This window comes from Melopsittacus undulatus, chromosome 5, assembly GCF_012275295.1.
Source record: "Melopsittacus undulatus isolate bMelUnd1 chromosome 5, bMelUnd1.mat.Z, whole genome shotgun sequence".
Taxonomy (NCBI): Eukaryota; Metazoa; Chordata; class Aves; order Psittaciformes; family Psittaculidae; genus Melopsittacus; species Melopsittacus undulatus.
The window spans coordinates 52,167,343-52,225,700 of NC_047531.1; the positions used below are offsets into that span (position 1 = coordinate 52,167,343).

The window sequence follows — 58,358 nt, forward strand, 5'->3', positions numbered from 1 at the left end:
CTTTGGTCAGGACATCCAGAAATAAATAAGGGTATAGCAGTGAGACCACCCAAAAGAAGACCCTGGTGTGACTGCTGACCGGGCAGTCCGGCAGGCTGGGACAATCCACCACTTCTGACAATCCTGGACAATCTGCCAGGCCAGCAGCTCCATGTGTGTGGTCTCAGGACGGGTATTTGGTACTCCACGACTGAGCTCGCCAAAGGCAGGCCCATCAAGTCTTGCAGAACAGTTCTGAATTAGTCCAAACCTGGAGGATGTAACAAACAAGTCTCCCAGGGTCGTGATTAGTGTTCCAGCTGTCCGCTCCATAGAGCGGTCCTTCTGGACGTGAGCAGAAGTCACTCGGCCAGCACTCGCAGGCGCCACTCGTGCAGGAGCAATTTCATCTCCCTCACTATTAATGGTGAAATGAACAGGATTGTTGAACTCGTCTGTGAAAAGAAGTATATCCAGGACAATTAGCACAGAGCAGCCATAGCTGCAGCCATCCTGCCCTCCAATGTGCATTCCTGGCCTCCTCAGAAAGACACAGGCTAAGAGAAGCTATGACAAACTGGCCCACTGGATGGGAGGACTGAGTTTGCAGGAAAGCTCATTTGATTTCAGCTGTCATGATCTTCTTTTCATAAAGATGAGCTCTTCGCTGCCTCAGTGGTCTTCCTCCTGGCCACCTCTGCTGGTTACCGAAGTAACCTTTACCCTTGTCAGCACAAATGCAAGAATTCCTGGCACTTCCAGCAGGGAAGAACGGGTGAATTGTAGAGCATTCACCACTGTGGCAATGCTGTGGAGATCAGGGCCTGAAGGGTCTTCTCCCCCAGTGGCATACCAGGGCAAGGCATTTTCATTTCTGTTTTAGGATCCTCATCATTCCTTCCACTAATCTTCCAAGGCTAACAAGCACCTCAACTTCAGCTCTCTGGAAAAACTAGGAACTACATATAAGGGAGATGAAGGAGGCAAGTCCTTCGTTGGAAGGCAGTCAGGTTGTGTGAGCTTTAGGAAATTCATACAGGTATTCTTAGGCAAGTATTTTTGTGTCTCTGCCATAACCTCAATTCCTGTTGGGCAACATGAACCCAGTTGATTTAGACACCCTGAGGCAAAGGCACACCACAGACCACTTTGAGAATGGCATCAGTTTGCAAGTGCTGCAGAAACAGACTGCTAAAGTCACGATTTTCAGGTTCTCACACAAACTTTCTGTTGCAAATTGAACTTCAACAAAGAATGTTAAAAAAGGTGATCTCTTACCATTAGAATAAAGAAATAGAAAACCCACATCCATCTCAGGTTCTCCTGGATCAAAGACACCAGGTACTACATGGAAAAAGGAAAAAAGAATTATTCAAACTGGGAAGGATGACTTTCAGGCATTGCTCTTTCATTATCTAGAATCTGTGGGCTGTTAACACTCCACACAGAGCTGATCACAAAACCTTCCGGCTGATCTTTTCCTGTCGGAAGAGATGACTCAGGACAGCAGCCCTTCTTGTACAAAACCCACAATCTCAGCAAAGCAGGGATACCATCCCGAAGCTATACAGTAACTCATAGCAGCATAAAGACAGAACTGAACTACAGTTTCAAAGGGTGACAAATTGACTCCGCTGAATACCAGGTTTTTGCACAGAACACTGGGACATAAGTGGATGTAAGTACTCTCAGAACTAAAAGCTCTAGAATGGCTTATAAATTACACAGGACATATTTTCAAGTGCTGTGCAACCACTGCCTAGTTAACCCTTCATCGTAAGGAAGACACTTGAGACTACAGTCTGTTCTGAACTTCATTCTACTTCAATAGGACTACACAGGCTACAAAAGAAAATGTATTCCCTATTCGCGGATTTATATTCAGATGCTGTACAAGGGCCTCCCTTCTTCACTACTGGGTGTATTAGCACAAAACAGGATCTGAATTTCTAACATGTTCACTGTGGATTTGCTGTTATTCACACACCCCCAGAACGACTTCATGGTTGTCTCTGGTGAAATAAATGCAATGCTAGAATGGGAGGAAGGTGGAATTTTTCAGAACTAAAGACCCAATTTTTATGATGACGTGAGTTTGAATGGTATGTGTGGGGGAAGACAGAAACACTGCAGACAATGCAAGAAGAACACTGAGGGTAACAGTGCACTTTAAGATGTCCACAAAGCACTGTAATTTTCCACATTTAATGGAGCTCAGCATCTTTCCTATGAAATAAGACTGAATGATTGTATTTACCAGGCAATCAGTGGCACCTATAAACCCAAATCCCTTTCCAGAAAAGAAACTCTTATGCCTCGCCTGCATCCTTGGTATTTTACCAGCACTAGAGGATGCCTGGAACAGAACTGGCTCCTATCTTTCTACTAAATCCTCCCCTCCCCAAAGCACCACTGTGCTCTTCCACATAGTTAACACTTGTATTTGAGAAGAAGGAATATCCCCAGTGGGCACACTGTCAGCTTTCTTTTCTGCAACAGTCTAGTCTTCAGACCTCTGGCAGCATACTGTAAGGACTATCGAAGCAAGTGGTGCTGGATTTACAAGGTGTAAAAGACATCCATAGATAAAAAAAGGGCACCACAAATAAGAGCAGATTTTAAATTCTGTCATAAACACTGTAACATTCATAATAGGTATTCTCATTTTACTTGGTTATACAGGTAAACTTTTCTATAAGCAAAGGTTTTGCTGTTTCCTTTGACCAAAAAAATCACAGAACCACAGAAAGGTTTGGGTTGGAAAGGACCTTAAGATCATGTAATTCCAAACCCTCCTGCCATGGGCAGGGACACCTCACACTAGGCCATGACATCCAAGGCTTTGTCTAACCTGGCCTATTTGTTTGAAAATCCCAAACAAATTCCAAAATATTTTACTGCCACTCTTTGTGAAGCTGGCCTGTACTTGCTTTTTGGAGTTCAGGGTATGCAATTCTCTAAAATTCATTTGAATTACGAAAGTGCCATAACATTAGCACTACAAATACTTAGTTCTCAACTAAAAGTGGTTTTCATGGAAGCTTGAAACAGGCATGGTCCCCTGGTTGTTTCTTAAATAATTCTGTTTTTTTAAACCAATCCTGTCTTTCTCTTTTCTCCATGCTAACATCTCTAACTACAACAGAGTCTTTGCCTCCTTTCCCAGACTCTATTGTCCTTTGGTAGCCTCACCTGGCCCACCGCAGCACCAATACTGCCTGTTCCATCCACAATTCCCGTGACTGTTGCCAGAGCCTCGCTGCTGCCTTTCACCAGATCCTGGCGCCCCAGGTCAGCAGAAATTGCAGAACTGATCATGTTGGAAGGGCCTCCGATGAAAAATCCTGAAAGTGCCAAGAAAAGAGCCTTGCTACAAAACACGTGTGCGGATAAAGTCTCAACAGAACATCTTCAAAGCACAAATTTCCTGCCATCCAAAGCTCAGGAAAAGGATTAAGCCTAGGGACAGCAATTTCAGACTAACTGTAGGTAGACGTGAACCCTCACAGCTGCAGCATGGGGTCAGGGAACACGTTGTGGACCTGGAGTACACACATAGAGGTTGCCAACAAGCACATTTTCATCCAACAGCAGAACCAAGGTTATTAGCTGTGGCACACTCTGCAAGAAGCCAGGACACACCAAAGCGCATACAGGAAGCTATTTTTGAACAGCATGCATATACAAAACTTCCACATGAAGCAAATTTAGACACGTTTCTGCTCTGGAGTAGTATACCCTCATGCTACAGCCTCAGTTGCCAGGGGTTCATGGAGGAGATGGAAGGCCAAAAAAACCCCACAACTGGACAGAGTTCTGAAGTTGGAGTGTTTGAAAAGAAAGGCTCTATTCATGCAGGCTAATCTTGATTCCATAACACAGCACAGTAGGTCTGGTAGCACACAAAGCTTGTGACCCCTCACAGTACACAGGGCATTTGGGGTTCTGACACACACCCTCAAATTTGAGCTGCAGCTCAGGCCTTTGCCATACATCCACTTCCTCAGATACCATTCAGATTACTCTAGGTATTTTGGCATAAATACATTTCCAGCATACTGGGCCAAGGCATATCCCCTCCATTCCAAGCCATTATTCTATAGTCTACGTTCCATATCTCTCTAAGGCAGTTTTCCTACAGCTGTATTTCAAAAGTGACAGAAACTGGGTTCCAGATTTTACTCTTTCTGCAAAACCAGCAGAAATGGCAGCACACACAAGTGCATTAACACAACCTGAGACTGGTGTTACTGATTTTTCTGCAATGTATACGTATGTCTACTAGCAGTAAATGTAACAGTGGTGTTTGATAAGTTACCTGTAATTGCCATGATCACAGCATTGATAGGTTTGCTGTTTGGAGAACCTTCAAGAGAAAGACCAGATGAGTGTAAATAAAAGAAATGAACTTGAGAAAGTCACTTATCTGGGATCAGAAAGAAGCATACAAACATCCAGTTTGAACTGTCCAGTTAGCTACACAGCGACAATGACCTGTATTTGATTAGAGACTTCTACAGAGATTAGTCTTATTGCAAAGGCATTTAGAGACTAAAGATCCAGGAGTTACCCGACAGCACTTCACAGTAAAAAGTCACCTTTGCCATTAAAATTTTCTGAAACCCAATTTGCCTGGCTCTGAGTTCCAGCCTGTATTATGCCTTGTCCAGTGACACAGGGCTTACATTTCACTCTCCTTGAAAGTCCACTGCTTCCAATAAGCTTTTGAAAGTAATGAGTTAGCACAAGAGCCTATGAAACTCCACCAAAATCAGTCCTTGCTGTTTAATGATTGACCTGACTTTGAGACCACCTGAGTAAGCCTATGAAAGTCACACTTTAATTTCATGTCCAGCTCTGGCAGTGATTTCTGTCCACAGATTTCAGAATGCTCTATAAAAGCCTGTCTATATCACCACCTCATTTTGGAGGAAGACACAGAAAAGTGAAATGATATCCCAGTGAGTTAAAGCACTCCAGTACCACAGAACATCATGTCTGAAGACAAAACTGTTACCCTTAGAAGATCATCATAGATGTTTCATAAAAATGAGATCTGCCTGTCTCCTCCTTCTTAGCTTTCCTTCCAATAACCAATCACCAAAAACTGTATCTATTATAAAAAAGGCAGAAACTTCAGTTTCACCACTTACAGAAGTGTAACTGATTAAGAGCTTTTGCCTCTGTGTATATACCCTCCAGCACATATCTGTCCCCAGATTCTCTTTCCTCTTACAACAAAGATGCGCCTGGGATTTCCTGCTCTGCCAGGTGTGGTGTTGATACAATGACAACATCAAAAATCTCACTGACACTGGAGAAAGTACTGGAGCTCACCACTAAAGGAAAGTCCAACCACTCATCAACCACTAATCCTTTTTGTCTGGACATAAACTTTCTGTGCAATACCACACTTCAGGAAAAAAGGACCAAAAAGCACCATCCTGATCTAGAAGCAGTTTCAAGGCCAGAAAACAATGAGAACAGGCTCTGTTCTGGTTTCCTCTAAGACGTACCAAAGAAACCTCCTTTCACTACACAATAAAAGCATACTCACGGCTGTAACCAAAAAGAGAGCCAACAGCAAAGAGCAGGCTAATTGCTAGCACTGGGGCTCTCTTCTGCAGCACATCAGAAATCAAGCCCTGGATAGTCCCACCTGCAAAAAAAAGAAACTATTGTCAGGCTCAGGATGCTGACACCTTGAACAGAACTCTTTTGGTGAATGCAGTGACCTCCTGCCTTCTCATCAATACACATTCTCTCTAAAATCCTAAAAACTAAGTCTCCTGCCCTTACTGCCCCACACAAACACAACAGTAAACTTATGTGGCACAGGCAGAGCAGAGAAAACTACTCATACTGCTTTCCCAGGAATTTATTACTTCTTTTTTCTGGCATACAACTAGCCAGTGTTCCAATTTTCCTTCCCCTATAGGACCATCACAGCTCTAGGATCACCACAACTCTGGATGTAAGCAAGTTTAACATTGTGGCTGGTTTCTTTACAGAAAGAGCAGGAAAAGGCAACTCTTTTTCACAGGGAAAGCTTTAGCACACAGATCTCTCATTCCCTGCTGTCTCATCTACTTAGGGTAGGTTCAACTAATTGCAACAAATGCCAGTAGGAGATTAAAATCACCTTATATATCACTGATACCTCTGTAGGAACTGCTTTGCTGGTAAAAACTAGGAACGTTGAAAAAGCCTAACATCCACGGAGGCAAAACATCCACAGAGGCAAAAAACCTGACCCTGAACATACCAAAACAAGCATATCTATTCTAGGAAAGTTAACTGGACAAGGTAATAAAGCATGAAACTGAGCACAGGAGAGTAGAAGTCTAAACATATACAATATGCTCTTTATTCTGGTGGAACAGGGTCAGATCTTGCAGCCAGCAGGAACAAGTGCAATTACATTTTATTTCTGAACACAACACAGTTGTGCTGGCTTTGCCAAGATCTGTGTTGAGTTGCTTCTTAAAAACACAGGACAGAAGGGACAATACAGAACCCAGTTAATTCCAGATCTGAACTCTCCCCTAAGGGTACTTGTCAGAAACTAGCAAGAAGTAGGGATACCATTTTGTACATGGCACTTTTCACGAGGTCCTAGTGACCAAAGAAAAATGCCTGCTGGGGTAGTGTCCAAGAATATCACGGTGCCCTTTAAATGACACATAAACTCTTTAGGGGGCTCATGCACTCTGTTTTATCGGGGGAAAAAAGGGCAGGGGAGGAAACCCAAACAAAACAGCCGAGCAGCCACATACATAACTAGAGTTCATATATTCAGTAAAGAGATAGATCCCACCAAACATGACCCTGCTCTGAACTGCATGCGATGTCTATCACTTTTCAAATACTAGCAACTGCAGGAAAATGCCATTCACTTGCTCACTCACCTATGATTCCTCCCACATCATACCAGATTGAGAGCTGGTCAGCTTCTGCTTCTTTCCATCCAAAATTGTTGCTGAGGTAGAAGGGCAGCCAGAAGAAGAACGAGTAATTCACCAGTTTCAAGCAAGCATAAGCCAAAGAGTACTGGAACAAAGAGAGGGCCAGCAAGCAGTTAGCATTTGGGAAATACAAAAAGCATTTCTGTTTCCTCCCATAAAGCTCAGTATCCAGCTAAAGCTTTTAGGGAAAGTGCTTTTGTATTTCCCCTAAGAAGGCAGCATTATGGAAGCTTACTGCTGAACATCAAAGGGAACCCAGGAATACATATAAAAGAAGGCTATTTTCTTTTCACTGAATGCAAAGGGTTAAAATACCTTCACTGTAATCTTGAGAGGAAGTGGCTTCAAGAAATGAAGGAAATTTAATTCACCTTCTGAAGAGAAGGAAGCCAACCATGTGACATGAAATAAGCTTCAGATTTAGTTGTCTGTGCATCATGCTGAGAAAAGTTATGTGAAGTAGTTCCTCCATGCTATCTTTTGCTGCTCAGAAGGCTCATCTGTGCACAGCACCAGAAGAGAAGGCTTCGTTCATAATCCCCAGGCAGGTATTTCAGGACACAAGATGAAAGGTTTGGCCAAATCTAAGCACATGCTTCCAAACCCAACAGCTGAGACAACCTCCTGTGTTTGGCAGCTGGGCTCAAGTTGTCCTTAGCTAGCAGGAGATCTCCTTCTCTAGAGCTTTCATGTGCATGGCAAAGATTTGTTCTGTGGGATTGCCAGCCCAGCATGCAGAGGGAGGAGGAACACTGTTTCAGTGAGGCCTCCTGATAAACACAGACTTGGCAATTCAAGGAACCCATACTTAAAGAGGAAAACAAGAATAAGGGCAGGAAACCCAACCTGTTAAAATCACAGCTTTTGGGGCTGTATGAAAATATGTACATATACACTTTAAATGTCAAAAAGCAGAGCTTTTTTATATATTCAACTGCTCAAAATCACACCTTCTGAACTCACATTATTTTAATAAATAAACCCTTTTTAGCTTATTAATGCTTTTTCACTCTGGCAGGACACAAACTAATCTCCACCATACATGTGAAAAGTGCACTGTACGAGGCAGCATTTATTACAACATGCTTAGAAACTGTCTACCAGATTGTCAGAGCAACTAAACATTTAATTTCTAGAGGCACAAGGGGCAGCTGTCTGTACTAAAACTCCCCCAGCACATCACTCAGCAGGAGAGAGGAACTACATTAAAAATATGTCAAATAAAGTCTTTGCAGAATCTTGACAAGATTTTGGAAGTGCTCTTGGTATTTGGTCTCTCACTGATCTGACAGTGTCCTGGCTTGGCGGAGCACTGGTCTGCCATCAGACAGTACTCACAAACTCAGAGGTGTTCACATTGCTGGGTTAATGCACAGAACATGGCCTCAAAATCCCAAGTATAGAAACGGCAACACCAGTCGAACCCCCTATGTTCTGGTCAACAAAAGAAAGGCACCAGCAGCCGAGGCAGCCCCCACCACCAAGAAATTTTGTCTAAAGGTTCTTTCTACCTCAGCCCATTTTTAGCACCACCAAAACCAAACTATAGTTTGTACAGCATTTAGCTGTATTAGGAAAAGAGCTCAAGATGGGTATGCTTTCTTTTGCCACCTCTCAGCCAAGGTCTTAACAGCAAAACTGTGGTAGTCCAGCACTCTAAACACTGACAATTCACCCATCCCTTCTAGATGTTGTGTTGCCTTAATCACAACCCCCAAATGCGTTGCTCATTAAGGGTATCTGACAACACTCTCCATTCACTAGCTCTGCTTTGTGATCAAGACAGTTCACACCATACCACCGAGCCAGCCACCCTGCCCCTTTTCTTGTACTGGTTCAGGGGCACACAGCCCACTGACATACAAAGTTAACATTGTTAATTTTTCAGCTGAACTAAATCCATGAATTGGGCAATATTGCTGACGCAGAAGTACAAGCTCTCCACAAGACAGAATGAGGATATGTGGAAACTGCATCACTAGGCTTTATTCCCAGTTACTTATTAAAAAAAAAAACCCAAATGCCTACTTTGCCACATGTTACATCATCCTGATTGAGGCTTTTCAGGCCAGCTTGCTGCTTTAGGACCAACAACAAAAAAACCCCCAACATCAGTGCCACAGAGTTCTGTGTGATGCTCAGCTAGTAGTGAGACTCCCATGCCCCAGGGCAGCATAGCTACCTTACCAACAGAGCATCCTACATTCACCTTTGCTCATGGCCTCCCTTCTAAATTCAGCAGCAAAAAGGGAAGGATCTCTGCCTCCCGTTGCTGACTCATTACATGCACTAAATGAAGCAGGGGTCTGACAGTAAGAGCAACATGCAACTACATACCCCAACAGTATTATAATTCATGTGCGCAAGAGTAACAATTCCAACTCGAGATTTTAACAGCATAAGAAGTCAGGTATCAACAACTGCAACACATGGTCAACATACTAACAATAATGTCAACAAATGCTGACAACACAAAAAGTCAGATCTCACTCAAGAATCTCTGTCCTCACCAGTACTACACCCGGAAGGCAGCAAGCCTGGAAAAAGCCAATGGCCTTTGGCTGGTTGTCAGTGTCAGTTGCTTGAATAGAGTAATTCCGGTCATCGTCATCAGCATCATCATTGCTCATTAAAGGTCTGTTGGCATCTTCCTCCACACTGTCATCTTCGTCTGCTCCAAGCTCAGGGAGGCCTAAGTTTTACAAGGGATATGCAACAGGAAAAACAAACCACAGCCTGTTCACCTTCTCCCCGCTCTAAAGCTATACTCGCTTCTTTTAAGCAAATCTCCCTTCTAGCAATTCCCTTGCTCTCCCATACCTCCATCCTCCTTTGGGCTTAGAAACTCTTCTAGATGGTGTTCTGCAGTGTCGCCAGTTTCTACCCTTTGTCTTCTAGTGCTCTTGAAAGTATTCTGTCTGATCCTGGCGTCGGTTTTGTCTGTTCTGAGTGTCTGGCCATTAGTTGGAAGACAACAAATTAGTGCATTTCCCCCCTTATTTAGTGGTTGGGATCCTGGGGCCTGGCTCTTGGGTACCACTTCCCTTGAGCATAGAGGCTGAGTGTGCCAGCAGCTACTCAGACAGCTGCTGCCTGTTATCACCTCCGCTGAACGGAAGTACTAGAACTGCACTGTGCTGTCTGGGCTGCTGAGCACTCTTACGAGCACTCTTTATGGTAGCTTTAGAGCTACCAACTTTATAGCTCTTGCAGGCACCTGGGAAACCTCCTCCACGGCCCTGTCAAAGCCCAAAAGTTCTTTTGTTTTCCTGTTAACGCTTTAGTTTGCCTACAATCTTCTAAGAGAAGGTCCGTATCCAATCTCAGAGCTACTTAACTGGCTGTGGGAGACCTACAGACCAAAGGTACTTTCCCTTCTCACTGCACAGTTAAGGCGTGCTATAGTTTTCTCCTGCAACAGCCAGCTATCAGCTTGCCTGCTATTCCTTTAAAAAATACTGGTTTTCCAGGTGAAGAAAACCTGATAATTAGGCACATCCTAACGGGTATGTTAGAGCCAGGCTGTTTTATTTTGCTCTTTAAAATATGCAGACCCTATACACATGATGCACAGTGGCATTTAGTGTGATCTTGGTGAGTAAAGCATTTGCTCCATTAAATACACTAAACAGCAACACCATTTTATAAGAGCCCTGAGGATAAGTGCTGTCAGAACAAGCAATAATTTAGTACTCCTAAAGGTTAGACCAGATGATCCTTGAGGACCCTTCCAACCTGGCATCCTAGAATTCTGTGATTCCAGTACTACATGGAAAGCTGCAGATCTGCTTTCCATGAAGAGACTGTAATGCTACAGCTCTCTTTTACTTACCCACTTCCTTTGGTGATGTCAGCAGCCCAAAGAACACAATGACTCCTCCAGCAAACTGTACTGAGGCTGTCACCAAGAAAGCATACTGAAGATAAATAAAGAAAAGAGCATTTTTTAAAAACACTTTCAGTCACAAAGGCTTCAGATATTATGAGGGTTTCTTTACAGTCCAACCTTGTCAGAGAGTAAATGCAGCTACAACAACCCAGACTACATCCACAAAACTTGGAAATAAGTGGTCTCTGCATCTCCTAGAACAGACTTGGTTCTATCTAGGCTGAAAGATCACATTAAAACAGTTGGTTTAGTGTACTGAAGTGACAGTAGTGAGGAAGGAGCTCACCCAAAAAACCAGCACATTGGAAAGGACTGCTCAAAGAAGGGTCAAACACCATATTCAGACTAGGGAGCTTACAGCTTTGCTCAAGAAGGTTTTGAAATCCTCCAAAGACAGATCCTCCAGGCTCTGGCCCCCACCCCTTGTTCCTGTGTTGAATTAACTTCACAGCAAAATAGTTTTCCAAACATCCAGTCGGAACCATTCCTGCTTCACTTTATAACAACTGCTTTTTAGCTCTCTCACTGCAACCTAGGAAAGAGTCTGGTTCTGATTTCTCAGCAATCTTCTCACAGGCTTTGGAAGGCTGCTATTTGGTACCCTAAGCCTCCTCATCTCCAGAGTGACAAGCTCAGCTCTGTTAGCTGTCCTCACAGGTCACAGGCTTCAGGATGTGCTGGTTCACATACATTCCCTGCATTCAATTGCCTGACTGCTGCATTACAGCAATTTAGTGCTAGCCTCTTCCCAGTTATAGAAACTATGTCTCCATGACTGTCAGAACCTTACTACTATTCAGCAGCAATGACTTCAGTTCAGTGAGAAACTGTGATGAATGACTCTGAAGAGCACTTTAAGCTACCCAAATTAGAAGAGGGTCTACTATGACACTAGGGCTTTTCAATAACATCAGTCCCATTTACGAAGAAGTATCAGACTCATTTTTCCCAACTTGGAAGGGTCAGGAAAGGAATACCCCTTGTATTCTGCCTACTGCTTGCTACCACAGAATTCAGGATGATGAAACTGGGCACTCTGAGCCTCTTATCTCTCAGAGACAGCATAAGCAATTAGTCTCTCACAACCCAGTCAGACATGCAGTCCCACCTAGAAGCCAGACAGCAATACCTACCTCATAGCCGTATTTGAGAACACAGGAGGCAAGGAATGCCCCAAGGATATTTCCCACAGATGCACAGGCACTCCAGAGTCCAAACACAAAACCTCTTCTGCAGAGGGGGAAGAAATTTGAAAAGGCAATGCAGGGAGAGGTGACATTAGGAACAAGATGAAGATAAAACATTTGAATAAATTTTAACTAAAGAATAAAGTTACAGCATTCTCCCAGTCCACTTCAAGAAGACTCAAAGGTCACTTCAAACAAAACACAGAATAACCTGGAGGTTCCAAATAGATAAGGGAGGAATGTTCTATCCTGAAACACTTGTGTTACACCACAGGTGAGCTGGCAACAATTGAGTTACAAGCTATAGCTAGAGCACATCTGTAGTACCCCAAAATGACACAGTTGAACCTACAAGGAGTCAGTTTCAATTCAGTCTCTTCAGTAGTACATAAACAGAAAGAGGTTTCCCAGTGCCATGAAAATTCAAATTCAGACACTCTGTAACGATACTTTTGAAGACTGAACCTGTGCCTTTAACACATAACTGTGTTCTTCACACCAAACTGTTTTGTGGCTCCAGGGAAGAGAGATAATAGTAACAAGAAAAGCATAATCTCCAGGGAGAGCTTCTAGCAGCCTTCCAGTACCTAAAGAAGGCCTACAGGAAACCTGGAGAGGGACTTTTTACAAAGGCATGTAGTAATAGGAGAAGGGGAAAGGGTTTTGAACTGAAAGAGGAGACATTTAGATTAGATATTAGAAGAAATTCTTCCCTGTGAGGGTGGTGGGACACAGGCACAGGGTGCCCAGAGAAGCTGTGGCTGCCCCATCTCTGGCATTTTTCAAGGCCAGGTTGGACAGGGCTTTGAGCAACCTGGTCTACTGGAAGGGGCCCCTGTCTGTGGCAGGGGAGGTTGGAACTGGATGAGCTTTGATATCCCTTCCAACCCAAACCATTCAATGACAATGATTCATCTCACATAATTTTAATTCTGACCGAACAATTGACCTTTTTGGTTTGAGTCAGCTCAATCTGCTACTCAGTGGGTCAGACAAGTGAGTCACTGAATAAAACTCCACTTACCCAGCTTTTCCAAACCAATTTCCCATGACAGCAACCACGCAGGGCCAACCAGTGGACTGCAGTAAGCCATTCACAACCCAGAGACAGCAGTAGAACCACTTGTTGTAGAAATGCAACCATTCTGTAAGTGTGCCGAAGAAGAACACCTAGAGAGGAGAGGGAAAAAAAACAAAACCAAACCAACTTAAAAATCAACAGAGAAGAAATCCCGAGGCTACTGCGGAAAGCCAGGCAGGAGTGGGGTCCTAAAAAAAGAAGTAACATTTCAAGGAGAAGTTGCCCCGCAGAGGCCAGGCCAGGCCAGCCCAGAGGGAGCCCGGCATTGTGTAAGAAACGGCTCAGGGCTAATAGCACCCTCTGGTGAGCCACCACAGCACTTACTCCAGAGCCCGAACACCTCCAGAGACAAATGTGCTGTCATAGCACTTCCACTCCCGAAGCCTTTTATCTTTGTAAACAGCACAGTTTTCACAGGAGTGGTGAAGAAAGAGACAAATACTTCCAGTAACAGCACTAAAAATAGAGTAGCCTCTTGATCTGATCTGCTATTGTACCGACATCCAAACTCACAAGCCTCTATGCAAACACAAAACCCTCAGTGGCCATGCATCTTAGCAAAATGTGACAGAAATACTACAGCTAGGTCTCAAATGACTAAGAGCCCTAACCTAAACTAGCCAAAATAAACACACTTTGTGGCACACAGCACTTGATACATGTTTGTGGTCATATGTTTGCAGAACGCAATAAGCCATAGCAGGGTTTGTAGCTGCTGGGTAAATCAAAAGCACTCCAACATTTTACCACTACTTTAATAACCAGAAAACCACAATGAGATAAAACTGATCCACACTTATCTGAAGTGGCTTGGACCTCAAGAAACCTCTTGTTTTAAGTGGGCATTCTTTTTTGACACATGCCCTCCCAGCAATGACAAAATAAGCAAATCAATGCTTACTATTGTTAGTATGTCCCTTAAGAAAGATGGCAAAGATTGTGTTTGGAAGCAAAAACCTTGATGACAATATATGTGGGCTGGGAGAACAGTTATAATACAAAACAGTCCCAGAACGTCCAAACACACCATTCTTGTACAAAAGCTGTTCATCAAGTCTCTAGACAGTGTCTCAAGATTTGGAATTTCCTTCTGACACAGTATCCATAAACAGATATTTCAGGAAGAGGTGAGTCATCTAGTGTAGCTCTGTGCTTTAGACAATGCAGTAAGCGCGTCCAGGACAAAGTTTTACATACACGCTTTGAAACCACTGAGGTACAGCTACAGCTTACAGGCAGACCTGCACAGAAACAGAGCCTCTTCACCCCTAAAGTAAAATCCTATGTAGAAACCCTAAGAGAGATTTCTAAATCACCCTAGTATGTTTCGACTTACCACAAGAGCAGAAGAACACATGCCAAAAGACAAAACCCAGCGTAAATTCAGGCGATCACCAACTGTACCACTGACAAAGAGACCCTAAGAACAAAACACAGCATTAAATAAAGCCATGAGATTTGTATCTGTTATCTGCAAGAGTTAAAATGGTGAAGAAGGGTCAAGCTGATCCAAATGTTGTTGCTATACCAACTTAGTTTGATTCTATCCACTTCTGCCACCAGAGAAATCCTGCTCAGAGCTGTTCATTAAATTTCTTATTGTTAAAAAAATTCAGCTGAGAACTCTTGGAGAGACAGAACCCTCCCATCCACTGGTGACAGAGGGGTGAGAAGCTCTGAAGCGACAGTGTTTCTCTTGCATTTGTTAACAAGCATCTCCACATGGGTGACAGGCACAGGCAGAACTAACAAGCTCTGAACTAAGCTTTTAAACTGTATTAGTGCTGGCAAGTTCAGGAAGATGATCCTGTTCAACCCCTCCAAATCTGGGTGCAATCATCCCTGTAAGATTCCACCAAAGCTTAGCAGTTCTGGGTTACTTTTACTCACCACAGCATAGGAAAACAAAAAGATAGTGTCCAACGTCCCCAAGAAGAGAGTTGCTTCTTCTGCATTTGGAAATAAATGGCTGCTGTTCCAGAGCTACAGAGAGAAAATTTTAACAGGTAAACACTGAGAGGCATAGTTCATTTTATTCTTTTTCAACAGAAACCCTAACTCCATACCAGCACAGCATCTGGCCCCAGCAGCATCCCATTCCTTCAACACTTTAATTATCAAATGAAGAACAATTATGTCATTATCTACTGCAAAAAATGTTCACTATCACTTCATTTCACTCCTAAAAGGAAAGCTAGCCAACCAGAATTGAGAAATGCTTGTTCCACCTGGATCAAGACAAATGGCTGGCAAAACAAACCTTACTTCTAACAAGCATGCAACTGTTAGACAGCTTCTTACACAGAAACACTGATGAGCATCTTCATGAATAATACAATAAAGGCATACTGTGTTTTCTGTGAAGTGTCTCTTCTGTGCTTATCTTGCTGTCTTCACTAAATTAATAATTCCCTTAAAGTACTTGTGGTCCCAACCATAATAAGAAACGACAGGCCATGAACAGAAAAGAAAGAACACAAAAGGAACAAAGGGAAGAAAAAGACTGGATGGAAACTATTTACAATGAACTACAGTCAGTAATTTAGAGGATTTTTTGGGGCTCACCCTGAGTTTCATTTTACATTCAGTATGATGAGGGGAAAAAAGGGAAAAAGGCTCAGTTGTTCCCAAACTAAGATTAGAAACATCAGCTGAAAATAGCAAGCTTTGAGGTTGAGATGATCAACCAGGACAAAGTTTTCTTTCCCCAATACCACACCCCCATTAGAAAATAAACAAACCTTTAAAGGCAGAAAAGCACAGATCCTAGTTGTCCTAACAAAATCATATAGTGGCTTGCTCACAAAACTATCGCAAAACATTCTGTTATACTTAAAATATATATTTTAAGTATAAAGAAAAGCTGTAGTTTAAAATATATACCAAAGTTCAAAACCGATAGCATGTAACTTCTCTCTTCATATCCTTAATCTATCAATTTCCCAAAACACACTTTACTGTCAAATTGATATAATCTCAATTCATACCAAAAGGACCACTTTGACCATTTTTCTTGATCAGATACATGCACCTCAACATCCAGCAAACACTGAATTATCTGTATTAGGAAAAAAATAAAAATATCTTCCAAAATACATTAGTAGTTTGAATGTGAGTTAAGAAACTAAATATAAACACCTTGTAGCTCACTTTTTGCATCCCTGAGATGTTCATTCCTTTTTGCCATACTAGAAAATCCTGAACACACTACAGACAAATAACCAATGGTTTCTAATGCAGACAACACCCAAGCAGCAGATCTGGAACTCCCTGCTCTAACAGGGCTGTGAACAAGCTGTTAATGTAAGATTTCTTCCACTTCCCAAAAGCACTGGGACAAGTCACTGCTAAAAACAAGCATGTCCCTAAAAGGCCTGTGGGCAGGAGCCAGGCAGTAGTTCTTGCATTTCCATTGTGAGATACAAGCAGTATACAACTTCCTTTCCTGTGAGCACAGAGTGCCAAAACTCCCACTGCTTTCACTGAAGCCAAGATTTTCCAGACAAGGCATGCTGGGTGTTCAGCATTTTGGAAATCAGAACTTTTAGATTCATTCTTCAGTATCAATTTAGGATAAGCAGCTAGCACTTTTAGACAGTTTTCTTCTCTCCTATTCTGGCTATCCTTTTAACATGGTGGCAGCAGCAGCATCACAGCAGAGAAAGGCACAGCCAGGGTTTTACAGAGATCTCTGTAAGCCCATTAACTGCTCATTTATTGCCTCCAACACTTCAAAGGTAGGGTCCCTCCTTCCCTCTCCTCCCCCTTCTCCACACTGATGGCCACTGTGGAGCCTCTGCTGGGGGTTCCCATTTCCATTGGAACACTTAAGCTTCTCAAGAAGTTTCTCTCTAGAGACCACTAGGAAAGATTTTGCCATCACCTGATGACCCAGAAAACTACCGTTCAGACATCTGAAATCAGAAAACTACCATTCAGACACCTGAAATTCCTGCTCACATTCCAAGCAGTGTCCCTGATGGATGCTTTAAAGGGGCCTCCTCAGCACCACAAGCTCAGCATACTGGAAGTTACCCACCTTTCTTTATACTTGCCTATCCCTTGTGTTCTCACCTCATATGGCCGGAGCTCAGGGGCTGTGGTGTTTAGGCAGGAGGGAGTCCACTGGCTGGAGATGCTGACTTTGACATTACTGAATGTCTTTCTGGAAGCATGGAGCAAGGAGTAACTGCCAGAAAACACATAAGTACAGGTTGGCCAAATGATCTCTTGAAGTCAAGTGGGAAAGGATAGGAGTCAAAATAGAGATACATGCTGTCTAAGCAGACAGCATAGCAGAGGACTGTCAATTCTGGACATACAGTCAGCAGCAGTAACACCAAAATTATGGGCAGGCACACTGATTTGTCTGGGCAGTTGTGAAATAGGGTCTTGACCAGAAAGGATCTCCTCTTCAATTTTCAACCAAGGAGGTGACTGAGCAATGAGAGAAGATGCACTCATCTTGCTAACCACCATTACAAGTTCTCTTCCAGAGATCGATTAGGCACCACTGGCAGTACTGTTGTGAAGATCAGATATCAGCGAGGCAATATTTGTAAGGAGAGGCAGTATGGTATCCCAGCTGTGGTCAGCTGGTGTAATAGACAAGCTTTCAACAAACAAATCTAGCAAACCTTCAGGTATGAAGCAGTGACTTCTCTGCTCTAGAGACCTGTTTACCCTCTGCAAATGGTACTTTCAGGAGAGAAGAGGACCCCAGAAGCAATTACAGCATATTCCATCAGTCTGAACAGGTATAAAACACATTCCGAGCATCAGCGTTTGCTTCCTTCCTTGTTTCAGCTAGTTCCTCCCCACACCCAACCACATTCACCCTTCTGCAAGAGTGCTACTGGCCTGGCACAGTTGACCTCACCTTTGGTACAAGCCCTGTTTGTGGCTGGATTCCCCAGGGGCATAGCACACTTCACAATTACATGACAACCAGAGCAGTTGGTACTACTAGCTTTTAAGCTTGTTTTAAAGGCTCACAGCCAAAGGTTGAAACTATTTTCCTATCTTCATTCTCCACCTTCAGACATGCCCTGCCCTCCCCTCCCAAAATTCAAGTGAGATGAACACTTCTCTGAGCAGATATGCAGAACTTACCTGAAGAAGGTCAGCAGGAACACAACAATATGATGGTGGGTACAATGGGACACAAGGCCTCTGTCTGTAGGCTGCCTCCGTAAGCTTCCAGGCAAAGCCATGCTCCTGGCAGCCCCTGGCCACAAAGACTGGATGATGCTTAGGTCATTTTTCTTCTCACTTAAACAGAAGAAGATGGGAAGGGAAGAGAAAACAAATCTGAATTAACACTCATGTATAAAAATACATCTGTGCTCCCCAAAGAGCTGGAACTCAGCAGGAACAATTCTATGACATTCCTTCCTGATTTGTTTTGCATCACTACCCATCTCATCACCTATACATTCCTTGACACATTCTATGCCCAGAAATGTGTTTTTATTCCCACTCTTGCAGTACCCTCATGGTTATCCTTCAACCCATTTCTCTGTTGTTCCCCAACTAGCAGATGCCTCTTCAGTGCCCATGACCAAGGAGCTCCCCCAAGATCTATCCATTTCTAGTGCTCCCATGTTAAAGGCCAGTACACACCATTTACATCTGCAGTACACTGTGGAGTAGTCATAAATAAGGTAACCTCCCATTGCTGCCTGGCTGGCTATGGACTGGTGATGAAGTCAAGAGAAGAGCATTTGGTTACTGGTAGAGAATACTTTTGGATCTAACTGCCTCTTTGTCACTGAAAGAATATACTCAAGAGTGGACTTGCATAGCTGAAGAAAGGAAGGCAACTGTGAGGATAGTGCTGAAATCCAGCAGCTAGACTCCCTGCCTGCTCATTCTTGAGCCCTGAATTAAAGCTCCATCTGTCACTAATTCAGTAAGTTCAGCATGTGGCAAGTTATACTACCTGTAGGGCATGGGTGACATCTGCCAAAGCTGCTATACATCAGAAATTATCAGTACTGAAGAAAAGCTATGATATAGGCACAGAGCTTCTTAGTGCTGGCTCACCCCACACTACTCAGCTCCCTCAGCTGTGCTGGCACGGCTGAGGGATCATTTCATGCCTCTCTTTTGTTTTCTTGGCAGGGATCTTTTCAGCCAGATTTCCCTGCCACAGCTCACAAAGCAACTACAAAAATACTTGTGTCCGTGCAACAGAGAACAGTACAGAGAAAGATACGCTCTATAATAGCACCGCTGCTGAAGGCAGAACCCAATTTTGTTAATGCAACCTGGCTTAAAACAGCTCCACAAGTCAGCTGGTGGGAACTGCATTTTCAAAAGACATTCAGACACCCCACACATTCTGAATGCTGAGAACTAAACTGATACACCACCCATGTTCCCCCCAAAGAATTAGAGCTGAAATAAGATGGAACATAACACCTTTGTGTTCTTTTGTATCCACAGGCACTGCTTGGAATGATTGGTGAATCTGCCCAAGATGTTTGAAGTTCAGCTTCAAAATCTCACTTGCAGAAATTCAGCTATTGCCCAGACTTTCTCTTATCCAAGTTTCTGCTGCTGAAAATCCTGCATGTCACAGGGACTTCCTGCTCTTCCTTCTTATAACTTCTGAAGGTTCCATCACGACAACTTCCACTGCAAGAAGTCTTCCTTTCTTGTTCCATCAATGAGGATGCATGTGTGACCGACAGACAGACAGCAAGTACAACTGGATATATTAACCACCACTGGAAAAGTTGTGGCTGCCTCACCCCTGGAAGTGCTGAAGGTCAGACTGGCTGAGGCAACCCGGTCTAATGGAAGGTGTCCCTGCCCATGGCAGAGGGTTGGAACTGGATAATCTTTGAGGTCCTTTCCAACCCAAACAACTCAATGATTCTATGATCTGACCTCCAAAACAGAGTATGGCATAGATATTCTCCAAGTAATACGGATTCAGCCATTACACCTTTGAGACACTGGAGTTCCATTTATCCCATGCTAGACTTGAACACATCATTCTCACCTATGACAAATGCAGTAAGACTGTACAAGATCTGAGAACACCTGCATCCACACAGGCGGAATGCATTTGAGCCATGCTCTCATCGCTCCAGCAAGTGCAGACACCTAGGTGTGCCAGCACCGAAGGACATGCTTTTAGACTGCATAAGTTCACACAGAGGGAAAGAAAAAGCACTTAGATCTGGAGCCATGGGAAGGCAAGGCTAGCCCTGGAAAGGCAACTTTGTAAGCAGCCTGGAAACTACCTCCCTCTAAGGCTCCAGACCATTTTTCAACACCAGTGACTGAAAACTCAGCACCCCCAGAAGTATCACATGGCAGTAATAACACTGCTTGGGGCTGTCCCCCCACAGGCTGCATGGAGAGAGGAACCCCAGGCACCCCAACTGCCCAGCACCACAGCCCTTGCAGGCCTGCAGACCACACAGTTTCATCAAACACAAGAGATCATTCTCTTTCCTTGCCTCTCCTCCGCTCCCACCAAGCAACCCCAAGTAACAGAGCTCTTCTGAGGAAAGCAGAACACAGCCAGTTGTGCAACGCTGCAGGAAAAGTTCCTTCCGTGGGTAACCAGGCCACAGCCTGGAGCACAAGATTTACCACCCGCTTTGTGTCAACATATGCAAACACAGATCTTATTTGTCCAAGATACCGAGTCTCTTTAAAGCTGAAACACAGGTTTGACCTTAAAGTCGCCCTTTTTTTTCTTTAATAGCATTTACTATTGAAATTACCTGCTCTTCAGAGCCTTTCAACCTCAGCTTGCTTTCTAGAAGACCTTCAGGCACAGGATGACACTTCCCACTTACGTTCAGTGTAAAGATAACCACGAAAGAACTCTTTTTTCTTTCTTCATTTTGCCCTTTTCACATTCAAAACTGGCATTCTCCCTAGGCTAGAGCAGCGTGCAACTAGGGGTTTATCCTTACAAATTAGCCTTCTAATTACACCGAGAATACCACATTAAATTTGTAGTGGAGGAAGAGGAACAAAACCTAGGAGGAAGGACAAACCATCGAACTCAAGGCAGAAAACCACAAGCCTTTAAGAAAGGAAGAGAACTGCTTTTTGGGTGTTAGACAGCTCATCTGCTTGCTTAGCACTATTTACCTCCAGCTAACTGATACTTTGCATAAGCTTTTGTTAAGCTTTCCAAACTCTCCCGTATCACTTCACTTAAGGTCAAAATAAGAAACCTTAAGTTCAAACCAAACCTCCTTAATACCCCCCTGCCGTCCTCCAGAGCCGCCAGGGAACACCAGGATTCGCATTCCTAGGATTCCCATAGGAAATCACCCCAAAGCCCCAGCTGTATGCCGCCCGGGAGGACATGGGGCTGCTCCAAGCACGGCCTCGATCCGAGCACTACGGCAGGGGTAACTCCAGCGGAAGAGCCCCGGGACAAGCGGCCCAGCCCCGGGCGCAGGCCGCGCTCCCCCCGGCGGGCACGGCTCACCTGAGGCGGGCTGCGGGGCTGGGCGCGGCGGGACCGGTGCCCCCGCTGAACCCCGAGGCAGACGATGAGGACGCGGCTGATTCCCCTCAGCGAACCCCCGCGGGCGGCAGGGCGGCCACGTCCTCAGCAGAGCGGGGTGGGGTGGGCAGCAGAGCCCCGCCGAGCCAGCAGCAGCGGGGCAGGCCGCGGCTCCACTACTACCGCCAGCCCACCGCAGCCATCCGCCGGCCCCGCAGCGCAGCGCACCCCTCCTGCCCCGGTGCAGCACACCCCACCTCGCCCCCCCCCTCCCGACGCTTACCGAGCCCAGCGGCCGGCACTGCCCGCAGGAAGTCGGCGGAGGGAGGCAGCTCTTCCGGCGGGCGGCCCAGGGGCATGGCGGGAGCTGTAGTGCGGCCCCTCGCCGCTGCCGTCCCCAGAGCCCCCCGGGCCGCTGGCCTGCTGCCCCGCCTGCAGCGAGGGGAGCGAGCGGCGGCTACAGCGGTGCCCGGCGGAGTCTGTGGGGCAGGGCGGGCGGAGGGAGAGGAAAACTACATCTCCCGCCGGCCCCGAGAGAGCCGGGGCGGTACAAAGCGGGCGGTACCTGTCCCGGCCCGGCAGCGCCAACAGGTGAGCGGGCAGCCGGCCGGGACAGGGCTGCTTCTCCGGCCCTCGGAGCTGGGGTCCTTCTCATTGCCGCACCTCGACCCGCCTGGCAGCCGCGATGCCTTTCCCCAGCTCTAGCGCGGACGATGCTTTCGACTACCTCTTCAAGATCATCCTGATCGGGGACTCTAACGTGGGGAAGACGTGCGTGGTGCACCGCTTCAAGACGGGGCAGTTCAACGAGAAGCAGCAGAACACCATCGGCGTGGACTTCACCGTGCGCTCCATGGACATCGACGGCAAGAAAGTGAAGGTGAGGGGCTGGGGGGACTGCAGCGCCTCCCGCCCGGCCCTACTGAGGGCAGTAGCAAGAGCTGTGTGTCTTGCTGGCCAGGGTGCTTCCGGGGGGATCTTTTCCCGTGTGAGGATCCCCTGGGGGAGGCAGTCATCCTCACTTGGTACATACTCACTTTTGTGGCTTCTCTGGATCTGTCTTTGGAGACAGGGCTCCTGCTTTGACTCTATGGAGATAGTTTTTGAAAGCCAGCTCTGGTTTGAAGAGGATGTCTCTTCCCTCACTCAGAAATCATAGATCGATTTGGGTTGGAAGGGGCCTTAAACCTCACCCAGCTCCACCCCCCTGCCACGGGCGGGGACACCTTCCACTAGAGAAGGTTGCTCAAAACCCCATCCGACCTGGGCTTGAATACTGCCAGGGATGGGGCAGCCACAGCTTCTCTCAGCCTGTCTCCATGGGAGAGGTGCTCACACACTGAGCATCTTCAGTGGCCCTCCTCTGGACTGGGACACTGAGAAGGAAAAACTTTCTAGTTTGCAAGGCTGTGCTTTGGAGTGTGCTTGATTTGAGGGAGGATGAAGACCTGTGAGACAAACACCAGAAGAATTTGTTATCTACAACTTGCCTCTATGTGTAGATGAGAATTCAGATGCCTGCCTTTTATATGGCTTTGCTCTGCCCAGCCCTGCATCAGGGCTTCTTAGCTTTTCTTCCTAGCCTATTAAAAGGCTGTAACACTCTGTATCTTTTACTGCAACCCAAACTGGGTTTCTTGGTCTCTTTACAAAGTTGGGGTTTAGTCTTGCAGCTTTCCCTTTGGTCTGGTTGGATCATCTTTACAGGTGTGTAAATGTCTCTTCATTGTAGAGATGTAGAGAGGGCAAATTCACTACTGTGGTGTAATGAAGTGAGCTGGGACAGGTCTAGCTGGCTTCTAGACAAAGGGTTTTCTAAAGCATAGCTAGTGATGGCAGACACCAAGGAAGCAGCATTCGCTGGTCTTTACAACTATTACTCTTTCTCTTACAGATCCAGGTGTGGGACACAGCTGGTCAAGAACGCTTCCGGACAATAACCCAGTCTTATTACAGGAGTGCCCATGGGGCCATCCTTGCCTATGACCTTACTAGGAGGTCCACATTTGAATCCATTCCTCACTGGATTAATGAAATTGAAAAATATGGTGCTGCAAACTTGGTCATGATGTTAATTGGTAGGAATCTAATCTTAGCTATTATGTAGTTTTTAATATGTATGTAAAATCCTTCACTTTTCCTCCACTACTTGAAGCCTCTATAAATTACGCACTAAAGAAGAATGCAGTTTTGATTAAAAGAGATCAGAAAATGAGGAAAGTGACAGCCTGGTCACAGCAGGACCAAGCTCGTAGCAGACAGTGAAACCTTTTTCCTTGTTCCTTTCTTGCTGGGATAATACAACAAGCTTGCTAATCTAGCAGGCAAGGACAACTCTGAGGTTGAACTAGGTTGAATTGAGGTTAGAATTGCAGTGAGCTTTACGCTATGCTCCTGATGTGCAGGAATTTAGCAGCTCAGTAATTCAAGAAGAGGAACCCACAGAGCAACACAACTCCTAGTTCTCATCTTTCCTCTCTGTTCTTTTGATAAGCATGTGCATTGCTCTGTAATGGGACTCTGATCAGGTAAGACAGTAGACTGGGGACATGGCTTTTGCAGAGCATGGAGTAATCTGCTTGCATTCCTCCTCCTTGTTTCCTCCACTATATTCAGGAAGCTCTGCCCCTTCAGGAAAGGAATGGGTAGGAGTTGCTGAGAATGAAGCTGGTAGGAAGCAGTGTAGTTCTTTCCCTTTGTGTTTCAAGTTGTTATTGCTCTTGCCTCCCCAGTGGAAGAAGCTGCAAGTTAGAGAACCGGTGTAGTAAAATGACAGAACCTTTATTTACATTCCCCTGCTTCTGCCTGTTCTGCTGTGGCACTGTGCTGAGAGCAACACGTGCAGCCACAGCAGCCCAAACCAGCTTTCGGAGACAGGCAGCCGAGCACCGCAGTGCAGCCAGCATGGGTCCTAAGCATCTACTTGTGCTCCTCACAGATTATTGTGCTGTGGTAGTTCTTCCTGTTCTTCCTCTGCAGAAACAACAAACCCTGACCTGCATGTAACCACAGTGCTTGGAATGAGTCAAGAGGTGTTGGTGGGGGAATAAATCACTTAACTTTAGTGTAGGGCTTTTCTAACTCTTCTCATTAAGCTGAAGAGTAAGACTTACCTGTGTGTGTTGTGAGGATTGATGGTGGTAGGATTTGTTATTTCTTTTTTCTTTAAGAAAGAAGGTCTGAAGTTGGTGAAAATGAAGCTTTTTAATAAGGATCCAGCTTGGTGCTTCCTTACAAAGCTGGTGCTTTGCTTACTTTGGCAGGAAGTCTTTGTGTTTCATTACACAGTCATGTTTTACACTTTTCTGGCATGAGGCTAATATAAAGTCCAACTTTCCCATCTAGAACTGAGGGAGGAAAGGGGGTTGGAAATTTTTTTAAGAAGGCAAATAACCCCCAAGCAAGGTGTGTTTTTTGGGGTGGGTTGATGTTTTGGTTTCTTTTCCTTTTAGAAAAACTTAAAGGGACTTAATGGGAAGGAAGCTGGCTTATATTCAAATTCAAGATCTGAATTTGATGAAGGGTTGTCTTGAAACTATGAATGTAGACTTCAGCCAAGTACTGTGTGTACCAGAACTGATGATAATTTCACATGTGCTGCAGCTACTTAAATAGACAAAGGTATTTTATCTGAGGTTTCATGACCTCTGATGGATTTGAACTGCTACAAGTGAAAGTAAAATTTATACATGTGGAAACTTAGTAAGTATATATTGTAAGCATTAAGGTGGCTGGTGTGAATGCTTGTCTTTTCTGACATAATCCATGGCTGATGTGTATAAACAGATACTGTTAAAATCTGATTAAGTTAACCAGGCTCTTCCTGGGGTTTAGTGGGGCTTTCTGAGGGGATGATATGCTTTAAGCAAACAACATTGCAGATCTTTGGAGCTGAATATCCACCTTGAGATGAATTAGGGTAGCTTGACAATAGCATAACACATGTGGCTTCCACTGAAGGTTGAGTGAGGAATAAACCTTCATGCAAAATTGCTTTGGTTTGCTATGTACAATCATCATGGCTACCAGATTTCTATATTTGTTAGTATCCAAATTAAAAGCTACTTAATGTTTAAGAACACTAGAGGATAGGGACCAAAAGCTGCTTCCAAATAATCCTCTGGCATCACTGCCTACAGCAAGTAGATAAATAAACACAGGGGTTTAGGTTTTGTTTGGATTTTAACTCATTTGCTAGCTGCAGTTTTGATCTGCATTCTGTTTGTGGCTTAGATCTGGGTTGTTGGTTGTTTTGTTGGGTTTTTTTGCAGTAACTCCCATTCTTAACGTAAATCTATTGCTTAGCAAAACTGAATTAATTTATTGCATTTAAAGATTAATTTGTTGATAAACTAAATTATTGAATTATATATTTTCCTTTTAAGGGAACAAATCTGACTCACTGGATAAGCGCCAAGTCCTGTTTGAAGATGCCTGCACACTGGCAGAGAAGCATGGGCTCTTAGCTGTGCTGGAGACATCAGCTAAAGAAGCTCAAAACATAGAGGAAGTGTTCATACTAATGGCCAAAGAGCTAATAGCCCGTAATACCTTACAGCTTCATGGAGAGAACCCTCCAAACAGCATCTATCTTGATTCCAGGCCGGTGATTGCCAGTCCAAGTGTGGAGAAGAGCCAGTGCCTCTGCTGAAAAGAGATTTCAGAAAGAACTTGAGAGTCATCATTCTTCTGAGGCTGTTTGATTTCACTTTAGTCAAGTGATGAGAGATGCGCTATGTGGCCAAGAGCCATCTCTCTTGATATCTCTACTTTGCAATTTGGCTTGTAAGCATCTTCAGAGATTGTTTCTGTTGGTAGCACAGGCTGCTTTGAACATGGCAGCTGATACTTTAACACTATCTGCTGAGCTGGGAGGACTCGGGGAGCTGCCAGCCCTTGCCTTAACCAAAGAGAACTGTAGAAATTACTGCCTTAAGTGATGTTTCTGGCTGTGTCAGAAGATAAGTTTGCACCAGAGCTCTGTGTTGATTTGACCCTTTTAAGCTATGTTGTTTGTTCTAGTGCAAGCACTTTACTTTTTGCTGGTAGCTTTAAAAAGCCTGACACATGCTTGGACAGCGCTAACCCACTGCTGCTTAAACTTTCATTTAGGGGAAGTCCTGACGTCAGAAATGTAGCCACCCATCCCCAGGAACTGAGTTACATCTGTGCTGACTTCGTCACCAGACAAACCTGGAGACATCCCTGGGGTTTCACAGCAGGCAGAGTGTGACAGACGAGGCTCCCAATCCTCTTCCTGGGGTGAGAAGAGCGTTTTTTTGTATTGCTCTGTAAGAGCTGATTCCAGTCATGATCTCTGACCTGCTACATAGACTTGCTAGGAGTAGTGAAGCTTCCAAGGCACTAGTAATGGCCTAAATCAATGCTGGGCTGAAAGGAATTCCCCCCCCCCGCACACCCTATCTTGCTTTTTGATGTGCTGATTTTAATCAAAAGCCTTCTGTAGTTTGCATGGTTGGCCAATGGCAGCTTGAGAGTATACCTGTAGATTTTGAAGGCAGTGTGAAGAAAGGATTGAAGCTCCTGTAAAACTCAGCAAGAGGTGTAAGATGGTTTGATTATAGAATCTCACCTCAGAGCACTAAGAGAATAGTCTGGGGTGTACCAGAAGGTTACCCCTAGGCAAGTGTGTAGGCTACTGCTATGGAGATGAAATATCCTGGTAGCAATAGAAGGGTTTGTATTGCTTCTCCCAAATGCAAGCTCTGTTATTGGAGGCTAATCTCTATGTACCAGAACTGAAGGAAGGGTTTGTGGTTGTAGTTTGGCTGGTTTTTGCTTGGGCTTGGTTTATTTTTCCCAAAAAATGGAAACAAAAAAAGGGAGGGAAGAAATATTGTGCAGAATTTTTTACTTCAGTCCACATGTACCAAAGTGCGTCACTTAGTTACTGTTAAGTTATGAAGTGGAACTCAAACTCTGTAATGATAAAACAGCCTGGGCTACAGGCAAAGAAGCCTGGTAAGGCTGGTATGCTGCTGGCTTACCAGATGGCAGCCTACCCATGTTTCACAAGTTCTTGAGAAACAGGGGAAAAACATGTAGAAAGTATTTCTGGAAAATCTTGTCTGAGAAGCACAAAAATAAAGCAGAATGAATAATTGATTTATAGTCTAGTACTATTAATGCTTGCACTGGCCAGGTTCTCTGCCATCACATGCAAAGAGCAGGGGTTAATTCAGCTATGTGTTAACCAGTGGGGTGGTCTTCGGTGTTAGCCTTTAAGCCTTTTGCTATAGCCTGGTGTGGCAAAAGTATTTTCAGCATCTTCTTTCTGATCTTTAAAATCTTCATTTGATCTTGATTTGGTACTAATAGTTGTGTTTCAGTTCACATATTTAACAGTTAACACCATAACTGTTCAAAATAGCTGAAGGAGTAGCAAGACAGCTTCCATGCAACCAGTTTTGACTCCTTTTGCCACTAGGAAGATGTCTGAAATTTAATATTCTTGTGTGTTTAAAATCCAAACTAGTGCTGGTAGTAGTTTGTAATGTAGTATTTTTACTTTTTCTTTTTTTCAGTATCCACACTTACACTGCTAGCAAACTTTGTTGTATTTCAGATATACCAGCAAATACTAATCTTCTAGGAGAGCTTAATAGAAAAGCTTTGTGCTCATCTCCAGTTGCCTTTCATTAGCCATGAATTAGAGGATCTTGGCACCAGAGTATTCATCGGGTTTACTGCCTGGGAGACTACTGTATGAAGTTATGCTGCTTACCCTCAGTATGGAGACTGCTGCAGGCTGATGCTTCCTTAACTGCCCAACACTGCCAAGTAACAGGGAGCTACTTGCAAATAGGTTTTTCCTTGGCACACAGCTCTGCAACATGGGATCAGGGAGAACAGGCTTGTGACTGCACCCTGAGCTGCACTGCTTCTTTCCCTTTAGGCAGGTCCAACAGGCTCCTCGCTGTTCTTTCATGAAACTAGACTTGAAAACTTACCTGTTGTGCAACTAAAACAGGAGTGTGACCTCTCTTGGCTAGCTCTGGCATCGTTTACAAGCTCTATATACAGTACAGTGAATAGTTTCCATAGGGTCAGTTTTTGAGCTGCCCTGGAGTCATAGAATCACAGAATAGTTAGGGATGGAAAGGACCTTAAGATCATAAAGTTCCAAACCCCCTGCCATGGGCAGGGACACCTCACACTAAACCATATCACTCAAGGCTCTGTCCAACCTGGCCTTGAACACAGTCAGGGATGGAGCATTCACAGCTTCCATGGGCAACCCATTCCAGTGCCTCACCAACCCTACAGTAAAGAATCTCTTCTTATATCCAGTCTAAACTTCCCCTGTTTAAGTTTCAACCCGTTACCCCTTGTCCTATCACTACAGTCCCTAATGAAGAGCCCCTCCCCCCCACCTTTATAGGCCCCCTTCAGATACTGGAAGGCTGCTATGAGGTCTCCGTGCAGCCTTCTCCAGGCTGAACAGCCCCAACTTTCTCAGCCTGTCTTCATATGGGAGGTGCTCCAGTCCCCTGATCATCCTCGTGACCCTCCTCTGGACTTGTTCCAACAGTTCCATGTCCTTTTTATGTTGAGGACACCATAACTGCACACAATACTCCAAGTGAGGTCTCACAAGAGCAGAGTAGAGGGGCAGGATCACCTCCTTCGACCTGCTGGTCGTGCTCCTTTTGATGCAGCCCAGGATATGGTTGGCTTGCTGGGCTGCGAGCACACACTGAAGCTGGCTCATGTTAAGTTTCTCATCAAGTCACTGAAGAGTGAGCTGCAGCAGCTGCTAACAAGAAGGTTCTTTAGAGTGTATGTTAGTACACAGCGTTATTCATGGTGTAACACATGAAGTGATAAACTTTTTTTAATCCCTTAATTACAGCATGTTATTCTAGACTGTAAGATAACAAGCATGGTGTAAATGCTGCAGTTGTGCCTTTCCCCACTGCAGAGCAGACAGAAGCATGCAGCTATGACAATGCAAGTAGCATTAAGTGCTACATAACCTTATATTAACATTTTGTTGTTCCAGCACCATATGCAAATTCACTCATATCAAGTGTAACTTAGAATCACAGAATGGTTTGGGTTGGAAGGCACCTTAAAGCTCATCCAGTTCCAAACCCCTGCTGTAGGCAGAGACACCTTCCACTAGACCAGCTTGCTCCAAGGCCTGCCCACCTGGCCTTGAGCACTGTCAGGGATGGAGCAGCCACAGCTTCTCTGGGCAACCTGTGCCAGGGCCTCACTACCCTCACAGGGAAGAACTGCTTCCCAGTCCAGTATCGGATCTAAATCTCCCCTCTTTTCAGCCTAAAGCCATTGCCCTGACACTACATGCCCTTGTTAAAAGTCCTTCTCTAGATTTCTTGTAGGCCCCCTTTAAGTACTGGAAGCTGCTCTAAGGTCTCCCTGGAGTATTCTCTCCTTGCTAAACAGCCCTATCTCTCAGCCTGTCTCCTCAGGAGAAGTGATCCAGCCCTCTGAGCATCTTGGTGGCTCTCCTCTGGACTCTACCTATTGTTCACAATATTATCCTAAAAACCACTACTGCCCCCCAGTTTTAAAAGCTGCACATCCAGCTTGAAGATGAGCTTATTTGGTTTTATCTACTCAGAAGTATTTTACTTCTGTGTGTGACACATCACTTGCATGGATATTGCAGCCATGACTGACAAGTCTGAAACAGCAGCACTATCTGCATAACAGGGTAACAAAAAAAATCCTACAAGTATATTAAAATGGGGTATACTGACACCTCCCAGAAGCTAACTGGCTTAAAACATAGCTACAACAAAGGGTGTGGAAGGCACATGGCACTGCCAACTTGGTCAAGCTTTCCTTCGTACATCTATCAGGCTCTTTGTAACAAAAGTTGAGGCTCTTATCTAATCATTCTAGTTAATGTTTAAGTACATTTGGAAAGGAGACAAACAATTTTCAGGCCCTGAACAGAGAGAATGAGCTCTGTCTGGAGCCTCCTTTCATGAAGGAGATACATACCTGAGCTTTTGGATATGGAACGGAAAGGGAAGCTTACCTCTGCCCAGTGAGTGTTCCAACTATAGCCATTTAAAAGTGCCCCTTTCCTATCTGTGGGCTGCCAGAAGGCACATTTTCAGGTATCTCAGTTCCCAGAAGACCACACCTGGCTGTAGGCAGCAGGGCTTCAATACTCACTGTTTGGTGTACTGACTCTTGAAGCAACTTTCAAGCACGTGCATTACGAACTAGAACTACAGCGGGCAAAGCAGGGATATTGGAATCCTCTGACAGCAAGCCAAAAGCCCCTGCTACCTAAGAGTACTGCAAATTTCAGTAGGAACTTGGTTTGACAGAAGTAGGGCTTTAAAATCTCTTACAGGTCTTTCTCTAGTGCTGCTATTCCAAACCCAACCTTAACTCAGCTGCTGGCACAGGCACTGCCTGTGCAATCACAAGCTGTTGCCAAACAGATGTTGATTCTGGCTTGATTGCAAGTTACATCATAACCATGGATAACAGCAACAGCAGCAAATTGGGGCAGTCTAGTGTACTGGCAACCACATATTTCCTTGTGACTGCTGTGTCCATTAACATCACTCCTTACTGCAGTTTTCACTGCCAAGTCTGTCTAGTTCTGCTTATGTGAAGCAAGGCTTCCTACAGCTACACCTCAATGCCTCTGGTGCCGGCATCAGAGGAAAACTGACTTTGTAGCAGTGATTGTTATTTCTCAATCCTAAGGGACTACATGTGAATTCCCCTTTGTCTTCAGCTGCTGCAGCATTAATAACTCCATCTATCCAAGTTTTGTTCTCCATGAGACACCTCATACCTCAGGGTATCCTCCAAGCAGAAATCTATTTTGTACCTGCTGTATCAGGAAAGAGTCATTTTGTATTTCACTAAATGAACCAGGCTCCCCTCAGGAAGATCACAAACACCTTGGGCTACAAATCAAGAGCAAGCTGTGCTATCACCATCAGAACTAAAGTAGCAGAGGTGGCAAGAAGCGCACTTTGCTTCTATCATCACATTCAGACCAATCAGAATGTGCAGCAAACCCTTACTTTGCACTTACCACAAGCTGCAAGATTTTGTATTAAACCATACATGTATATTCTTGCATCAGGAGCAAAGTCAAGGCACATAAAGGGAGAGTTTGTATCTTTTCCTAACCATTTCTGGTTTTAAATTAAGATTTTGCTGGTAGGATCTTATGGAGTCTTAATTCCTTTTCATCTTGACACTACTCTCCTTGGCCTCTTCAATTTCTGTACCTTAGGTATTTGCTGAAAGAACATGCAGCACAGCCTAAGCCATCACCCTCTCTGCTTTTTTACACTAAAAGTTTGCCTTAATGCAACTGAATGCATCCCTGCCCTTGCGGAGGAAAACCACAGCAGCCTACACATTACTCTTTTCAAAGGCCCTACTCTTCAGTCATTCCCATATGGAGGGATGGGAGTGGAAGCCTTAATGCAACAGCAAGCTTGGAAGCTGGCCTACCACCAGCAAGATTCAAACTGGAAGTGACACACAGCAGAAGTGCTGCTTGACAAGTGCATGCAGTTCTTTAGCTTACAGAACAAGAACCACAGCTCGCTTCAAAGCAACAGAAACTACTTATTACGATGCACGTGACTACAGCAGCTGCCTTGCAGCTAGAGAGAACAGCCACCGCCAAAGCAAATCACTTGTCTGCATGTCCTCAGATTCCCCTGTAACTAGTACAGAAGCAAGGCTGAGAAGAGCAGCACCCACCATGGTGCCACATGTACACCCATACAGCAAGCAAAGTATGCCCTTTATGACACCTCAGGAAGGAAAGATGACCCATGTGAGAAGTTCATTACCTTTTTCTTAGCAGAACACATCTTAGTTAAACTTGTGTTGAAACTCCAAGCACGTCAGTCTCACCTCAGTGCCAGCCGAGGTCATGGTGCAGATCCTCCTGGAAACTATGCTAAGGCATATGGAGAGTAAGGGGGTGATTGGTGACAGCCAGCATGGCTTCAAGGGGAAACCATACCTGACAAACTTGGTGGCCTTCTATGGTGGGATCATGGCATTGATGGATAAGGGAGGAACAACTGACCTGGATTTGTGCAAAGCATTTGACAGTCCCACACAATATCCTTGTCTCCAAGTTGGAGAGACATGGATTAGACAATGGACGATTCGATGGATAAGGAACTGGCTGGATGTTTGCACTCAAAGAGCTGTGGTCAACAGCATGCTGTCCAAGTGACAAGTAATGTTTTTCTGTCCCTCAGGGTGGGCATTGGGCCTGATTCTGTCCAACATCTTTGTCAGCAACATGCACAGTCGGATTTATGCACTCCCAGCAGACTGCTAATGACAAAAGCTTTGTGGTGTGATCAACACACTAGAGAAAGGGATGCCATCCAGAGGGGCCTCGACACAACTTGAGAGGTGGGCAATGCCAACCTCATGAAGCTCAACAAGACCAGGCGTAAGGTCCTGCACCTGGGTCTGGGCACTCCTAGGCACAAATACAGGTTGGGCAGAGAATGGATTGAGAGGAGCCCCAACGAGAAAGACTTGGTGATGTTGGTTGACAAGAAGCCCAACGTGAGTCAGCTGCAATGTGCGCTCACAACCCAGAAACCAACCATGCACTGGGCTGCATCAACAGTGTGGCCAGCAGGTTAAAGGTGATTCTGCCCCTCTGCTCTTGTGACACCTCGCCTACAGTCCTGCATTCAGCTCTGGGGCCCCTAACAGAAGGACATGGACTCGTTTGAGCAAGGCCAGAGGCCACAATGCTCAAGAGAGCTGGAGCACCTCTGCTATGGAGACAGGCTGAGAGAGTTGGGCTTGTTCAGCCTGGAGAAGGCTCTGGGGAGACCTTAGGGCAGCTTCTAGTACCTAAAGGGGCCTGCAAGAAAACTGAACAGGGATAGTTCTAGATTAGATATTTAGAAGAAATTCTCTACTATGAGGGTGGTGAGACACTAGAACAGGTTGCCCAGAGAAGCTGTGGCTGTCCCATCCCTGGCAGTGTTGGATGTGGCTTTGAGCAACCTGGCCAAGTGGAAGGTGTCCCTGCCCATGGGAGGGGGTTGGAACTGGTGATCTTTAAGGTCCTTTCCAACCCAAACTGTTCTACAATCCTACAAATGCAGCCTTCCGATAGGATGCTAACTTACGTTCATTATGTAGGGGAGGAAAGGCTATTTCTACTTCAAAGCATTTCATTTTTTGTTTTTCCCTGTATCAGCTGTAAACATCTGTGCATATTACATTCAAATGCTTTTCTGCCTTTGCTACTTGCCTCTAAAACAAACCCCAAAAGCTCTCTGTTCTGTTCAGATGTGTTCCTTACATTACAGGATCTCTGCTGGAAAGGCTATAACCAAGTTAAAGTTCTGTGTTAGTGTGACATGATTGTGTAGGAATTAGGAATAAGTACCAAATGCCTTTATATTTACCCAAACACCCAAAACCGATCTATCCAGCCAAAGCACAGAAGCTTCAAACTTAAAATAACAGGCAGACTTCTTGTTTACCTTTTTTCCTTTTTTTTTTTTTTATTTGGGAAAAGTGCTTCTTACAAAAGGCAGCTGCAAAACAATACGTTATAGACCTCAGAACAATTTCTCATTCCATTTAAAAGTGAAAGGAGAGGCAGTCTAGGGGACAAGAGCAGCAGGAAAACAGATCACGGGGCATCCACAAGTCAATAAAAAACAGAGATAATGTAATGCAAGGTTAAAATTCCTGTGCCGGGGCTTTGGTGGCAAAATAATTTCTTAATGCAAATTACAGCCAGAAACTGCATGACTGCCTTTGTAAGCAGCAACTCACATAAACTGAAGAGCTTTCCCAGGCAACCTGCCCAACTCAGATGCGAGAGGCACAGCGATTTCCTAGCGAAGCTCAGGGCTTAGGTGGTTACATCAGGTTCTAAAACTTACATAGCAATAAAGCTAAAGGGGCATCTCTGGTGTTCCTTTGAGCCCACCTTGGCTAACCGGATTTCTGCTCCTGGACAACCCTAATCATACACATGAAAGGGAGTTGGTGTATTAGGGAGTGCCATCTATTAAGTTAAGTGATAGTTAAGATCACTGCCACATTCTGGGCTGAGACCACTAAACCAGTTTCATATCCAACTGGAGGCTAGACTTCATGCACCAAGAAGGGATGAAAGATGGTTTTGTTACTTTTAACTTACACAGAGTCTCCCCATCCTTGAGGTCCAACTCTACAGTTATCTGTATATACACATAGAGAGTTCTCCTTTCACAACGACATTTTCCTTTCATGCTAAACACAGTAAAAACCCAGAACGTTCACACCTGGTTCTGGTTACACAGTAGTAATAGTAATGTGCAAGTAAACAAGAGACCAAAATCACAAATGAAGACGTGTACATGAGTGGGCCGGAATGGCACTGATGCCATAAAGAGAATTTTTGTCTGGCCTCAAGTCAGAAATATCGGTACAGAGACAGAAAAACGGCCATCAGCCAATTTACATCCCCACTGCATGGCCACTGCTCATTTTTGTATCTGGGCTCTTCAAAATGAGTGTGGAAGTCCTGTAAACACTTTAACCCTGGAACTGGGTGAACTCTGTTGGGTACACATATGAAGCAACAAACCTAAGCTAACTGTTTGACAGTTAAATTCATTTTTACAAAAACTAACATTTTAAAGATTTATTTCTTGTTATTTGTTTAAACAGAGGAAAAACAACACTCCTGGGGTGGGAGGGGATGGGAAGAGACAGACCCTGGGTAAAAGTTATTACAACAGCACCTGGAATTGATCGGCCTGCCTAGGAGAAACACAGGCACTGCCACAACACCACAGGTAATAGCTACTGCCTGAAGCCAAGACAACAGTCCACACTCCGCTGACAGGTGCTATAGATCCAAATCGTAATAATCTTCCAGCTCATCATGAAACAAGTCCCACTCGTCCTCGGAATCTGTTAGCTCATCATCGCCTCCTGCTGCCAACAGCATAAGCAACATCTCACCAAGCTCAAAGGTCACCACCTCATCCTCATCGGTCTCAAACGGATCACCGTTCTCTCGCTCCTCAATGAACTCCCAGAAGCGATTCCTCCGCTGGGCCTGCAAGTGGAAAACAAGGATTTCCCTGGGTGACCAAGTGGCACCAGGCAGGACTCCTCTCAGAAGCTGACATGGTTCAGCCCCTGGCATACTCTGACATAGAAGAAGCCATGTTACTCTTTCAGGCAGACACTGACCTTCAGCAGAATTTAACCCTTAGACACCTGTATTAATGCCACCCAGCATTTCTATTTCAGTATGTTGGTGTATTAGGAATGTTATTAAAACCTAAGTTTTCTATTTTAGCCTTCAAGATTCACATCCTTTAGACAACCTCCTTTAAATTCACCATGACAGATGTCTACCAGAAGAACAACAAAAACCCCATCAAATCCACAACCCAAAAGTCAACATTTCTCTGTCCTCTTATCAAAGCAGCCTATTTATCGTTCACCCCTCTTGCACACTGTCTAGAAAGAAGAAAAACCAGCAGCACTGACCCGGAATCTACTTGACGTTCCCACTTTGGGTCTCTGTGGCTCCTCTCGGCGGCCATCAGGGTATGCATGCTTGTAAAAACAGTTCCCTCCAAAAGGACAGCTCCCACGGCCTTCATCAAAATACCTGCATGGCTTGTTGCTGGAAAGGAAAATATCACAACCCTTACTCACAGCAGACCCCCAACCAGACTTCAGAACTGCATTTACCTGTAGTCTAAAAGAATCTCAGATACCCTTTGGAGCTGAAGGTATTTTATTACTGTAACACCTCTATGCAGAAGTGATGCATTGCACAATGTGTTTAGGTCAGTGCACGCATACGGCACTGAGGGCTCACAGTGCACAGGCTCATGCTACCATATGGCTACACCACCAGTGTTCTACATATGGAAGCTAAAGACTGAGGTCAAAGACCATAGGAAGAGCTTTGCAACTGTATGGTTGCATGCGCCTGTGGGCAGACAGGCAAAGACGCACTTCATGCATGGTGGTGGAAAGGAGGTGTAGTGAGAAGGCTTTACATCGGTACCCTTCTTTTTTAGGTGTGCCTTTATCTCTGCAGTCTCAACTTGACAGAAGGCTGCAGCGCTCATACCTCATTGCCTCCTTGTATTTCTGAATGAGTTTCTGCTTCTCTTCCTTCTCCTCCACCCAGTACTCACTTGGAATGACAAAGTTAGATGTGATTCGACATTCTGGGCAGGACCTAGGAATGAACAGACTGTGCTACAAAATTCCACATGACAGGGCACTCTCCCCTGTATAACAAGCCATGGCATATTTCCATCTCTAAAGATGTACTGTACCCGCACGCTTCCCGTATGAGCTTTTTAAGCTAGATTCTCTTACACATGAAGATTAACTAAACTCTCAAGAGTTATGGCCATAGCAGCTGGTCAGCTTGCCTGAGAAAGGCTTGAAAAAACACTTCACACAGACTCCTTTTTCTTTAGAATTAAATACATTTATTTTGCCTTGATTTTTTTGTATTTGGTTGGAACTTTGCTTTTTTAGAACAGCTTTTAAGAGGACAAATGTTTTGTCAATTGATTAATGAACTAGGGCAGTAATGAATTAAGAAGCATACATTCTGAACTGCCTAATCTGTTTTCAAATTCCTGGCCAGGTGTCCAAGATGCAAACAGTAACCATTGAACAATATGCTACTAAGTGCAAGTTTTCTACTATTAAGTGAGTTTTGCCAACTTAATCCAAATTAACCAAATCAGAGTGTGAATGTTACCCCAAACAATTATTTAGCTTCCAAACAAAAGTTAGCTTGCATTAAATGCAATCTCTGTGCAGTCTGCACCTGGAAGTCTGCTACAAGTTGTCAGGACTTACTAAGCTCTTCCATTAACAAAGCACAACTGAAATGGGAAAGTGCCTCACTTTATAATCTTGCTCTCAAATTGCTTAGCACTCCTCCACTTGCGGATGCACTTCAGACAGTAAGCATGGCTGCAGTTGGAGAGGATCCCAAAGCGGCGCTCACTGGGATTAGCTTTCTCATACACCACCTCCATGCATATCCCGCACACCATGTCTTTACTACGCTGGACGGCAAAGGAAAGCTCCATGTCCTTCTCATGAGCTTCAATGCAAGACTGAAAAGGAGACACAAAGGAAAAACTACAGAGACAACTGGTCACCTAGTGAATTCTAAGCAGGTTTTAAAGCTAAGGCTTACTCTCCTATACTGCATAATGGAGTATGATTAAACTGTAAAATCTTTATTCAAAAAATCTGCTCAGATAGTGAAAATAAATTCAGAGCCCAAATTCCTTTCTTTAGCCATTGCTTTTAAACATGAAAAAGGCAATCCAAAAGAGCATCCAGTTTTACTAGGCAAGGAATAAAGCTTTAGTATCTTTAAGCAGACTGCTCTCCCAGCGCAGATAAGGAAACCCAGCTGCTTTGGAGTATAGCCATAACATGTAACAGTCCAGTTTACAACAGGAATTTCATTCATTGCCTGACCTTTCAAATGAAAGGGAAGCAGAAACAAGTGACTGAGGAGCTAGGAAGTAATAACGCAAAGCTGTTTAACACCAGACAGTTGCTTGCTTACCTTTATGTGCTCGGATCTCTGCGCAGCATCAACTGGATGCAGGACCTGCAGGCCACACATATCACACACATCCCCATGGATATACACACAGTTTTCTCCATAACGACATTCTCCTACTGCAGCGTAGGGGCACAGCTCCTTCTTTATCTCCACATCTTCATGCTGCTTTTCATACTCCTCCTCAATCACCAATTCCTGCAAGGGTGCTTCAGCGCAGGAAGGAGTGGCTGGGAACAAAGTGAAGGACAGTAAGCAATACCTTCAGATTAAGAGCACATGGAGTGAGTATACATTGTTTTAATGCAATGTAATCTTTGGGTAACCCTGCTAAAGTTATCCAAAGAGAATAACAGAACCAAGGTTAATTTCCACCCAAGTTCCACACACCCTCAACCTGAACCAGTGGTCATTTCCCACTCTAGAAAGCACTACCATTTGCCTTCTCCTTTGATCCAAACAAGACTAAAGCTAACAATGTTTCAGCGGTCAGATTCAGATCTATTTACAGGCTAAAGCAGCAGAACAAAAATCTCACTAATCCTCATCAGCTTAAAAACACTTTTAATAAAAACTCCAATTCAGCAACAATAAGGTTACAAATCTTTCACTGCCTTGAGAGTCAAATTTATAACTGCTAAAATTAAAGAGGCTTTTCCCCAGAAATCAAACAGCTGAAGCAATGAACATGTATTCAGCTGGTGTACACTGGTATGGAAACACTACACCAGCACTTCCTTATGTAAAGGTGAATTAGTACTTGCTCAGCCTGAACCACAAGACTGTCACTCTTCTAGACTCCCATCTGAGAGCAATATAAAAGCTGTGTCCACACCTCTCAAGGCAACTATTCTAGGTGTTTGCCAAAAAGCTTACCCTACACAGATATCCAGTCTACCAGTCAAACATGTATACCTAGCTTTAAGAAACTGAAATGCATCTGGGTATATTCAGGGCATTCTAAGCTAGCCATCAGTTTTGCAAACTCATAAGTAAATTCCCTTACTATGTTTCAAATTGAACTGAAATCTGTATTGTTTCTCTTCCTCATTTAGACAGCTGCTGCTTAATACTTCTCCTTATACGTCCAGAACATACCGTTGTCTATGCCACCAGAAGCCAAACAGCATTTTTAGATCACTACATAAGTTACAATACAAAAGCAACAAGTTTGAAACTGAAGATAAAATAAATACAGGAGAGTAACAAAGCATTGCTATATTCAGGATGAACACCAGAAAGAGCAGCAACTGGGCTTCATTTACATAACCAGTAGCTGTTAGAAGAATTTTTAAAAGTTTATTCTATAAGAGATTGTAAATTTTATAAGTTATAATTCATTTAAGTTTTTCATCCATAAGTTATAATCCATAGATTTTAAATCCATTTGAGTACTAGATTTGGAGAAGTAAGCAAAAACTACCAAAGGCATAGTTAGACCAGTAAAAGTAAAGGATTCTGATCTCAAAAAGGATCAGAGGCCGCACACTCACACTGTCTTCATCCCCACAGAGCAGAGAGGTACAATAAGAATGTATCAGCCCATTCACTTTTGGACATAGAAAAAGCAGGTCCCCGAGAGCTCACGCTTTCACAGGGTAAGTAAATATTGTAGTGTAGGAAAATATTAGCTCCCAAAGTAAGTGCAAGTCTGCTTCTTGAACCATCTCTGACCTTAAAGGTCACTTGCACTGATCTTGGATCAGTCTGTTTGCTAGAACAAAGCAAGTGAGTGACAGAATAACAGGCCAGCTGTCAACCTGTTCATTTTTCAGCATGAGATTCCCAACAAAGAGCTCTTCATTACCTTTTCTTCCCCGTGAGTTCTAGTGAACTGGCACCAAAGAAAGTAACAAGTAGCCATACAACAGACTCTAGCCACTCTCATTTAATAGTTGAACATGATATGAAAATTTGTACTTATTAACTGAAATCCTGCCCATCCCCCTCCCAGTTTGAAATCCACTTCCAAAAGTAACAAAAATCACAACAATCAGTCAATTTATATTTCCTCAACTGTCCCTTTTGCTAGTGTCCTTTCTAGCTGATGCTAGAGATTTTTCTTACTTATCTGATTCACAGGACTCCTGACATCTAGTTTGACTGTTACTGAGGAAGAAGAGTTTAGCAGAGCATAGTATGGATGAGAAGAAGCCCATTAGACAGACAAATGCACCCAAATTTCAAAGGAATTGAGTGATACAGTACTTTTAACAGGGCTGGCAGGATCATCTTTGCCTAAGGCAATCCCCTACTCCCCTGGAAAATGCATACTTTGAAGAGCAACATATGAAGCTTCTCTCAAAAGAAAAAAAAAAACTTTCAAATCACCTGCACCCCTCTTGAAGATATCTTTTGTAAAAACTTTATTCAGTAAGGATTTCATTCATTAAAACCAAAACAAAACCCCACTTATTACTTGAGGTTCTTTGAGAATAAAGGCTTTGAAGTCTTACCCCTCCAGAGACTGACTTAGAAACCCATTTATTTACTATGCTGGTCCACAGAAATACAGCAGAGCTTTGTATCTTGGCACAAAAGTAAAAGTAAAGTGTTGTTACTTGAAACAAACCAACCAACAACTATTCAAGTCAATAAGCACATTACACAGTACAGGTACTAAATTCCATCCCAGTCCACAACATCATCCTTGCAAAAAAAAAGAGAAACCGATTTTTAGTGACCAGACACCCAAACAACACGATACAGATGTACAAATGTCAGTCTTCAACAATGGCTCTGGGTACTTCTACAGTACAAGGATGGGAAAGGAAAACGCATGCTTAAAGTAACATTAGTTTTCCAGTCCCAGTCTTCTGTGCTGTCCCAGCACTTCCCCTCAATGAGAGTTGTATTTCTATAAAATAAAATTTAAATAAATATTTCCACTTCTGAGTATCTCAGCTTCCATAACCTAAAGCCCTGCATGCCTATCTTGTGGACCTACTGCAATGCATCTGCTAGTTTTGCTTCCTCTTTGAAAGTAAATTAGAGGAACTCACAACACTCCACTGGCTCAATAACTCTGCATCCAACAGCCCTGATTTACAACGCTTATCTAAAATTCTGCCTGCTGTTTCCAAAACCACTACTCTCCAGCAGGTGGACCCAATCCCCATCTTCTCACTGCCGATTTCAGAGTTAACAGGGTTAAATTCCTGCTAGTGAAAAAAACCTAGTTCATAAGCTTCAATTCACGAACCACCTGTTTTCACTCTAGGACATACTTCGCAGCATCAAATACATTCCTCTTGTAGCACCAGCAAACAGCCACCCAATTCAAGGTGTTTCTTGCATTTCTGCCTATCTACTCTCCCTCAACTATTCTAGAACATCTAGCAGCAGTAGCAGCAGAACAAATACAGAAATGTGGCCTATCTGTACATCAAACAAGTATCTTATGAATCATTTCCGTTTTCTTTGCTAGGCCTTAAGGTAATCTTCAAGTTTAGTCCCAAATCAGAGAATCACCTATATTAGCAGAATGTCTTGTCTCACAGTAAAAGAAGTGCATTATAGCCCAAGCATCGCACAATTAAACCGCCAACCCCAAATCTTCAGCATTCATAAGACAGCTTAAAACACACAGGCTTCTAACTTACCTTGGGAAAAAGGTTTCATTTTAAGGCTTCCAAGTACCTGTACATTTCCCCAGGCATTTGACAAGAATCTGTAAGGCTTTAAAGTACTCACTGTAGAAGTCACTGCACACACCTTCCTGATCACTACAGTAAGATATTTTATCTTTATAGCTTAATAAAGACAGTGGCTTCAGAAAAGTAAAGTTTTTTAAATGCAGCTTTTAAGAAGTCCCTAAAAGAATTAGCATTATCTAGCACAGTTCTGAACAGAAACAGCTGAGTATGCCTGTACCTTAAAATACAACAAATTTCAAAGGATACAAAACAGAATAGGAACAAAATTCAGAGAAGAGAATGCTATCTAACAATCTGTGGCAGCCACATGAAAAATAAGCCTGATGCCTTAGAAAAAAGGAACTGCTTCAGTAAAACTAAGTGACTTAAAGGTATAATGAAATGGCACTTACACTTCAGGAATTTAAGAGAAAGCACCAGCCCTCCTTTAAGTAGTAGGTGTATTTAACAGATCTCCAGCTGTTCAAATTAGCAATGAATTAACTTCAGTGGAGGGCCACCTAGCCATTAAGAGGGTGAAACCCATGAAAAGCGACTCAGAAAACTGGACTTGTTCATCTTTAACAAGTGATGTCATTGCTGTCTTCAACTACTTAATGGAAAGGGAAAGGGAGGAACAAAAAAAGAAAAAAAAAACCAAACATACCACCAAAATCCCACAGGGCCAGATTCTTCTCAGATGCGCACAGGTCAAGAGACAGAAGGCAAGCTGAGGCAGGGAAAAATCCAATTACATACTAAGAAAGAGTTCTTCCTTGTGAAAGAAGTCAAACACTGCAAAGGTTGCCCAGAGATTATAGCATTTTGAACATCTCTGAGGATAGAGATTCAACCAACCAAAGCCCCTGCCAACCTGATATAGCTGACCCTACCCTGAGCAGAAAACTTAATTATATGAAATCCAGAGGTCCCTTCCAACATGAATTATTCTATTCTGACTGAATGATTACGAAAAAGGGATGTGCTTTGTTTCAATGAACAGAGAAGCTGTATTTTTTATGACAGTAATGTGACGCATTTACAGGTAGTAGACATGTTTTCATCCCTCTGGACTATACCCAAGTCACAGATACACCAAATAATTCCAGAATCAAACTTCTCAACAGCACTATACAAATGATAATGTTGCTCAACCATTCCTTTCCTCTTCCACAAATCAGATGAGAACAGGGTCCACCAGCACTCTAACACTGATAAGGTAATTCTCTTTTCTGATCTGAGAATGTGAGCAGTGCCATGGAGGCAAGTATAATCTGAGCACTGTATGACAACTTCAAACTTTTCTGGACATAAGACGTATGTTCTGCACTCAATTATTTGAGTACTCATGGCCATAAGCCTTCAGTTTTAGAGGACCAGACACTAGCAATTATGCCAAAGTAAACATCTTCAGCCTGCTTTTCACTTAGATTTTAAGTCTCTGTGATTTCTTTATGCAGGGAAAGGAGATCAGCATACTACTTGAACAGTCTGGTCCCGTATGATGAGCTGCTTCGATCTCATTCTCAAGACAACCTGTCACAGTGTTAGGAAGGCATGTCTCAGAAGGGTAACTAGAATAAACAATGTTCAGCCTCTGGTCTGAACTGCCATTGGATTCATGAAAGCAAGCACTAGGCTCCAATTCATTCTACAGAAATCTGTATCTCCACTGGAAAATGTTTAAGACTGAAAAAAAAAATCCCCAAGCAAAACCCAACCCCAAAACAAACCAACCTCCCAAAAACCAAAAACAGCAATTTATCTTTCCAAAGTAGCGATAGTAATAGCAGCACCACTATTTTCTTCTCCCATTACATATACACAGTAAACTCCAAAGAAGAGATTCATACAATTATGGACATCAAAAAATTTGAGTATATGTGAAGGACTTATTCCTTGAAGTGATTAATAAATATGAATAGCTGTATCCAAAAGCAGTAAAATGTACTACATACAAACTGTTGACACATGACAGAAATTTACTGTTATCCCTTGCTCAGCTTACCACGTCCACAGTATGGCTGCCCAGGGACAAATTCTACAGCATTCACCCAGTCTTCAGCACCTACTCCTGCAGCTGCCAGATCTGCACTTTCATCTTCTATCTCAGCAAGTATTTCTTCAACTGTTTCAGGGAGTGATGCATAGTCTGAGGATACTGAGGGATAAATTTTTTCATCTGGATCCACATCAGTCTCTTCTTCCTCCTCTTTCAGTGGCTTGGTATGTTCATATCTGAAATGTTGAAACACATCATATCAACTCTTTACCAAAAAAAAAACCAACCAAATAACCAAACAACAAAAAAAAAAACCAACCACACCACCCCCCCCAAAAAAAAAACCTCCATAAAGCAGCCCAAGGTATGTGAAAGAAACTGACTGATTAGATATAAACACACTATTTGGAAGGAGAACCTAGGCTTGGAAGAAAAAGCCACTGATGACCCTTTATGAAGACATGCTTCCACCTGCGTAATCTGGCAGCACTGCTTAAGGAAACAGCACGTATTGTCATCATTTTGGAGGAAATGGAACAGCATGCACAACTCTTACTTAACTCACAGACTGAGCTTCTATAAGAACTCCAAAACCACTCACATACCTATTATGCATGTGTAGTATAAATAATAACTGACCTGAAAGAGATAAGTTAGTTCATTCAGCCTTAAAAACCACAGACTATAGGCAGACCCTGCTGTCTCAGACTACCTTGTGGGAAGCCACAGGAAAGATGCAGCCAGAGTCTTCTCAGAGGTGCAGCAACAGGAAGACAGTCAGCAGACAGAAGCCCAAAATGGGAAGTTTCATTTAGGTATTAGTAAAAAACAATCATGGTGAGAGTAAACACTAGAATGGGTGCCCAGAGAGATTGCAAGATCCTAATCTTCACAGATAATGCAAACAGGAGTGAACAATGTCTTGGGCACCCTGACTTAAGATGGCTCTGCTGTCCGCAGAGCTCCAGAGATCCCAACAAGCCTAAATTGTTCTTGTTCTGTATTTGAGCATCTTATCTCATTCAGATTTTACAATGGATTTTAGTAGTTATTTCTAATGCCTCTTTGACTTCACCGTGAAAAAGGATACTCACTTTGATCCCTACAACCCACAAACAACAGGAAAACGCAATTTCACTCAAAAATCTGTCTTCCAGTATCTAGTACACTAAATGGGAATATAAATTACAGGTGTACCCCAATATGTCAAAGAGGCTGGATGATCTTTAGGGTCCCTTCTGATCCTAACCATCCTATGAATCTAAGATTTGCTGACTAATTCCAAGTACAAAGGGAGGGAATTTTTTAGGATCATACAGAACTTCTAAGCAACTGTGATTCATTTATTTCGTGTCAAACTGAAAACAACTTAAGTGTCACAGTTCTTGCTTATTAAAGAGATGCCTCCAACCAAATGTCAGCTTTGAAATCCTAAGGAAGCTATGAAGCACAAACTTAAACTTCAAGCCTTCATACCTCTAGCATCAGTGGCCTCCAAAATGAGGAAAGCAGGACAGCCCACTTGGGTGCAGGAATGAAACACTAGAACTTCTTGTCTTCTCCCTCCCCTCCCCCCTATAAGAAATTAAGTTTTACTAATGTTTAATATCCCAATTGACAGCAGTGTCCTCACTCACAATTATCAAGAAATTTAAAATCTAAACACTCAGAACATGAAGACAAACCTCTACAATTTTTTCAGCTATTTTAAGTCACATGATATTCAACCCAGTACTTAAAGGAGGCTTCTGGACATTTATTGTGAAGTTCTGTACAGAATTCTTGTGCAACAGTGAAAGACAAAAGGCTACACATACCATTGGACCACTTGTTCTTCCTGCTGTGGTAAAAATGACTGAAATAACGCATGGAAAAACAATGGTAACAAAGTAAAGCACATTCCTTCATCAGCAAGTACTGCTGGGAAATACACTGCTGAAGACTCAAAGAAACAAGTATTAGAACAAACTGCAGAGTGTGGGCAGATTGCTGTACTGCTGGATGAAAGTAAAGATGTTTCTAACATGTCTCAGCTTACAATGTCTGCTAGATTCTGTTTCAATAATGAAATACACAGAGGACCATTTCTTGTGATTCACTAAAGAAAAGAGAGACCAGAAGAGAAATATTCTCAATAAATTACTTCCTTATTAAAGACAGAAAGATGCACTGGAGAAGGTTATCTTCTCAACAGTAAATGGGTTCTTTAATAAAAACAATCTTTTATGGAAAAACTGTGCACTGAAGGAGTCCCTGCCTTGACTAGACTGAAAAAAAGATTCCAGGGTAATGTTACAGAGACAGCACCATACCAGGAATTCATTCACTGCATCATTCATAGGCAAAATATTGTAGCAAAGACGAAACCAGAAGCACACCAAGTGCTACATAATGTCATTAACATGGTTAATTTTACAAAAAAAAAAAGACCTTTCAGTAGTTGAATCTTTACAACACTTTGTTATGATAAAGAACCACCACAAAAATCTGTACCACACAGAGGTTTGCTGGCTATCTTGTAGCAAATAGCTTAACAGTTGTCAAATACGAGTTATGCATTTTTCTTCACAAAAAGACGAGTGCTCCAAATTTGCTGACCACTTCCGTGATAACAAGAAGCTACCACCAGTACACTGCCTAGCAGGTGTTTTCAAAAAACCCACACACATGCAATCTTTTCCTTTCAGGTAAGGCATTTTAAGAACAAGTAACTGCTTTTTGAAAGAAACTTGTGGGATAGAGGTAACATTTTGAAAATAACTGTTCTGAAACACTTCCACAATTATATGATTTGGTTGCCAAAATCAATGCAAATGTTATCAACTATAAAAAAAAAACCAACCCTCTATCTTGTACACTTAGGTCTGGAAACAGATTTCCCTAACCTGTTTAAGAGCCTTCCAAACAAAGGTTTCGGACCCGTCTCTTAAGAACATAAAAATGCAACACCTTCCAACCGGAAGGTGAGAAGAGCTGACTGACATGGACATTTATTTGTCAAATTTTAACAAAAAACTTTGCATTATTGGTGGACAGAATTGAAAAATTATTATCATGCACTAGTAAGGGCAGCCAAAACTACAATTCTTCCTTTTGGCTCTACATCTCTTTATGAAAGATCTTTTTCACCTATGACAGTCATTAAAACTAAGTACTGAAATAAACTGAATTTAGGACATAACTCTCAAATCACTGTGTTAAAAAATGTTAAGCTGATTTAAATTAAAAAAAAATCAAACAAAACCAAACAACCCAAAGCATATTCTATCAACATTACTGTAAGTAAAAAAACTATTGTTACTAATAAGGCTTTTAGTGGGAGCAAAAATGGTTTGGAGAACTAGATGATCTTGAACATCCCTTCCAACTCCAATCATTCTATGATTCTATGCATAAAATATTGTTTATTTCATCTTTATTACATCCTTTTTTAAATTCTCATTTTTGTGTATGTTTTATAATGTACATAATATATTAGTACAGCAAAGTATAAATAAATGTATGTATATATATATATATATATAGGGGGTGTGCTCAAAAGTTTGCACTGATGAGGTGTGTGCTCAAAAGTTTGGAGAACACTGATCTACATGATCAAGAAAGCAACACTGGCAGATAAAAGGCCAGAGATGCTTATTTTTGTTACTTTTCTTATATGTTGTAACCATGTATTAAATATGAAAGGAAAGCTAGCAATGAACTACTGTATGGAGTCATGATGTAAATATTTAATCATGCATTAAAGCTGCAACAAGACAATGTCAAAACCCATGACAAATTTTAATAGTAAACTTAAGATGATGTAAACAGCCCTAAGCCTTTGCAAAACATCTAGTTCCTTTTTTCACACTTCTTTAGTTTTTAATAATGTCAGGGGTGTAAGTTAAATAATACTATGTTTTCATAATGTAGTGCCATTTTGTACAGGAAGCATTTTACAACCTACCATCATGAGACTCCAGTTATTTTTCCAAAATGGCAGCTCAAGTGCCAGGGCAGCAATTCCTGAAGACACCACACATAATTATAAAACAAAACCAATTCTTACCTGTTCAGGCTTTTATGATCACTTACCAAATGTAACTTAGCTCCATCAGTTCAGCTAGTCTGAATGTAGTCTCAGATTTCAATTAATTCATCTACTGCTGTCATTAATAAACACAACCTGAAAACTAGCACTTTAATAAAAACAGTTCTTGACTTGCCTTGGTGGTATATAGCAAGAGAAGGCAGTCTGTGACAAGAAGTTATTTCTATAAATTTTTGAAGTTGCCATGAACAATGAAAACACTGTAAGATCTATTGCCTTTGTGTGAGCTCTAATCAGGAAGGAGTGAAATTAATCCCCTGCGTGATGGTCAACAATATTTTTTTACCTGCAGAGATCTCCATAAGCACAGCATCCTCGCTGATAATACCTGCACACCATGGCAGACTGACCAGTGGAGAGGTCATGGGAGTAGCGGCAGTTGTCTCCTTCCTTGCAGACTCCATGCATGAAGTATCTGTAAAACAGAAAATCATTGTGAATTAAGGAGAAACACTGAAGCTGTAAAACTATTTGATTAGTTATTTTATAAATCAAGGTATGCTGAATTAAGACCACCACTAATGACCCACAGGACCACATTCCAGTATAAACATACAAACAAGAATGCCTGAGTAAAGATCAAGCCATAGCTATTCCATTGAACTGCAGGGTACCTTTAGGGACTTATGCTTATTAAAGCCTGAAAACCTTATCCTGGGCTATGACACAAAGAGAAAAGAGTCTTGGACAAAGTAGATGGGAACAAAGTGTTTTACTTGCAGCTCCTGTGTTACAACACCAACACCAACAAAAGCCTTAGAGAAGCCCACCACTGAATCCAAGAACCAGGATTAGCCATACCTAACTGAGTTTCTTGAGGGCTTCCAACTATTTGTATTTGTAAATAATTCAATCAGAATTCCCTCCCCAGGAATTCAAAACATGTTTGTGATGGATAAATACATCTGTCAAAACCAGAAACATTAGTTTTTGCCATAGGCGCCAAATAACCAGTAGAAACACCCTGCTGCTTGTCTTGAAAGATTTGTACCATTTCAAAGCTTTCAAGGACAGTTTAGTAAATTTTAACATCAAGTAATGTAAGTTTAATTGAGCATCCTCAAATTCAGCTACTCAAGAAAATTGAACAGTCATTTTCAATTTGTTTTAAATTAACCTAGAAGACAAGAGCTTCTTTAAATTCAAGGCATTCTAACTATTCAGACTCGGTGTTTATTTCAAAACCACAACTGAAAATATGGGTTTAAGTGCATCTTTCCCAATATACAAAGAAATCTTAGCTAAGGAAAAGAAGAAAAAAAGAAAAACAAGAAAAAAACAAACCTACCTAAGGATTGAAGCAACCAAAATGTTTACCAACACTTAAGTTTAGAAAGAGAACCATAGGCCCCAGATACCTGGTAAGATAGAGAATCTGTCAGGGTTCAGGTCTCACACAAAACACCACTTGAGGGAAGACTAAGAAGCAGATTATACCCTTCTAAGCCCATCTTGCTGCTGATAGGGGCAGTCCTGCCCTCCTCCTGTGGCACACTTCCACTGCTCTGTGCTGGTATTGCCACATCTATGCAGGCAGCAGAACCAGGTCCTCCAACCTACTGATTGAGCAACCCAGCAGCAGTCATGGCTTGACTTTGGGAACGAAGATTTGGGAAGGGTTTTACCCACACTTACTACAAGTTTGCAGATGGCTAAAAAGGCCAATGTGGGATAGGCAAATCCTGTTGCAAAAAGCACAACGAAAGGTCTCATCGGGTTGTATAGGTGGGGCGCGATTCTTTCTACGTTGCCTTTTCTCCTCCAGACTAAATTTGCATGTGTTCTCAAAGGAGACAATATCATTATGTATAGTGTGTCTCCAAGTCTCCTGATTGGAGGCCAAGGTGGACCACTGATGGTAATCAATATGGTCAAGGCTAAGCTATTGTACAATACCCAGCAGCAGTACAGCCAGCACATAGGACAGAAAAAACAGCTTTCAGCAGCCCAAACTAGGATTAGGATAGCTCTTCACAAAGCAACACATTCAAGTTAATATTCCTAAACTTCAAAGGTGTCAAGTTGTCAAATTGTGTGAATTCTGCATATATTCTTGGTCTACTACATTTTTAAGAAGTCAGATAAATCAGTGACCAATTCACCAAAATTACATGATCCAGTGCTAAAGGCATATTAAAAACTGAGGTGGGTCTTAAGAGGGATGAGCCCTCCAAGCACAAACTCAGTGGTATATTCCAGGTACTATGAACAAAAAAAAAAATCTGAAGTGGTTTTATAAACCACCAGCTGACACTTTGCCATCAGGCTGCAAGTCACACTGAGAACAATCCCTGTTTGTACACTGTAGCCACGTAGTAACCAAATAAGAAATATGGTCCTACCTTCTGTGATAAGTGGTATTAAGACCAAGATGAAGCTCTTGCAGGATATTCTCCCCAGAGAGAGGAGTACCCTGGTCAGATTTGACAGGTGGCTGCACAAACAGCCAAGTCAGCACACACCAGGAATAGGGTGTTCCTGAAACAAAACAAACACCCCACCCTCCATAACTAGTACTCTCCTCAGTGAATGCCGGGGGGGAAGGGGAGAAGGGCCGAGGAGCCCCCAAAAAAGTCCACCACCCACAAACTAACCCACCTCAAAGTCAAAAAATACCAACCCATGAACTTGTGGAACCAGAATGTAACTGGAATTTCTGGCTTGCTTGCAAGAAATGGGAGTCAAACCACTAGGGTACAGAGTACGTTGTTAAATGTTTGCTCTTTAACAACTGTTATCTCCACCCTTTGCTTATTTCCGCACAATACTGCTTCCCCCATGTGTTGGGGCATGCAATTTCATAGCCACCTGCTTACTCAGATCAGGAAATGGCTTCACATATAACCTGGCATTCCTTTTGCTGCCCCCATGCTTATTTTTAATCTACCTCAGATCACTGCTCAGCCCCACACTGCTCTTCAAGCCAACCAAGTGTTGGGACACCACTATGGCTGAAGTGACTAAGAAAGGAACCACCTTCAAGTGAGGGCTTTTTGGCCAACATAACCTAAATACACAAGCCTCAAAATGCTTGCTAGTGGACATGGAGTTCCTTTCCTTCTTTGCCAGCTTATGTTGGAAAAACCTCTGGAAATACAAATTCTGTGTAATTTTGAAAGTTGTCACAATAAATATGGTAGGCTGTAATTGGGGAAAAAAAAATTAACCAAACCTAAAACACAAGCTCAATTTAATTCAAACATCACTTTTAAAGGCCTGCAATCCCACACAGAAAGCTCAGCATCATTTGAACAAGGCGGCTGGGGTGGGAGGAGAGAGAAATGTATTTCTGCAAGGATTATACCAACTCCCCCTTCCTCAAGGTACGATCTTTTACTTTAAAGCCACAAATAATTTAACAATTTACAAATGAAATTACAGTGTTTGGCTAAAATACGCTTTGGTCATGTCAAAAAATAAACAGAGTGCGTTATTTTTGGTGAAAGGTAACAAAAATTCTGCTGAAGATCACCTTCACACACACAAGAGTACTCAGTTTAACTGTACCTTTATACAACAGCAATACCCACTGCCTCTCACTTTTGATTACAGGAAAAAAGAACCCCTAAATCTGAGAAATACATAAGTTACCTGCCTTACTCCAAGACATGTATATATGAAACTTGCATTCTGCCAAGTACTAGATCAGACCAAGTATATAACTGGATTTCCTCTAAGTGTCTGTGATGCTGTCTGACTGCAGTGCTTCTTGTCTCTCCAACTGCAGTAGCACCACTTGGTAAGGCTGCATGGGGAAAAATACCAGAGAACTCATCATGGTCCAAATCCAGATCATCTCCCCCAGCAGTGCACTGCATGACTGTGTAAAATACAAGTGATACCAACACAGGAAACAACCACCCAGAAGTAATAATTGCCCCCACTGGCATTTTATCACATAAAACCTTTTCAACTCATGTCAAGTTACGGATGCCTTGATCAGCATGTTCTGATTGTCATGGTGTACTTTGAAAAGGTCAAAGAACTCAAGCTTTGCACATCCAGAAGACTGAAGTCATAGACAATATCTGGCAGGCATTTTTTTGGAAACATATTGAGAAAACACTAGTCCAAAACCATAAAGGTAATCATAAACTCCCTGGAACTGCAACCACTGCAGGGAGAGATCACATGTTACAAGTGCTACAGTTTACTAGAGTGCTTAAAACTAAAGTTTATCCAGGTTTCAATGACCTTGATTTCCATGATGCTTTGAAGTATAATAAATTCATGAAGATTTGTTGGGTGTTTTTTTTCCCTCCACTGCTAGAACAATAATACTTCTATCACTTGCCATAAGCCAGAGAAAAGAATTTGCAATGCCTTTACAAAGACAACGCAGCATTAAACTCGCATAACTGCAGCCTAAAATCCTGAATGTGTACCAGCTTATTTCAGATGCTTCATTCTACATAGAGTCATTATCCCTGCAACCCTATCAGTGAAATCAGTATGTAATACTCCTTTGAAAGCTTGAAATGGGTTTACTTATTCAGGTGTATCTTTACTGCACTACCACTTAATGGGTAGCCCATTTTGTTTATTAAACTACTGGTTTTGTTGAATTAAGAGTGTTACACCTGGCAACAGATCTTCAAAAATTGAGAAGCTGCCATGACTGGGCAGAATAATAGCCAACTGCAGCCATTAGCTTCTTCAGGTGTCATGCAGAGACTGAGAACTCCCAGGGAAGAAAGTAGCGAGGAAGAGGCCAGGCATTCAGTTCTAGCACAGCACACAGGCGTTTAGCCATGTGAGTGGCTGATGAAATTCTACCCGAGTTAGTAACCTTAACAAAAAGGAGAAGAAAAAAACCCCCAACAAAACAAACAAAAAAAAAATCCAACAAACACATAGGTCTTAATAACATTTATCTCCTTGTCCCTTCTTCTCTATGACCTTCAGCAAGAAGCTACTGGAGGATCCAGAACAGAGCAGCTAAGAGGCAATACAAGCAAGCTGTTAAAGAGGTTTGCATTCCACACCTTATCACTAATGGTGTACTGAATTAAGGAGATATACTTTACTGATTCAGATTCTTCATATTAAAAGACAGATAAATACCTGATCTAACTTTCCAAAAAGAACACCAAAGACAGAAACAGGAAGACAACTCTCAAAATATACTGATTACTTGCTAAGGGTTTTAAGTATGTTCAGTTATTAAACAAGTGAAATGTAATCTCTTTGTCAACTTGATGACCTTAACTATTACTGCGTGACATCTGGAAAACACAAGTACCGGGACCTCTAACAGTGACATGTGTTTGGAAAAAGAAGTCGGCTATACCACTGCCCAATAAAACTATGTAACCATCTGAAACTGGAAGGACAGACAAACTCAGTAAGGCCTACCATTCTTTTTCTTATTTCAAACATATCAATAAGATAGTAGAAGAATATTAATAAAAAGTAGTTCTAAATTAGTTTTATTCCCCTATGGTTTATTCCCGATTAAAGTATTACAGGTTATTACACACCATAAAAACCAAGGATATTGGCTTTTAATGTATTCCAAGGATACTACACTAGCATGATAAAATTCTTTACCCAATCCATTTATCCTATCAGGTATTCAAAGGAGCAGCAAGAACTTAATTCTACCCATTCTAAAACTTCCAGTTCTGACAGAAGTATTCCTTCACCACCACCATGCAGTGGTAAATCCTTATGCTGAAGGAACTACTATCTCCCAGAAACTTATCAGACAGCATATTCTGTCAACCATATGACTACTTAAGTAAATAAAGCCTATAAACAAATAAATTGTGCAGTGTTACTCAAAGTAAACTGCTCTACCTGCTTCATTAGAAACCTGCATTTTGAAATTCAACCCCTTCATCTCACATCTAAATCCTCAAGCTCATTTATTAAAGTGTAATAAGATTTAACAGTAAGAAAGGTATTTTCTTGGATATATCTTACTGAAACTAAACTTAGAAAACAAAATTCTTATCACATATTCCCAGAAGCTCAAATCGGAACTGTTAATTTCACTTTATAGTCTGAGGAAAGCTATTCCGCCTACAATTTGAATGACCCAATAAAAAGAAACAAGTAAAGAAGCAACCAAGGCAGTGGGATAAGGAGGAGGATCAGTCTAAAAGAACAAAAGAACAGAGACGTTCATCAGGTCCAAAACTGAGATCTAACTGTTGCTTAAGCTCACATTAACCATTACAAACCAGTAGCTTCAACTTCCTACTAGTCCTGTGTGCTTGTAAAGAAATATATTATTCATTATATAAGCTCACTGCACCCCCGGACCCTAATTAATGTGACTGCTTCTGTGCTCGGGTAGTCACTGTCTTCAATTAATTGATTCGTTGTGTCTGTTATCTCAGAACACATATATCTATCTATATCTAACCAATCCATTTCTCCTAACTGAGCTTTTCCATCTTCAGAAATTATGAGGCAATCGATACAGAGGGAGCACTCTCCTATACCCTTGCAGCTCACTGAAAAGCTGAGCTAAGCATTATTCCCGGTCGTTTCCTCATTGCTGGCCTACGTTTAACTGCCGTGCATTAAATATTAACTCGGTTATTCGTAGGCAAAATTCTTTGTGTGCTGAAGTACTCAGAAAGAGCTGAGGAACAGCTCTTCTCAAATGGACCCATTAACAGTGCATTAACCAAAATAAACAGTGATCAACGGTTAACTGAGCTGCTTTAAATACTGAGGGGCACATTTAAGCACAAAGTGCTTAAGCACAGAAAAGAAACAGGGCCAGCAGGCTCCCTGGAAAAGCCAAGCAAGGGCTATCAAAACTATTTCGATCTGCAATGGGCAAAACCGGAAAAATATGCAGAGAGAGAGATACAAAGCCCGTATCAAACCCCAGAGCCTCCTCCTTTCTGCCCAAGGGATGTTCCTATTTTGCTTCCTAGTGACTCTAGACGTATTTGCTCACAAAATTCAGGTTAAATGTAATTTACAACTGTAATTAGATTAAAAAAAATTTAAAATTAAAAAGAATTAAAAAAAAACACAAAATCAGATGCTAATCTTGGATTGCCACTTGCTTTCATGTAAACTGACTCATATTTCTATATTCACAGAAACTTTCATATTCCTTCCAGCCTGCAAACAGACCAGCAGTGTAAGTTTAAAAATAGCCCATCTGGCAAGCTTCACAACATGCAGCGTGATTTGCATAATCCCATATAAAAGATTTATCAGGAATACAGTTTAAAGGAAGCTACAGATAGAAAATGACGCGGCATAGAGAACCTTAACGTAACACAAGTCGCGGCACTCCTCGCGTTTTGTGCCTCGTCATGACTTCTCCCCGTCCTCTGCTTCAATAAATAACTTTTGCTGCATCATTCATGGGTTTACTGTCATTTCTGACTTTTTATTCAAGCGGTCCAAGAACTTAAGCAGTTCTGCACTTCCTGCTTTACCACGTTTTCTAGAACACGGTTTCAGGGCTTTCATTCTACCGTGTCCTTCACGCCGACCACTGCGGGCACACTTTCACACAATAAATAGCGGCCCACGGCACCTCATATGCAACCAGCAACGCTTCCCACCAGGGACAACAGCCACACCGATGGGGGCAGCGGAGCCGCAGGGAACACCCTCCCGTGAGGCAGAGGCAGAAGAAAGGCCTCAGCCCGCGGGGCCGGCTCTCAAATACTAGGCCCGGAGCGGGCCGTGTGCCGGCCGGTACTTTCAGTACTGCCCCCCCCCCACAGGCCCCGGCGCCGCCGCGGGGCAGAGCGGGGCCGTGCAACGGCTGGGCTGGGCTGGGCAGGGCAGGGCGCGGCCCGTCCGGCTGCGCGGTTCCCCGTGGGCCTCCCCGAGGGCACCCGGCGGGGCGGGGCAGGGGGCGCTGCGGCCACGCGCGGCACGTACGTGACCGTTGGGGGAGGGGAGCGAAGCGGCCCTGCGGTAACGGCCACGGCGCGGCGGGTGGAAGGGCGACCGCGTGGTGGGGGGGAGGGGTATGAGGGAAAGAAGGACGGGCGCCGTGACCGCCCCCCCCCCCCCCCCGCGGGCAGCGCGTACCTGCAAGTGACCTGCTTGGTCCAGCCGCCTCCTTCCAGCCCCACGATGGGCGGCGGCACCCCCGCGAAGTCAAAGGTCGCGGCTGTCGCTCCCACGTCCGCCGCGGCGAGTGTCCCCGGTGCCTCAGCAGCCGCGGCGTCGGCCGTTGTTCCCAGAGCCACCGCCTCGGCCATTACTGTTTATCCCACACAGCGGCAGCACCGGAACTTCCGGGAGCACATCCTTCCGGCCGCGAGAACGGGGCGCAGTCCGCCGGCGGGGCGGGGCGGGGCGGGGCAGGCAGCCGCAGCGGCCGCTGGGGAGGCACCGCCCCCCGGCCCAATGGCGGCTCCGATTGGTGGAGGGGAGCGCCCAGGCGGGAACGCGCCCAGTGACGGATGGGGGGGGCGTTAGTGTCATTGTCCCCGCTCGGCCTCCGTGACGTAACGGCGTGCTTAGAACGGTCGGTCGCGGCCTTGGGGAAGGGCACCGCCGTGTCCTGGGCCCAGGCGCAGCCGCAGACGCCGGACGGGGTGGGCTCTTAAATGGCAGCCGGGCGGGCCTGTGGTGGTGGGGTTCTTTCGGTGCGCACGGGAAAAGGGCCGTGCCCCTCGCGGAGGAGCGCGTATCGGAGCGTAGCGCCGGCTGCGTTGGTGGGAGGAGGGAAAAGGGGCCACTTGCGCTTCAGGGGCCCAGTGTGAATGTTGGAGCTAGGCCAGCAGAGAGTTCAGTGCTGCTAATTCCGGGTGAGAAACAGGTCCTTCTGCCATAATAAATCCTGGTTGGGAAAATACTGTTTGCCTGATGTGCATCGTGTCCTTGTCATCTTACTGTCAAGAGTCTTCAGCCAAGTACTAAAGACGGCCTGAAAAAGCAGAGTGACAAGCAGGGGTGCCAGGGCAAGGTGAAGAGAGAAGTCTGTCACTGCAGGGTTACTGATATTTTGCATACTTATTTGGAAATACATTAAAAAATCAAACATACCCAAGCTGCCAAGTCACTTCAGAAAAATACTGAAATTTAGCCTTTGTTCTGAAGGACACCATCCTGAAATGGCAGGACATTAGGAATTGCACTACAGCGATCAGAAGTGGCAAATCTGTGTGCAGGTTGCCTTGAAACATTCCTCAGATGACCTGAGGAATCAGGTAACATGAATGCCCTTGTTGGCATTTTCTGGAATGTGCAGAGCTGAGACCTGGGCAAACAGAACTCTAAATTAAAAGGAGGTGAAGTACACATACAGATTCTGATAGGATGGGGGAAACAGCTTTAAGATGAAAGGGAAAGAGGGCTTACGTTAGATATAAAGAAGTTCTTACGTGTGAGAGTGGTGAGGCCCTGGCACAGGCTGCCCAGAGAAGCTGTGGCTGCCCCATCTCTGGCAGTATTCAAGGCCAGGTTGGACAGGGCTTAGAGCAACCTGGTCTAGTGGAAGGTGTCCTTGCCGGTGCAGGGGGTTGGAACTTGATGATCTCGAGGTCCCTTCCTACCCAAACCATTCTTTGGTTTTAACAGACTTCAAAGTAAATGTTTGCATCAGAACAAAAGATTGCAAAAAGCTGGTCTTCACAGGATTCAGTGGACAAAGGTCTGGGCACAGAGATGTTTTGTTCTTGGAATGAACATGGTTTGTTGTATAAGACCAACCTTCACCCAAGATAAGGAGCTGGCATCAGACAGACCTTGATCCAGGTTCTCTGTGCAGCACTGACAGTGGGAAGCAGCAGCTGAGGTTATAAGCCCAGTGGTCAGTGCCATATAGTTTCAAATCCAGTTCCACAAATCGCTGTTATGAGAAAGCCAGGATGTTCAATGGAAAACTGAGCCACAAGGATCAGGAAGGACCCTTTTGACAGTTCATGCTAAAACAAAAAAACTTATTTTCTGCATCTGTGTCCATTACAGAGCATTCTTCATACAGTATTCAGCACTGAAACCAGAGTTCAAAGCCCGCACCAGGTTTGTACACTAGGTTAGTCTTACACTCCGTTAGAAACAGCTGGGAAAAAAAAAAAAACACCAAAAAAAAACCAACCCTCATATTAGGAAATAAATAAATTAATCAAATACTTTTTCATAATGCCATTAAGATCGTCTGGAAAGTTGTTTTGGAGCCATTAGAATGATTGTGAAAATCTGCTGATGACAGTGCAAGAATGTAAGCCTTAAAAGACAGGTGAAATCACTGAAGAGTGAGGTTGTTAGGCCTTCCTGTTGGTTGGATTGTAGCCTTACATAGCAGTCCCAGCACAAGAGCCAGTTCCAGGCACCTAGTTCACACAAAGGTAAATCAAACAGATGGTTAAATAAGAGTGTTCTGCATGACTCTGCATATCTCTAATACATCTCCTGGATGCTGGTGGCCTAGAAACAGGTTTCATGATTGAGAAACACTAATAAGCAAATCCCAGCCCACAGAACTCCTGCAGATTAATAATTCTTCAATACCAGGTATGCAGGAA

At 43.4% G+C, this 58,358-nt stretch overlaps 3 protein-coding genes across 7 annotated transcripts; 1 reads left to right on the forward strand and 2 right to left on the reverse strand.

Moving 5' to 3' along the window:
- Positions 1 to 216: 216 nt before the first annotated feature.
- Positions 217 to 22,641, reverse strand: SLC37A3 (solute carrier family 37 member 3). 4 transcript variants are annotated; one of them, XM_005151746.3, is made up of 15 exons: positions 22,621 to 22,641; positions 18,214 to 18,372; positions 17,176 to 17,290; positions 14,992 to 15,084; positions 14,438 to 14,521; positions 13,045 to 13,190; positions 11,967 to 12,063; positions 10,777 to 10,861; positions 9,455 to 9,636; positions 6,888 to 7,029; positions 5,537 to 5,638; positions 4,298 to 4,345; positions 3,172 to 3,323; positions 1,258 to 1,323; positions 217 to 434 (listed from the first exon to the last, which is right to left on the reverse strand). In XM_005151746.3, the coding sequence occupies exons 2-15, from the start codon at positions 18,312 to 18,314 to the stop codon at positions 342 to 344; spliced, it is 1,506 nt and encodes a 501-aa protein (XP_005151803.1). In that variant the 5' UTR covers positions 18,315 to 18,372; positions 22,621 to 22,641; the 3' UTR covers positions 217 to 341. The 4 variants fall into 4 exon arrangements, with proteins under 4 accessions (XP_005151803.1, XP_033918622.1, XP_033918623.1 ...); XM_034062731.1 differs by lacking the exon at positions 22,621 to 22,641 and adding an exon at positions 21,867 to 22,050; XM_034062732.1 differs by lacking the exon at positions 22,621 to 22,641 and adding an exon at positions 21,566 to 21,687.
- On the forward strand, positions 21,928 to 27,713 carry RAB19 (RAB19, member RAS oncogene family). Its single transcript, XM_005151745.3, has 3 exons — positions 21,928 to 22,463; positions 23,478 to 23,661; positions 25,969 to 27,713. The coding sequence occupies exons 1-3, from the start codon at positions 22,269 to 22,271 to the stop codon at positions 26,232 to 26,234; spliced, it is 645 nt and encodes a 214-aa protein (XP_005151802.3). The 5' UTR covers positions 21,928 to 22,268; the 3' UTR covers positions 26,235 to 27,713.
- Positions 27,714 to 34,091: 6,378 nt separating this feature from the next.
- On the reverse strand, positions 34,092 to 56,156 carry MKRN1 (makorin ring finger protein 1). 2 transcript variants are annotated; one of them, XM_034062816.1, is made up of 9 exons: positions 55,915 to 56,156; positions 48,185 to 48,313; positions 43,815 to 44,044; positions 42,474 to 42,536; positions 38,175 to 38,401; positions 37,496 to 37,710; positions 36,699 to 36,809; positions 36,104 to 36,242; positions 34,092 to 35,663 (listed from the first exon to the last, which is right to left on the reverse strand). In XM_034062816.1, the coding sequence occupies exons 1-9, from the start codon at positions 56,085 to 56,087 to the stop codon at positions 35,451 to 35,453; spliced, it is 1,500 nt and encodes a 499-aa protein (XP_033918707.1). In that variant the 5' UTR covers positions 56,088 to 56,156; the 3' UTR covers positions 34,092 to 35,450. The 2 variants fall into 2 exon arrangements, with proteins under 2 accessions (XP_033918707.1, XP_033918708.1); XM_034062817.1 differs by lacking the exon at positions 42,474 to 42,536.
- Between the last annotated feature and the right edge of the window lie 2,202 nt (positions 56,157 to 58,358).

Coding starts and splice junctions, on each gene's coding strand:
- SLC37A3 (XM_005151746.3), bottom strand. CDS start 18,314: ATGGCTTTGCCTGGAAGCTTACGGAGGCAGCCTACAGACAGAGGCCTT. Junction 17,291..18,213: donor TTCCTGCTGACCTTCTTCAG/GTAAGTTCTGCA, acceptor GTTTTCTGGCAG/TTACTCCTTGCTCCATGCTT. Junction 13,191..14,437: donor TGTGTTCTTCTGCTCTTGTG/GTAAGTCGAAAC, acceptor TCTCCTCTCTAG/GTGTTCTTCTTCGGCACACT.
- RAB19 (XM_005151745.3), top strand. CDS start 22,269: ATGCCTTTCCCCAGCTCTAGCGCGGACGATGCTTTCGACTACCTCTTC. Junction 22,464..23,477: donor TCGACGGCAAGAAAGTGAAG/GTGAGGGGCTGG, acceptor TTTCTCTTACAG/ATCCAGGTGTGGGACACAGC. Junction 23,662..25,968: donor CTTGGTCATGATGTTAATTG/GTAGGAATCTAA, acceptor TTTCCTTTTAAG/GGAACAAATCTGACTCACTG.
- MKRN1 (XM_034062816.1), bottom strand. CDS start 56,087: ATGGCCGAGGCGGTGGCTCTGGGAACAACGGCCGACGCCGCGGCTGCT. Junction 44,045..48,184: donor GCTTATGGAGATCTCTGCAG/GTAAAAAAATAT, acceptor TCAACATTTCAG/ATATGAACATACCAAGCCAC. Junction 36,810..37,495: donor TTTGAGAGCAAGATTATAAA/GTGAGGCACTTT, acceptor GTTCATTCCTAG/GTCCTGCCCAGAATGTCGAA.